General features: G+C 47.6%; 1 protein-coding gene and 1 long non-coding RNA gene across 3 annotated transcripts; one reads left to right on the top strand and one right to left on the bottom strand.

Moving 5' to 3' along the window:
- Nucleotides 1–39,453: 39,453 nt before the first annotated feature.
- Nucleotides 39,454–52,832, bottom strand: LOC143363703 (uncharacterized). Its single transcript, XR_013083887.1, has 3 exons — nucleotides 52,776–52,832; nucleotides 39,636–39,734; nucleotides 39,454–39,540 (listed from the first exon to the last, which is right to left on the bottom strand). It is a non-coding gene; the product is annotated as an uncharacterized LOC143363703 (long non-coding RNA).
- LOC143363702 (uncharacterized) lies at nucleotides 39,516–40,331 on the top strand. Of its 2 annotated transcripts, none has more exons than XM_076804250.1 (3): nucleotides 39,516–39,777; nucleotides 39,900–40,044; nucleotides 40,257–40,331. In XM_076804250.1, exons 1-3 carry the CDS (start codon nucleotides 39,516–39,518, stop codon nucleotides 40,258–40,260), a joined length of 411 nt encoding a protein of 136 aa, XP_076660365.1. In that variant the 3' UTR covers nucleotides 40,261–40,331. The 2 variants fall into 2 exon arrangements, with proteins under 2 accessions (XP_076660365.1, XP_076660364.1); XM_076804249.1 differs by having other exon boundaries at nucleotides 40,118–40,322.
- Nucleotides 52,833–72,089: the final 19,257 nt, after the last annotated feature.

Here is a 72,089-nt window from a genome sequence, read left to right as displayed (position 1 = left end):
CGGGCTCCGGTGCGACGGCTGGCTGTAATCAGCGCGAGGAAACGGCACGTTATTTTATTCCTAAGACTCTTAAACCTACTGTACTAGAGAGTAACGGCGGAGACGCGAAGCGATCAGGACTCGCTTTCTGACGACGGTAACGCGGAGCGAGCGGGATTCGCTTTCTTACGGCGGTAACGCGGAGCGAGCAGGATTCGCTATTCGTACGGCGGTAACGCGGAGCGAGCAGGATTCGCTATTACGGCGGTAACGCGGAGCGAGCAGGATTCGCTATACGTACGGCGGAGACGCGGAGCGAGCAGGATTCGCTATTCGTACGGCGATAACGCGGAGCGAGCAGGAGTCGCTATTTGTACGGCGGAGTTCTCCGGTGCGAAGGATTCCTAGGATCCTGGATCTACGGTTGGTCGGTAGGAACCACCGCGGCTCGGTGAGATTCTAGTGAACTGGTGCTTCCTGGCTGGCGGCCGAGCGCACGGTGGCCGCGAATCCACTCCGACTCCGGACCGACGGGACGCCCCACCCGTCGCCCCCAAATCAGATCGCGGTGGGGGTCGCTCGCACCCGGACGTTCCCAGAGAACGAGCTCCCGTCACCAGCGTCGTTACTCGTACAGGACGAGCTCTGAACGCGGCTGCGATCCGACGAGGACTGCCACGAATGCGACGAGACGCCTGGTCGCGGGCCGGTGCGCGAATTTCGCAGGATCGGCGGAAAGGAATCGGGAAGGGGGAGAGAGCTGGAGCGCGCGACGAGCAGTAGCGCCCAGAGACACTGCTCCCGTCCGTCTGCTCACTCGAGACTTCCTCGCGGCACTGGTTTCACACGCACACGGAAGAAGCCGTAGTACGTGTTCCGCCTAGCACCAGCGTGTTCGCACACACACACACGGAAGAAGCCGTAGTATGCGTGTTCACACGCGGCTGCGAGTGGTCAGGAGCTCGGGATGGTTCCCGGTGAGCAGCTCCCAGCCAACTCCGAACTAAACGCGGTTCGCTCCGATATTTATGGAGAAAGCGCGGACTACGAAGAGCGCGCCGTCTCGCGAAATGTTCGCGAAGCGGCGGCGTGCTCTGATTGGTTCGCGCTCGGGACGGTTGCGGATTGGCTCGCACTTGGGTCCGTTGTGCGAGCTCGCGACGGAACGCGGATTTCGCCGTTTCGTCGCAATCCAATCAAAAATCTACAGTGCAGAAGCACGGAAGTTCTTATCCCCACAGCGACAATACGGAGCACTTCAAGATTTTCTTTTGCGTGACCTGACTTTTGTAATGTAGCGGCACACAGTTGGCGACCGTAATAACCATTAGGACGGTCCGCTTACAGACGCCAAGGATTAGGCCATAAAACCGTCCTGCCAGCCTGGGACTCTCAGTACTGTCGTTGTTTCTATTTAACAGCCATTTCTTCTTTATTAGTTTTACTATTTGTGTATTTTGGCCTATTTGGATTTCCTTGCCTGACGTGAAGGGCATCATGCGTGTCTTCTTCCTTGAGCCTGCTTCTTGCTTCAGCTTCTTCTAAAATTTTTATTTTCAACGCGTATGGATCAGGCAATGTATCTCTGGATTCTATTGCACACCTGAAACCTTCATAACTTCTTGGGATACTGTACAGAATTACGATGGTTAACAGGTCATTTGCAATTGGTATGTCCATTTGCTGCAATTTATCTACCATATCAAATAATTTGTTTAAGTGATCTGCCATACTACCGTCCTCCGTGAGCCTTGTGAAAAGCAGCTTCTTCAATAGTGTCGCTCTCTTTGCTGGTCCTTTCGAGGCGTATACCCTTTCCAGCGCAGTCCAAGCGTCACTTGACGTTTGAAGATTCTTCACGTGGCATATTTCGGATGCAGTTAACGAGAGAACTATATCAGCTTTCGCCTTTTTGTCGTTCCTTACCCAATTTGCAATTTGGTCGGCATTGTTCTCTCTTTCAGCAGGTTTCGGTCTCGATCCATCGACGTAGCACCAGAGATCATTTTTCGTAAGAATTGCCTCCATTTGTTCTTTCCACGTATCATAATTATCTTTAGTTAATTTGTCTATTTGAGTGTTGTGACTCATGATTAACTATTTATATAATAGGCTCTTGATCGCGAACACGTGGCACTTTGTAGGTTAAATTGGCACTTGAGGTTAGGTTTTCCGTTCGTAACGAATTGACGCTACTGGGCCCATAACCTGTTTGATTTTGTTAATCCTTATGTTCCCGAAGGATCTTCGGGTTGTCCTATTAAACCTCTTCACCTTATTTTGTATAATAGATGCCTTTATTTCTGCACATATACACGTGGTAGCAGAGCGTGGTTAGATAAAGAAGAAAAATACATCGAGAATAGAATAGACTAGAGGGCGCGCAGGAAGCACTTGATTGAGCGCGTTGAATTTATTTCTAACAACCTGGATTTTATTTGTAACATTTAATTTAGAAACACTAACAAACTTCGTTGTAATCCAAAATCTTGTAACCGTGTCGGTTACATATCGTTATACCGCACGTATCGATCGGCGATACTGACCCCACCACCATATCCTACTACGTTATTCGCGAGTCCGGAGATATCGAGGGATCGCGAGATATCGCGATCCTTGTCAAGTTGCGCACGCATCGATCCCCACTCGATAACGATCGAAGGAGATCGATGCGAGTCAGCGATCCATCACTCTACGTCTGGAAGCGGTCCGGGAAACACGCGTTTAAGAATAGTGTCTGTTCGACGAAACACGGTACCCGTTCGAGGAGTCAAACCGACTCGGCAGAGCAAGGCAAACCGTCTGAATCTCGGACGTGACCGCGTAGTAGTAAAACGAAATTATACAATTTTCACTCGCGTAAAGATTGATCGGGAAATGTTTAATTATCAATTACGAAGTAAAGCGTTACTATTGTCAGTGTAGATCACTTGCAGCGAGCAAGTCGCGAGTACTAGGAGCGACGGCGAGTGGAAAGCGCCGTGTGGCCGCACGACACAAAAATTTGTAAATTTAGAAAACTGCGTCGCGCAGAGATAGAAACGCGTCGCGAAGCGTGCGATAATCGCGTCGAACAGACACAGCAGGTTCGCCTCGTCTTTCAAAGTATCAATATTATTATAGGGTACGTAGAAGTATCGTTTCAAAGATACGGTACGTACTATACGGGTCGAAGCGAGACAGTCAATCATCGCATGATCGCGGTGGTTCTTCCGAAACCTCGACAGCGCGTACTCTGAGGCTACGAAACGTACCAAAGGGTAAACTCCTGGGTTCCGAGGGACTGCCGAGGTTTTCTGTGAGTCTCGTCTGGATCGGGACTATTTCATTTCGCACAATCAGGGTTTTTCTGCCGTGACCTTAATCGAGGGTACTCCGAGGCCACGCACCGTGCCAGAGGGTACTCTTCTGGGTCCCGTGGAATTACCGAGGTTTTGGTGTGGGTCTCGACCAGGTTCGAGGCGATTGTACTTCGTACGATCGCGGCTACTCTGTCGTGACCTTATTAGAGCTTGCTCCGACGTATCGTGCCGAAGGGTAGACTCCTGGGTCCCGTCGAGCGACCGAGGTTTAGTGCGAGTCTCCCCCGAATCGGTACGAAAGAGCATCGCACGATCCCGAGTATTCTGTCGTGACCTTTGTCCGAGATCACTCCCAGCCCACGTATCGTGCCAAAGGGTGAACTTATAGGTCCCGTGGAATAATCGAGGTTTAGTGCACGTCTCTACTGAATCGACACGATCGGGCCTTGCACGATCGTGGACACTCTGCCGTGACCAATACCCGAGAATACTCCGAGGCCATGTATCATGCCAAAGGGTAGACTCGTGCGTTCCGTGGAGTGACCAAGGTTTAGTGTGCGTCTCCACTCAGGCCACTTGCACGAACATCGTCCAGGTGCCTGGATGGTCTGACGGGTACGACGTGGTTCGATCGCGGATGTCGGGTCAGATAGGAGCGATCGGACTTTGCACGGTCACTGACACTCTGCCGCCGCCTTGTCCGAGATTGCTTAGAGGCCACGATTAAGTGCCGAAGAGCAGAATCATTGGAAGCGTGGAGTGACGGCGATTTCGTGTTTGTCTCCATCCTGATCACTCGTACGATTATCCGGCCGAGTGTAGGGACGGTCAGACGGGTCACGAACTGCTTGTCGCGGGGCGCGATCCGTGCTGAGGGATTTTTCTAAACCGATTCCGAAAACCGGACGTAGAGTCGAGCGAGCGTACCGCGAGCGTTTTTCACGCGTTCGTAATACTTTGTTTATGCGTCGCGAGCCGTCGGCACGGGAGGCCGACCCATTGTTCCACACGGTACCTTGAATTAACTGTATACAGACACACACAACGGTTCTTATGAGAATATATCATCTTTTGTTACTTTATCTGGGCTTTGAATAGCTCATTTAACTCGTCCATACCTCGCCACTTTCCAGTGCCTGGAGGCACGAATCCATTCCAGCTCGCGAACTTGCGAGCTTCGAGAAATTAGGGTAGTAACCGGCCCTGCGAGACGGTAAGGGATAGTCTCGAGACGCGAAGTAGAAATACGGGTAACAACGTATGCGGATAGAGAGAATAGGTAGGAAAGAACGGTTACATATTTGGCGCCCAACGTGGGGCGGTCTGGTCTGGACGAGCGAGATTTTATAGAAACAGGGTATGAGTAAGCTTCGATCTCGTGGAAAAGCGGCACTGCTAGGGAATAACGATACACCTGACGCGAGCAACACTCAGGTAGAAAACATGCCAAACAACCCGCGCGTTGTAAGAACACCGCCCCCGGGTCCGTCCGGCGGTGAACTCGGGGATGTTCCCGCGCCGATCCCCACCACCACAAACGATGTACGTTCCACCGGGTTATCTAACGTCCTTGCTGCGGGACTTACTTCTGCTGCAATTCGCGAGCTGCAGGCCGAAGTTGCTCGACTGAAAGAGCAAATGGGAAGGCTCCAAGAACGACTGAACGCCCAAGTCGAAGTTGAGGAAGTATACGAACGAGTAACGGAATACCGCGCGGAATTGCGCGATTTTCGACGTGAGATAGAGGCACGGTTGGACCGCGATGCAAAGACGCACGCACAACGCGTCGCAGATGTACGCGACGAGGTACGGGACTGTCTCGCAAATTTCCGGAGGCAAATTGCGTCACATCGGATCACCGATGCCGAAGAAACCAGAAATACGAGTCACCGACTGGACAATCAGCGAAGCGATCTGCATGGGGCGCGGGATTTCGATGCGACGCGCCGCTTGCGACGTGATTCCATGGATTCAAGATGGGCCCCCAACGATTCTGTACGCTTTGATGCGACACTGGCACCGAGTAGCCGCCCCTTCATGGTGAAGCCACAAATGCCAACCTTTGAGGGCAAGGCCACCGAAAGGCCGGCCAAGTACCTAAGAGAGATGAAAAGATTCATCGAAGCAGCACGCCTCCCCGACGATGAACTGAAGTTCATCCTCGGACAATCATTGCGAGGCATCGCAGGCGAATGGTGGGATATTGTGTCCGAGCAAGTTACCTCTTGGGCACAGTTCTCACAGGCGCTCCGGGACCGGTTTTGGAGTTCGGCAATCCAACGGAAAGTGCGGGACAATCTCAATGTCGGGGTACATCGCACTGAATCAGGCGTATCTCGAGTCGCCTACGCGATGAAACTCATCGGTACAGCACGCGATCTGATTCCACGGCCAGCGGACGAAGAGATCGTCCAGATGCTGGCCAGGCACTACACTCAGGCAGTGGATGATTGCGTTCTCGGCCAAAATATCAGCACGGTCGACGCATTCTTAGCCTTGCTCGAGCGGTTCGATAACGGGGGAACCGTAAATCGCCCAAAGCAGGAAGAACGTTCAAACCACGTTCGAGACTGGAATGCCCGCGCGGCCAACGAGAGGGTAATCCAACCCACAACGAACCCGACTCGGTCAACTCCATTCAACACGAGCCATGCCCGACCCAACCGGGAAGGCCAACGTCCGATCACAGAATATCCGCGACCCGCAGCAGAATACCAGAGACAGAGGTACGAAACTACTCGTCCCTGGCAAGACTACAGGCGGCCACCAGATCGACCGAGGGATTCGACACCAAATCGCATCCGAACGGCGCAAATTGACGAAGACGTTCCTGAAGAGGAGGCGGACGCCCCTGAATTGGAAGCGACCGCGGAAAACGACTAAGGGGAGCCTCAGCGATTCGTCTGAGTAGTTCCCCCCCCCCCTCAGACGAGAGGTATCTCCTCGAACGCAAACGGGGAAAATGTTCATCTGACCATCGGGTCGCTGTTTCCGGACACGCGCCAGGAGCTCCAAGAGGACGAAGAATCTCCACCACCATGTAAAGAAGCAAATCGCTGTCCGGAAGTGCCGTTGAAAGTTGAAGGCATCCCAGTCAGAGCCCTCGTGGACACGGGAAGTACGGTCACAGCGGTTTCAGAGACATGGTACACGTCGCACCAAGATCAACTGCGCACGTGCCCAACATTGCCGGTAACGGGGGCCGTTGTAATTGGAGCGACAGGAAGCAGGTCGGCCAGATTGAAAAAACAAATCTGGGTGACTCTCAGCCATAACGACAAGACGATCGTGACGTCGGCAGTGATTGTACCTGGTCTAATTTGCGAGATGATTCTCGGCGTCGATGCGCTGAGACATGCACAGGCTACGGTAAATTTTCAGCAAGATTCGCTCTCGCTAAACACCAGAGACGGCCAAATTACAATAAAAATGACCGAAGAAACAGAACCAGCTGACCCCATGATAAGAACGGTGGGAGAAGCCACGAAACAAACCGACGAGCTGAAAAGGACATCGAGCGAGACGTTAACTCACCTCCTAAAAACGGTACCTGCGACGTCAGCAGAAAAATCCGCGCTGCGTCGTGTCATCAAGGCCTTTCCAGAAGTATGGAGGGAGGAAATAAGAAGAGTAGCGTCTTACGAGCATCACTTACACGTGAAAACACCTAAGCCGTACTGCAGCCGGACGTATCCGATAACGCTAAAGCACATGGAAGCGGCAGATGCGGAAATTCAAAGAATGTTAAAGAACGATATCATCCGACCGAGCACCAGCCCGTACTTGAACCCGGTGGTGCCGGTGCTGAAGAAAAATGGGACGCTACGGCTCTGTCTCGATGCGAGGAAGTTAAACGAATATCTCGTCGACGATCACGAAATGTCGGAGACTCCAGATGTGATTTTCCAACGCTTCCAGAGAGTGGATTATCTGACGAGCATCGACTTGACCAATAGTTTCTGGCAAGTGCCCCTGAATAAGGCTTTGCGGAAATACACGGCTTTCTTGTACCGCGGGCGGTGTTACGAGTACGTAGTGACACCTTTCGGTCTCAAGACAAGTAGCGCAAGCCTTGTGAGAGCGCTGAGGCAAATTCTGGAGGGCATGGATGGATACGTCGTCAATTTCATCGATGATATCCTTTGTTTCTCTACAACATTCGAGGAACACATCAAACATCTTTCCGCCCTATTAAAACGGTTAAGGGACCATAATGTCACGCTAAACCTCGAGAAATGTAAATTCATGAGGCGCGAAATAAAATTCCTCGGGCACATCTTGTCGACAGAAGGCCTAAAACAAGATCCCGAAAAATTCACCTCAATCCGTGCGTTTCCATCTCCTAGAAACGTCAAACAACTACGAGGTTTCCTCGGGCTTGCAAACTATTATAGCAAGTTCACCGATAAGCATGCCGAGACCACGGCACCGCTGCTCGCCCTGCTTAAAAAGGGACAACGCTGGACATGGAACGACACGTTGCAAGCGACGTTCGACAAAATAAAAAACACTTTTTGTACCGAGGTGGTACTGCAATACGCGGATACGCGTAAACCGTTCTTCCTATCCACGGATGCAAGTTCGTCGGCAATCGGAGCAGTAATTGAGCAAAATAACGCGAATGGCGAACTAAGGCCAATCACCTTCGCGAGCCGAACACTAAAAGGGCCGGAACTGGCATATTTTACCACCGAGAAAGAGCTCCTGGCAATAGTATGGGCGCTAGGGAAGCTTAGGACGTACTTGTACGGAGCTACGATCGTACTTTTTACCGATCACAAAGCCATTACGTTCCTCATGAATAGCAAGCTATTAAATCAACGCCTTACTCGGTGGATATTGTCGATACAAGACTACCATCTAGAAATACAGTTCCGCCCAGGGAAAGAAAACATCCCGGCAGATATCATGAGTCGATTGCATAACATGCCCAGTGGAGAGAGGGCAGATCGACAGACTTGCATACCAATTATGACAGCACTTGCCCGAGCAATATCACCAGCCCTAGCGACGGCCCTGAAGCGGCTACCTGAATAGCAGCAGAAGGGCGATAAATTGCGTCACATTCGCGAAGAGTGCGTAAAACAAGGCGCTAACAGAAAATCTCGGTATCGTCTCTATAATGGCACGTTGTATCACGTGAACAAAAGTGGTGGGGAACGAGCGGTCATCCCCGCAGCTTTACGCGACAATCTCATACGTGAGGTATACGAAGTTTACGCACATGTTGGTGGAGATAAAACCGTAAGACTCGTATCCAAATCCTTTTACGTACAGAAACTACACCGACATGTGAGAAAACTGGTATCCACGTGTGATACATGCCAACGAGTCAAAATTCCTACACACGCGACCCATACCGATATGCAGAGTATCATACCGAAGTGTCCGCTCGACGTGTTGTCTATCGATTTCTACGGCCCGTTGCCGATGTCAAGGGGGGGAGTCAGATATATTCTCGTAGTGGAGGAACTGTTCACAAAATTTGTTAAACTGTATCCCATGCGAAACGCGACTACCTGCTTAACGCTCGCGCGAATTTTCACGCGGTACATCCCGACGTATGGGAAACCCAAGAAGATCATCCCCGACCACGGGACGCAATTTACCTCAAGGAAGTGGACGGAAGCTCTCCAGAGGGAAGGCATCCACCACGTGCTCTCCTCCATCCGACACCCCCAGAGCAACCCGGTAGAAAGGGTAAACCGCGAGATCGGACGGATCATTCGCACGGTGGCAGCCCATGCACACGCCTCCTGGGCCAAGTGGGTCGACGTCATCGAAACCTGCTGCAACGAAGTGGTGCACGACGGCACAGGGTTCACGCCAACCGAACTCCTGCTAAATAAAAAACCGATGCGACCATGGGCACGGTGGGTCCAGCACTCCACCGAGTCTGGAACGACAGGTGACGAGCCGCATCACGCCAAGCTACAGCTCGCGTTCCGGCACATGACAAACAAAGCACGGAAGCGGTGCGAGCGAGCTAACACCGGAAAAACACACGTAGAATATGAACTGGGTGACCATGTATTGGTAAAGACCAACTCGGTGTCAAATGCCGCCGACCGGGAGATAGCCAAGTTCTTCCATTTGTACGAAGGTCCGTACAAGATAGTACGAAAAAAGGGACCTTCGACGTACATGTTTGAAACCCCTAACACGAAGGAAATCCGTGGCACGTTCCACGCTTCGTGTTTACGACACTACCATAAACAAGGACAGCCACCGGACAAGGACCGAGATGTCAACAAAAGATCCGCAGTACATTTCATCAGGGTCGAGCCGAGTGGGGAATTCGAGGAAACCCCCGAAACCAGCCCAGCATAAACCTGACGGGTTACGCCGGCGAGTAGTCCATTTGCAAATCAGTAAGCGCCATGGAAACATCCCAAGCGAAACGCACGAGCACAGACGCCGGCAACCAAGCCTATGCAGCCTGGGCCATGGTCAGTCGGCCAACACAGACCGGGGTGGACATCAAGTTCCACAACCCTCCACCCCACGAACTGACCATACTCACCGCAAGCCCGTGGAAGACAGGACGGTGGAGGAAGCGGCGCTATGCCCGCGGAGTGGCGTCCCAAGCAAGGGTCAGCCGAATACCAGCCCAGACCCAGACGCCAAAAGCAGGGCCGGAAAGGGCCCACCGAATCTGGGCAAGCCTTGGACGGGGCACCGCACAAAGAGAGGCCTTCAGTTGCGCACAATACGATTGCGCACGTACACATTGCGCACATTTCTTTTGGACACATGATGATTGGACACAAGAAGAATTGGTCACGTTTCAATTGCGCACACGAAGAATCGGACACATCTCAATTGCGCATAAATAGAAATGGAAACATATTTATTGCGCACAGATAAAACTGGACACAAGCGAATTGCGAACAAATAGAAATGCGCACACTAATTTTAGACAGTGATGGAAATGCGGCCAAGTCGTAATTAATTTCGGGTTATGTGCGCTTGATGTTAAGTGTCAAATCCATGTTTAGGATTTCCTGTGATGAATCTGTAAAATTAACCGAAACTAATTAATATTTGAAGTTTTAAAATGAATGGTTTTTAGAGTCTGTAGTAAATGTTAGGATATAATGATTTTACTCGAAATATGATATCGATGAAGTCTATATTAAAATATAAAGTTTATGAAAGAAGAGTACAATAATTAAATGTGAATATAATATATCCCACGGAATGCATGAATTATTCAATTTTTGAAATTAATCTGATTGTGAATTAAAATAGTGACAACGAAGAGCGAAGTACTGCAAAATTATACAAATGTGTAGAATTGCTTTCACGGCTCCTGAATAATTCTGTGTAAAAATGATTATTTGGCGTCGACCGAAGGTCGGAGTCGCCGGGGGGCCGGGACCACTCAGAAATGAGCGCGCGAGGAGGCAAGGAGAGACGGGAGAATTAAACCTTTGTCCTTCGGGAAAATTGCACTTTATTCACTCGCTTGTACGACGCACGAGGTGCGAGGCACTCGAGAGCGCGAGAAAGAACGCGCGAACAAGAATCGCGGGCCGGCGAACGTACGGAGATCTTGCACGTGCAACTTCTGCCGTCGGATCGCGAAGAGGAAATCTTGAGTGGCACGAAACGCGTGCCGCCGCGAGACGGAGATCTTCTACGCGGACGCCGGAAATCTTGTCGTGAAGCAGAGTGCACGTAACGCGGCGCGGGAGATCGCGAGAATACTGCTACCGAATGATGCGAAATCGCGAGAGTCTCAGAGCGCGAGAGATGAGAATCTCTACTTATCGAGACGAGAGCGGACAGACGAGCAAACGTGCTAGAGCGATACCTTGCGATTGATGAGCGTTCAGAACGTTAAGAGAGCGAGAAGGCATACGCAGGTGCCTTAAATAACAAAGACCGTCGAATGTGGAGCACCGTGATTGGAGCTCGCACATCGGACGATCCTTGTTTGTCTCAATTTGAAGGATTCAAGCTGTGAAATTCGGCCAATGAGAATTGAAACGGTTGCTACGCGGTGTCGAGCAACGGCGACACGCGCTCTGGCCGCGTGTTGACATACGCGACAAAAACCGTATGAAATAGCGGTCGCCAGTTCGACAATAGGCACCGAATTCCACAGCTTGAATCCTGAACAATGATTGTTTGGGATTGGCTGCGCGTGACGACAGATCTCGCACGCGAGATCCACCGCGCCGCCCCACTATTGGCGGGTGCTCGTGTCGCCGCGAGATCGACGGTCGATCGACGGCGAGTCGTGCCATAGGCTGTCGCCGCCGGATCGATTATCGACGCGATAATAGACATTCTATTGGCCCGGGTCAAATTCGGCAAGTCATCGTTCCGGCGGTGATAGGAAACCGCTCGCGGCTCGCCAAAGATCAGATCTTTAGTTCATCTCTCAACGTCAACATCGCGAAATAGTTCTCAAATCGTAAAATAGTAGCTCAGACTTCGCGCGTCGTGGGACCGGTCTAGCTATATCATTTCGGTTTCGGGATTCTCCTCAGCTCAGCGGAGAATAATCATAAACTCTCTCTGTTTCATACATTTATTGTAACCTGAAGTCCAACCGGTGGGCTTCACATTGTACATATTTATTGTAAATTTACTCAGTGTAAGGAACGGCCGTTCGACGGTAGAGTAAAGTGCTCGTCCCGTACAGCATAGTTTATTTTCCGTCCCAATCCGTAACATTGGTCCTTCGAGCCGGATTCAGTGCTGCAGTCCACTGCAAATTCACAAAGTTAATACATCGTTACCGTTGCTCGGTTTGAACGCTTAAAGAAAACAATGGCTGACCTTTGGAGCAATCAACGTATCATCGGCCAACGGATCTCCCGAATAGTAGTGAGCCTCAAGAAACGAGGAAAGGCCAACAGCTCGATGGGAGTGCTGCAAGCTGGCCTTGAGACGCTGCAAGAGCTGTGGGCTGACTACCGGGAAGGAGATGCTGCCTTGAGAATCGCTGCGGAGACGGACCCTAAAATGAGGGAAGATCCATACCTCAAGGCAGACGAATACGACGATGTTCAGCAGGTTTTTATCGTACAGTCCGGATTGCTGCTAGACATGATCTCGGAACTCCAGGCCTCCGCTACCGTTAATGAAGCTTCAAATCCGAACGCAACGGCCGCCGAGGCGAGCTCCCCAAGGTCACTCGCAGTGTTGCCTAAGATGGCTCTTTCGACATTCGACGGTCCGTACAAGGACTCGCCCTCGTTTCGCGATGTGGGTACGTCGCTCAGCACCGAGGACACGTCTCTCTCGCCGGTAGAACGTATCCATTACACCAAGGTTGGCGTTAAGGGCAGCGCCGCCTCCCTTCTGAAGAACATCGCGACGACTGCCGAGAACTTCCCTGTCGTTTGCGACGAAATGGAAGGTCTCTTCGAGAATTGCCATCCACTTGCTCAGCAGGAAGAGCAGCGGTACCCACGTGGTTCCCCGGCCGTTCTGAAGGACATCTGTATGGACGATGTCCTCACCGGAGCTGACTCCCTTCCAGAGGCTCGGCTGAACCAGCAGGAACTTCGAGAGCTCCTCATGGCGGGCGGAATTCCTCTTCGGAAGTGGGCAGACAACGCTCGGGAACTCCTGGAAGAACCCTCCAACGACGAGCCGAAGGAAATCGTCGAATGGGACTCGCCTACGTCGCACCGCGCGCTAGGTATCCGCTGTCTCCCTTCCTCTGACTGCTTTCAGGTCTCCGCGTTCACGTCGACCCGGAACACTGGCTGCGCCAAGCGAGCGGAGCTCAACGGAACGGCGCAACTTTTCGAACCGCTTGGCTTGTTGGTTCCCTTCACGATTATCGCCAAGGTTCTCAAGCCATCGCAGTGGGTCCTCCCGATCGACTGGGATGCACCTCTACGCAACCATGAGGAACTTATCGAACAGATGGTCCAGCAGCAATTGCCTGCACGGCAACCAGTTCGCCTTCCTCGATGGCTCGAACTCAGCGGGCCCAACCAGGCTCCCGATATCCACGGAGGCGCAGACGCACCGGAGAGTGCCTACTACGCCGGGGAGTACTCTCGCACCCTCAACGACGAGGGATCGGCTATCCTCTCACCAATCGTCACCGAATCCAGGGTGGCGACTCTTAAACGAGCCTCGCGGCCCAGACTGGAGCTCTGCACCGCCTTCCTGTCGGCTCGACTCGTCGAGCACGCCCACACAGTGCTCGACCTGCTGGATTTCGGCGCTCGACCTACTGGATTTAACTCGAAGCTTCCAAGCGTCGAACTGTGGGGGCGAGGACCCGAGCGGCCTTATCCATCAGGCCACCCTCCTGCCGCAATGGACCAGGAAGCTAGCGACGAGGTCACGGAACCGACAGTTCATTTCGTGAGTTGCAGGTTAGAAGGCTCGTCATATTCCTTGACCGAGCGGTTCTCTAACCTGACTCGCAGACTTCGAGTCCTGGCCTGGTGTCGACGTTGGATACCTGGGAATCAACACGCAGAGTCAACACTCACAGCCGCCGACGTACACGTGAGTCAACTCACCCTCGTGCTGCTGGAGCAGGCGGCACACGTCGCTGCGGAGATTCGGGCTCCTCTGAAGAGCCAACCCGTCCAGGGCAAAGGCAGGGGGTTCCACTTCAGCCCGTTCCAGTATCCAGCCGGAGTGCTGCTCGTTGAAGGCCGCCTTCAGGTTTCCAACCTCGCCTACGACAGGAAGCATCCCGCCATGCTGCCAGTCGACTCACAATGCGCAAGGGTGCGGGTCGACGCTGCTCACAAGCGATGTCTCCATGGGGGGACTCTACGGACGCCCGCCACCCTGCGCCCGGAGTGCTGGAAGCTGAAGGATCGTCCTGTGGTCAATGCTTGTATCCGACATTGCACCGCTAGTATACGCTGGAAGGGACAAACGGCCCTACCTAAAATGGGAAATCTCCCGTTACATAGAGTAACTCCATGTCGTCCCTTTTTCAGGTCTGGAATTGACTACGCGGGACCAATCCAGCTCCGAGCCGGTCGTGGACGTGGTCAGCATACCTCGAAGGGGTACATCGCTTCCTTCATCTGCCTCCCCACGAAGGCTGCTCATCTGGAGGCTGCGCCCGACGGGTCCACCGACACATTCCGGAGCGCTCTACTGCAATTCACAGCCCGGCGAGGCCGTTGCGCTGAGTTGTACCTCGACGGCGGGCGGAACTTCATAGGCGCTCATCACGAACTCCGGACACTTCTGCGAGAACCCGTGACGCAGATGGGAGGCCCATTCGCAGCAACCTCCAGAGAGGACATCACCTGGAGAATCCATCCTTCGCCGCCTCCACACTTCGGCGGAATTAGGGGGACTGGCGTCCAGCCCGTCGAGCATCCCCTCCGCAGGATCATAGGCGAGCCGCTACCGAACTTCGAGGAGCTGACCACGCTCCTGACCGGTATCGAAGCTTGCCTCAATTCCAGGCCCTCGTTGCCTTTGGCTGACGACCCCGAAGACTTCTTGATCGGGGAACCCCTCACGGCAATCCCTGAGCCCAGCCTCGCGGACCTTTCCGCATCTCGATTATCCCGGTGGCAAGTAGCTAAGCAAATACTGCAACATTTCCGGAAGCGCTGGTCTCGGGAGTACTTGAACTCGTTTCAATCTCGAGTCAAATGCCACAAGGACAAAACGCGGATCCAGGCGGAGTCCTATGGCTTATCAGAAGCTGAACGCCCACGCAATGGCCACTCGCTCGCGTCGTATACGTGCACCCGGGACCAGACGCTTCCGTTCAAGTCGCGACAGTTCGCACTGCCACGTCGCAATTTCTCCGGCCGGTGCATAAACGCATCCCTCTGCTGCCACCGGACGATGGGGAGAATGATGCGGGCAAGGCCCCGAGACTGGGTTGATAGGCGTGTCTCCTGATCCGCGTCTATAAAATTCACCACTCATTACGAAACTGCATTCGTAAATTTTAGGTTAAGCGTTCACACTCGGTTAAATAGTTCACCTCATACACTGACGCTGTAATTAGGCTTCACTCACCTCATTAAGGCACTTCATCCTAATGTATCTTCACCTCATCTTCACTTAGTTCACTGTACATTTCCATTTATTCACTCACGACACATTGTTCACGTTACTACGCCACGCGTTGTCGATCCATTCATTGCGTCTCAATTTCGTCAATGAATGACGAGGCGGGCGGAATGTTTGGGATTGGCTGCGCGTGACGACAGATCTCGCACGCGAGATCCACCGCGCCGCCCCACTATTGGCGGGTGCTCGTGTCGCCGCGAGATCGACGGTCGATCGACGGCGAGTCGTGCCATAGGCTGTCGCCGCCGGATCGATTATCGACGCGATAATAGACATTCTATTGGCCCGGGTCAAATTCGGCAAGTCATCGTTCCGGCGGTGATAGGAAACCGCTCGCGGCTTGCCAAAGATCAGATCTTTAGTTCATCTCTCAACGTCAACATCGCGAAATAGTTCTCAAATCGTAAAATAGTAGCTCAGACGTCGCGCGTCGTGGGACCGGTCTAGCTATATCATTTCGGTTTCGGGATTCTCCTCAGCTCAGCGGAGAATAATCATAAACTCTCTCTGTTTCATACATTTATTGTAACCTGAAGTCCAACCGGTGGGCTTCACATTGTACATATTTATTGTAAATTTACTCAGTGTAAGTGACGGCCGTTCGACGGTAGAGTAAAGTGCTCGTCCCGTACAGCATAGTTTATTTTCCGTCCCAATCCGTAACAATGATAATTTAGATAAGTATATTCTGCCTATAAAATATAATCATTTTTGTAAGGAATGAATACGATACTTTGTGATTTTTCAAATTTATCTTTTACATGTGGTGTACGAAGCAGAACTATTAGCGGAATTATTTTCATTTCAACTTGGACAGATCATGATTATTGCGGGAAAATGTTTTAACGGTGAGTAACATGTAACTTGTGATCTTGAAAAGTATTATATTCTCAAATAAAAAGCATTAAGAACTTAATTATATGTTACGTACATGGTCGTGCTTTTTACAATTTGTTTTAAAACTGTTAATCACCGTGTAATGTCACGGCAGCTTTTAGAATGATAAATGTAAACGGAGATTGAATTTCCCCAATCAGATGTACGTGCTTTTTTATAGACACATAATCACGTTTCTTATTCATTTTAACTATATAATATACAGTGAAAAGTGAACCTTGCGTTTGAGCTTTAATTCATGTATTTTAAATTGCCATGACTGCTACGGAATTTGTCCGCTTCAATGTATGAAGTAAGTAAAGAAAAGATTAAGTTAGCAGTGCTGCGTAGAATTCAAATATACTTGAAATATTATAATATGTAAATAGTTTAAGACTCTATAACAATAAAAAGTGGGAACTTAGTAAACTCGACTCTAAACAGTTCTGTATTTATTTCATTTTATGTTTTGTAAAGGCTTTTGTTAGACACACTGTGTTGTGACGTTGCACAAACCCCGTCGTCCTTAGGCGCCCCTAACAACCGAACGAAGGGACCGGACTGCCCGAAAACAACGTTGTCGCGAATAGAACCACGGCTCGATAGGTTAGGAAGCGCTCCCCGAGGAACTCCCGGATCGACAGGAAACTCGCACTTTCACCCTTTCGCGCGCGCCGAGCCCGGCAAGTTTCAGGTAGGCGAACGGCACCCCGGTATCCAGCCGACCTGAGGAAAGGGCACAGCGCTTCGCGGGACCACCTACGCCAAACCATGGCCAATACGCAAATCCGGTGCACCGGTAATAACGAGGAATGGGCGACGCCACACACGGGCCAGACAACCCGGAGGTGACGAAGCGGGACGAAGGCCCCTGTCGACCATCCGACAACCTATTTCGCGGTCCTGCCATCGCCTCACCTAGCCAATTGCAAGGGGCCTCGGCGAGGGTGGTGTAGGCGCCACCACCCCCCTCTCCATACCGGGGTAGGTCACAGATCTGCCCCACGTTTCAATTTCGGAATGATTGTCGCGTAAGGTCCCGACGTATGCACGATCCTGCGAGTTCCGAATTTCGCGCCAGACGCGCGCCCTATTAGAGGAAAAGCCGGACTACGGCAAGGAGTGGGGATGCGAGGACCCTGCCGTAACGCGAACGGACTAGGCCGAATTACTGTCGCGGTGACTTCCGTACTGTGTCGCACAGAGAAAAACTACCGAATTAGCCCGGACCGCCGTGTTGCGTAGATTACCGAAATTCGTCCTCTTATCGTACACGCGACGTGCGTGCAGTTCTAATACCGAGCTACAGCGGGACCACGATCTTGTTACCGTTGCGAGGCAGGAGCCGAACTACCGAAGGACCATCCCGAGCGAGACGGGCAGAACCGCGACAGACGGCGGAAAAATTACCGGCAGGAACGGTGAGTCCCCTAAGTGACCGTTTTCGTGTATTTTTCGCGAGTTGGTTCGCCAGGCTCTGTCGGGGAACCGACGAGGTCGGCCGACGACGATTCCGTGCCCTCGCGGCAACGCGAGCTCGCGGATCGCCCGTCGGACGCGTAATATCGCGTCTCGTTCCCCGAGTTTTCGCGCGCCGAGGCGCTTCTCGCCTCGGACATTCCGCTCGTACCGAATTCACCGGTACCTTGAGCCTCGGCAGCGAGTTCCCGGAAAAATATCGTACGGAAGTCTTCCTCGGAGGAGCTGCCGCCGTTACCGTTTGCAACCACCCGTTTGTTACGTTACATTTCGCGTTATTCCTATCGAGCCGTCGCGTAGCCTATCGCGAAGTTTTCGCCGAGCGTTCGCCGTCCGTCGGAACCGAAACCGCGCCGCGACAGTCATACCGTAATCGCGCCGACCACCTGCGTGCCGCGAACTCCTCGCTTCGGCGAGGGGCTATTCTCGTGCCGATCTACCGCACCCCAGCGGCGTATTTTACCGATCGACAACAGCGCGTTGCGAACCCTCCACCTTACCGCAAACTTTGTACGAAGAGCGCGGGCTCTCGGGTGCGGCCACGTGGCCGCGGCTTTGTAAAATCCGACGCCAATAAAATTGTAGAGCCCAGCCCGACTACCGATCTTTTCACCTGCGCGATCCGCCCTGCCGTGAGGGCTGTCCTCGCTCCCTTCCGTGTCCGAACCCCCGACCCTTTTCGCGCCTCTCGACATTCTCGCGGTTCCCGAAGGTCCACCTCCCGCCCTCAGCTTCGGCTAAGGGCGGACTTCGTCCACGTTTCGCGTGGCACCCTTCCGGTGCCTGGCGCCCGAGCAGCAGGCTCTTTTCGATTTCCGAGAACCTTCGAGAATCGGTTAGTACCGGGAGGACCGCGTATTCACGGCCGTACGCGGCCCGGCCTCTGAGCCCATAAATTCCCGGAGTGGACCCCGCCCCCGCCTTCCTACGCGGCGAGTGGAGGTCCACGTTACAGTGTATGTAGTGTAGGGCACGGACGTAACGGGTTTGACACGGAATCCTTGGGGAACTGAAAACTGTTTGTTTTGGTGTGCTCCGTGTACGTTCTGCCGTTGGAGACGTTTTGAATTCGACGAAACGGACAAATTCGGTAGCCGTACCGGTGACGTGTGACGTCATTTCGCCGGCGACGCGTGTGCTCGCGTGTTACCGCGAAGAGAGTCGTGTATTAGACGTAGATCGAACCGCACGCGTTAGGCCAAGCGAGGCGCATAACTTACAGTGGGTGTAGAAAGTATTCGTACACCAATAAATTTGACATATAAGTTCGTAAAACTGTTGTTTACTAATTATTTTTTTATAAACAATGAGTATTAACATATTCTAGGATATCTATAGAATAGATGCAGTGCTGAAAAAAAATGATTTACTTGTATAACTTACAAAATTAACAAGAAAAAACACAAAATCGACGGAAATACACAAGCAATAACTATTCGTACAGTTCTCAATTTGAACTGCTTACAGGAGAATTTATAATGTAAACATACCATATCGAGGATCGTGGACCGTCGATCGTGGTCCTTCGTGGATCGTCAGTATGTTTGTCAACATTGGTGATATCAGTAGCATTGAAAATTTCGTAGTATTGTCAGTTACAGTTTAGAAATGGGACGAAAGCGAGCGGAAACTACAATAGCAGAAAGAAAAATTATTGTTAATTTGCATAATCAATGAAAAAGTTTGGCAGAGATTTCACGCATTGCAAGTAGACCTCGATCTACGATACAAAGCATAGTTGATAGGTACGGACTTCGGAAAACACTGAAAAATAACGCAAGAAGTGGACGTCCAAGGAAATTTAATGATCATACTGGCCGAGTTATTATTCGAATGGTAAAGCAAAATCCAAAAATAAGTGCAATAAAAATAGTTGAACACCTTAAAAATAATTTAAATACGGATATATCTGTTAGTACTGTGCGTAGTTTTTTACGAAATCAAGGATATCATGGTCGGGTAGCCCGTAGAAAATATTTCGTAAGTGAAACGAATAGAAAGAAAAGATTACTATTCGCAAATAATAATGTCACTACGCCAATGGAGTACTGGAATAGAGTGATTTTCACAGATGAAAGCAAATTCAACATTTTTGGATCAGATGGACACTGTACTGTTTGGAGGAAAAAAAATACAGAATTGAATCCAAAGAACTTACGGCCTACAGTGAAACACGGTGGAGGTTCCGTAACTGTTTGGGGCTGCATAAGTGCAGCTGGTGTTGGCACATTGCAATTTATCGACGGAATAATGAACCACAGGGTTTATATTGATATTTTAAAGTGCAATCTTCTTTTCAGTGCAGAAAAAATGGACATTAAAGATAATTTCGTTTTCATGCAAGATAATGATCCCAAGCACACTGCGTACAATACTAGAATGTGGATACTACATAATACCCCGGCGTATCTGAAAACTCCTCCGCAATCTCCCGACATCAACCCCATAAAACACTTGTGGGATTACTTGAACCGTCAGATTAAAAAACATGAAATTTCCTCAAAAGAAGACCTAAAAAATGCTCTCATAGAGGAGTGGAACAAAATCCCGTCACACGTAACATCGAATTTGGTTAATTCGATGCCTAAAAGGATTGCAGCAATTATAAACTCAAAAGGATATCCTACAAAGTATTAATTAATTCTTTTCTTTAATTTTCTAATGTTAAATTAATTTAAATTGCGTTTTTTTCGTCAATTTCTGGGAACTTAAGAACTGTACGAATAGTTATTGCTTGTGTATATCCGTCGATTTTGTGTTTTTTCTTGTTAATTTTGTAAGTTATACAAGTAAATCATTTTTTTTTCAGCACTGCATCTATTCTATAGATATCCTAGAATATGTTAATACTCATTGTTTATAAAAAAATAATTAGTAAACAACAGTTTTACGAACATTTGTGTCAAATTTATTGGTGTACGAATACTTTCTACACCCACTGTAGCTTTCGGTCATTTTCGATTCCGTGCATTCCGTCTCGTTTCTCCGTCACTCTCGATTCCGATAGAGATTTTCGTAACACTTGCGGTGCGTTATTTGAGACTGCGTAACCACCGCGTGCGTGTACCGCTTTGTTATCGCGAAGGCGAAAACCTCCCGTGCGTTCTTTGTATCGTTTTTTATTGAGAATATATTTAGACTGCTCAATCGAGCTATTTAATACAAATCTCAACTTTCTTCAACAAATACCGTCTATTCTACCGATTCTCCCACTAAGGAAGGAATTCCTAGAGCATCTCTCGACCACCTTGCGAATTAATGAAATTCAGTTGATATCCCTAAATTTCGCGTGAGGCTCCAGGTTGAACAGCTTTTTTATTGATAAGTACTTGTTTAGAAAGTTGTTAGAGATTTATTTCATCATACATCCATTGTTCATAACTCCTCATTTCATTACAATAAGTTTTACAACGTACAATTTTATATCAATGCACAATGTACACAAAACACGAAAATAAATAACGACAACGATCTTTCGATCGGCCTCGGCACGCTGCTGTCCCCGCACCGCGCCTCTCGCTCCCCGCGAACGCCACGGGTGGATCGAGCAGCTCGAGCCTCGCGGGTGCGGCGGGGGGGGCGGACGCGGCGGATCGACACGACCTGCTGATCGATCAGTTCGTCTATTGACACCACAACCGACAGTTCTAACGTGATTCAAACCCATCCCGCCTGATCACCTAGAGTTTCGTCGATCGTTAGCTTTTGCATTTACCTTAGACTGACCGGTAAGATTTCAATCCTGAAATCCCCCAGAAGTCTAAAACATTGGTCCTTCGAGCCGGATTTCTATACAATATCGACTCATTACGTACGTCGATAACGCGCGCGGAGTGCAGTGTTCGCCATCCTCGTGCGTGGTTCATCGATCTCGCCTCGATTTTCGCGTGATCGAAGGTGCTGCATCGAGAAGATAACGGATTCGCATCCCGTAGCCGATCGCGCTTCGAGAATAACGAGCTTTCGCCAAACTGGAGCTTCAGTTGGAGCCCCAACGGTTCTTATCGTTTGAACGCGCTAACGACCGTTTCTGCCGCGTGTTGGTTCGTTGTCGCGGTTCGCGCGCGACCCAAACAGGTGCTAGTGACCTCAGCTCCGTAACAGTCAAGAGCAACGTTTTCGTCCTGTGTGACTGTTTACGTTTTAATCGTAACGTTCCGTTTTGAAAGGGACTGACAATCTGCTTCGATAAATCATGTCGAACGATTCGAAAGGTCTCCTTGCCGACCAGAGGGAATTGGGAGGTCTTATCTCTCGGTTTCTTAACAACTTGAACAAAGTTGGAAAGGACAATATCACGCTCGCGTTGCTGCAGCGTAGGCGGGCTCGACTCGACGAATACTGGAAGACCTTCACCGTCCAGCATCGCCGAATTTGTTCAATGGTCGACGAAAAGGATGAGTACCGTGCTTCTGACCTCTTCTCCACCATTGAGAACGAGTACGATCAACAGGCGCTGAGCATCGACTCCTGGATCGCGTCTTTGATGCCTGCACCCGCCGTTGATCCATCGCCGTCGACGTCGGACTCGGACACCGAACCGAAGCTGCCGAAGATGATCCTGCCGTCGTTCTCTGGCGATCTATTATTATGGGAAAGTTTTCGAGATCAGTTTAAGGCGCTGGTCCACGATTCAACCCGCCTTCCGAAGGTACGAAAATTACAGTACCTCAAGTCGTGCCTCACTGGAGATGCCGCCAAGATGCTCGCCATGACGCCCGTGACGGAGAGCAATTATGACGGGGCTTGGACTTCTCTTGAGAAACGATTCGGCAACGCGCGGATTCTCTCGGCGACACATATGCGGCGCTTGATTTCTTGTCCGCCGATCTCCAAACCGTCGCCTGCTGAGTTCAAGCGTCTCATCGACGATTTTCGGCAAACTCAGAAATCCTTCCAGGCCCTTGGAAAACCCGTCGAGGCGTGGGACGAATGGCTCGTCTTCCTGATGACGGAGAAGTTGGACGACGCAACCAGGCTCGCGTGGGAGGTTTCCCTCGACGATCCCACTGCCGTCCCACGTTTTGAGTCTCTGGAGATCTTCTTGGAGAACCGCGCTCATTCCTTCACGTCCATGAGGAGCGTAGAGGTCCCCAAGACTCTGAGGACGGATGATTCGTCAGGACGTCGCGGCTCCTCCACCCGCCATCTGATGGCCGTCAAGGTCGAGGAATCGAAGCCGAAGGGAAAGAGCGGCCGTCAGTGCCCGCTCTGCACCGGAAACCATGCACTCGGATCGTGCAGGCGATTTCAAGAGTCGTCTGCTACGAAGCGCCGGGAATTCGTCGAGAGCCAGGGTCTCTGTCTCTCGTGCCTCGCGACTGGACACCGACTCCCTCAGTGCACCTCCACATTTCGGTGCTGGGTTTGCGGTCAGCGGCATCACACGACGCTTCATGACGCCTGTGCCGCCAAGGACAGGAACCGCTTGGACACTTCCGCCACAGCAGCCATCCACGCGGTGAAGACGCATCAGGGAATCCTCCTGGCAACGGCACGGGTCAAGTTGGAGGCTCCAGATGGAAGGACTCTCCTGGTGCGAGCGCTGCTGGACTCAGGCTCGGAGTCGTCGTTCCTGAGCGAATGGGCTGCTCAATCGCTGCGATTGCGGAGACAGGCGGTGCGCGTCTTATTAACAGGGTATCAGGGCACCAACGTCGGGACTGCTCGCTCGGAGGTACGGGTAAGATTGTGTTCCCCGTGCGACTCAGAGTTTCAGGTGGATCTGGAGGCTTTGGTGACCAAATCCCTTACCGCTCCCACGCCGTCGAAGCGCGTAGTGCAACAGGAATGGCCACACATCCGAGGTTTGCCACTTGCTGATCCGGACTTCGCCAATCCGGCACGCGTGGATGTGCTTCTCGGAGCCGACGTGTGCGGACTCCTATTCCGAGAGAGAAGGGTCGGACCGGCCGGAACGCCGGTCGCCGTGCGAACGCCGTTCGGATGGACACTGATCGGCCCCGCTGGAGAAAATCCTGCCCCAACCAGGACCGCCCTGATCCACCATGTGAGCTGCGAGGACCCGCTCCCAGATCTCCGACGGTTCTGGGAGATCGAAGACGTGCCATCGTCGCAGTTGCTGTCTCCAGAAGACCTGAAATGCGAGAACCTGTTCAACGACACGACGTTTCGGGATAATTCGGGACGGTATGTTGTCAGGTTACCTTTCAGGGGGGAGGGACGACCACCCATGGGTAAGTCGAGAGTGGCCGCACTCCGGAGACTCCTCAGCGCTGAGACAAGACGAGAACGGGACCAGCAGTTGAGGGAACACTACGTGACTTTCATGCAGGAGTACCGTCGACTTGGACACATGATCGTCGCACGAGCCCCCCTCCAGGAACGAGACCAGGGGTATTATATACCGCATCATGCGGTCTGGAAGATGACCGCCGGGAAGAAGAAGATCCGCGTCGTCTTCAACGCTTCAGCTGCGTCAATCACAGGCCGCTCCCTCAACGACGAGCTGCTGGCGGGGCCAAAGCTGCAGAGCGACCTCTGGGCGATAATCACTCGCTGGCGCCTCTTCAGGGTGGCCTTCTCGACAGACATCGTCAAGATGTTCAGGCAAATCTCGGTGCACCCTGAAGATCAAGATTGGCTCCGCATCCTATGGAGAGATGACGCCTCTCACTCCGTGTCTGATTTCAGGCTGACCACGGTGACGTACGGAACCGCCCCCGCCCCGTACTTAGCGCACAGGGTGTTGCAACAGCTGGCGACGGACGAGGAAAGTCGATTCCCTTTGGGCGCCCAGGCCCTCCGTCGTAACTGCTACGTGGACGACATCCTCTGCGGCGCGGACGACATCCAGCAGGCGCGGGAAGTACGTCGTCAGCTGACCGGCATCCTCGAGTCAGCCGGATTTCCGTTGGATAAATGGGCCACCTCGATCCCCGAGCTCGGCTCAACGGACTCGGACCTGAAGACGATTCAGGACGAGGATATCCACGGCGCACTGGGACTCCAGTGGGACACGCGAAACGACTCCCTGGCCGTGCGAGGGCTCCGGCTGCCAATCTTGTCCGCGGCGTCCCCCTGGACGAAACGGACGATTCTGTCCGAAGTAGCTCGCCTATTCGATCCGTTGGGATGGCTGGCACCCGTGATAATTCGTGCCAAAATTTTGATGCAGGACCTCTGGCTGGCAGGAGTGACCTGGGACGAGCCCGTTAGTCCATCACTCGATCACCGCTGGGCAGCCTTCAGGGGTGAGCTCGATCAACTGGGAGACGTCGCAATCCCAAGGTGGACCCACTTCTCTCCACACGGTTGCGAGTCGGAGCTCCACGGCTACTGTGATGCCTCGGAACGCGCGTATGCTGCCGCGGTCTACCTCACAGTTCGCAGGCCCTCTGGAACGACGACGTCGCTGCTGCTGGCAAAGTCTCGCGTAAGTCCGATCAAAACGCAGAGCATTCCACGACTCGAGCTCTGCGGGGCCGTCCTCCTCGCTCGGCTCTTGGCCTGCTTGCTGGCCTCCTTGGACCTCAGAGGAACGCCAGTGTACTGCTGGACTGACTCCACAGTGGCATTGGCCTGGATCCGCTCACATCCATCGAGATGGAAGCCATTCGTCGCTCACCGCGTATCCGAGGTACAGACTGTCCTACCTGGAGCATCGTGGAGGCACGTAAGCACCCTGGACAACCCCGCAGACTTGGCTACGCGAGGGATCTCAGCAGGCGAACTCCGAGTAGCTGACCACTGGTGGAACGGGCCTCCCTGGCTTCAGCTTCCCAGCTCCGAGTGGCCAACCTCGACGGCGACTCCGGCGGCATCAGAGGATACTCCAGACGAGCGTCACGTCTCCGTGGTCGTTGTGCAAGCTCCGGAACCTGAAGACGCCTATGCGGAAAGATTCTCGACCCTGTCTCGGCTGATTCGAACCACCGCCTACGTGCGCCGCTTCGCCAACAACTGTAGAGCCGCTAATACTCGAGCCGGGGGTTCACTCACAGCATCGGAGCTTCGAGAAGCACTCCAGGCAGCGGTACGATCTGATCAGCAGAGAACGTTCCAAATCGAGCTCGACGCCCTTCGGCACGGAAAGGCTGTTCCGTCGTCTTCTTCCATCACAGCATTGGCACCCTTCATCGCCGACGATGGAATCCTCAGGGTAGGCGGTCGCCTCCTAAACTCCGGATTGCCGGAACCACGCCGTCATCCAGCCATTCTGGACCGTACGGCGCATCTGTCCACGCTGGTGATCCGAGACGCCCATCTAAGGACCCTCCATGGCGGAGTGAATGCCACCATTTCCTGGATCCAGCGAGCGTTTTGGATCCCACGACGCCGACCGCGAGTGAAGCGCCTCATTCGAGAGTGCGTCACCTGCACAAGGCTGCGAGCGACTACCGGCCTTCAACAAATGGGAAATCTTCCGACCGCCAGGGTGCAGCCGTCGAAGCCGTTCCTGCACACGGGAGTCGACTACGCCGGACCAATCCCCCTCAGGACCGCTAAGGGCAGAGGGCACAAGAGTCAGAAGGGTTATATCGTCGTATTTGTGTGCCTGGCCACCAAGGCCGTGCACTTAGATGCCGTCACCGATCTAACCTCATCCGCGTTTTTGTCTGCCTTCCACAGATTCACTGCCCGACGCGGTCGCTGTCAGCACCTCTACAGCGACAATGCAACGACCTTCAAGGGCGCGGACACCACTCTGCGGCAAATGTTCCACGCCGCATCGCAGTTCTATTCTTCGGTGGCCGAGGAACTAGCAAATAACGGAACCGAGTGGACGTTCATACCACCGTACTCGCCGCACATGGGAGGCCTGTGGGAAGCCGCGGTTAAAAGCATGAAATCGCACATGAAACGAGTCATTGGAGAAGCTACCCTCACTTACGAGGAGATGGCTACGCTGTTGAGTCGTATCGAGGCGTGCCTGAACTCCAGACCGTTGACGCCGCTGTCAGAGGATCCGCAGGACTGCGCTCCCCTCACCCCGGGTCACTTTCTTGTGGGGGAACCCATTCACGCCCCGCCCGAAGCACCGATCACTGACGTCCCACGCAGCCTCGATTCACGGTGGCGTCAAATCAAATGAAATGGCAACATCGACGGGAGAATATACGCGTCGGCACGCTCGTGCTGGTGAAGGACGACCTCACGCCGCCGACCCGCTGGCCGTTAGCCCGTGTTGTGGAGGCTATTCCGGGAAGCGACGGCCTCGTACGCCTGGTGACCCTACGATCAGGCTCCCGCACCTTCAGTAGGGCCGTCACCAAGGTGGTCCCACTGCCCGTACACGAAGAATCCGATGGACACGGAACGTCGTAACCACGCTTCCACGGCGTACAACCGATCTAGTCACTGTTGTCATGGCGGGCGGCGTACTACAACTAACCACGCTTCATTCACGCCGCGACGGACTAGATCAGACGGCCCCCCCACCACGACGCCTCCGTGAACGACATGCAACACCGATGCCTCGCCGTTTACCACCGGGATGATTTCGGCGTGAACCCATCACGCCGAGGCGGGCGGCATGTTAGAGATTTATTTCATCATACATCCATTGTTCATAACTCCTCATTTCATTACAATAAGTTTTACAACGTACAATTTTATATCAATGCACAATGTACACAAAACACGAAAATAAATAACGACAACGATCTTTCGATCGGCCTCGGCACGCTGCTGTCCCCGCACCGCGCCTCTCGCTCCCCGCGAACGCCACGGGTGGATCGAGCAGCTCGAGCCTCGCGGGTGCGGCGGGGGGGGGCGGACGCGGCGGATCGACACGACCTGCTGATCGATCAGTTCGTCTATTGACACCACAACCGACAGTTCTAACGTGATTCAAACCCATCCCGCCTGATCACCTAGAGTTTCGTCGATCGTTAGCTTTTGCATTTACCTTAGACTGACCGGTAAGATTTCAATCCTGAAATCCCCCAGAAGTCTAAAACAAAAGTATACAATAATTTTCTAGTCACAGAGGCTACATTTTTTACCATTTATTAGATAAACTCAAAGTGTCTTATGATATACACTAATTTTACTGTGCACTAGTTTCTATCATGTGACATACGTAGTATGTCACAATAAAGAAATGGTTCAGGTAAACGTTATTCAGTTTGATGAGAGTTATCACAATAATGTAAATTGATACCGCTTTCCATTTAAAAAACTTTAAGAGTCAAAATAATTTGTTGTGTATTAAGAGATTAGCCTCTGTGGACTAATTAATTTAATAGAAAGATGCAACGAATACCACCATTAGATTCTCAGTAAACAACTTGTAACTCTTTATTTGGCAAACTCTGCATATTTAATTAATATTGGGTTATTCGGAAAGTAATTTCGTTTTTCGGGTAAATATTTGAGAAAACCCTATTTCGCAAACAAATAGTTATTGAGATACAAGCTGAAAAAGTTTTGCAGAATTTGACTTTGTGGTGTTATACGTATAGACAAAAATAATCAAGATAAAATGTTCCACATTCTTTTTCAGCGTATATCTCAATAACTACTTGTTTGCGACATATAATTCCTTTCAAACTTTTTCTCTTCTCGATGAGTAGTATATGTTGATGTAAACAAATTTTTAACAACAACGTTCTTTGTTATAACTAATTTTACGGCAAGTTTCTATATCATCGATAATATCATAAAGAAAAGAATAAACGAAACCAAACCAAAACCGAGTATATCTTCATTTTTATGTTCTTCACAAGCATTTGTTTAGTCAGCGACCATCATTTGTTATTTTACATGGACGCAATTTTACGCACGCAACGCGTAGCTAACAAATATCACAATATACTGTTTGAATCAATTATTCAAGGTAATTATCGTATTTCTATATTCATTTCTATAAAATGTGTAATCTTAACTTTACCATGTCGTTAATGTTTTACCACTTTTTTTTACATTTGTTTAATTGTGGCTGTTCAAAATTCATTGTATAGACGATAATATTTTGTTTTCTGAAACTACGTATATTGTTAATAGATGGAAAAAATCGCAGGGAAAGCGAAAGGGACTTTTATTTATGTACACAACGATTATTCTTACAATAAAGATAATCGCAGTGAAAACATTTATCGGTGCAACACTTGACGAACTACACGATGTTGTGGGGCTGCAATGACTCTTAGCGATGGTTCTGTTTCGTTAATAAAACCCCATAATCACCCTGGTCAAGAATATCTTGCTACACGGTATTTGATGATACAAGAAATGACGAAGCTGAGTCGGGAGACATTGATCCCATTTAAACAAATATTTGATGATGTTTGTAGAAAGTATGTTTATGCTTACTGTTCTTATGTGTTTCTTTTATTAACTTTTTTTTGAGAAATATTGATCTACCTATCGATATGTGACACTCTCACCGATTTCAAAGATTTTTGAATATGTTGCAGAAATGATTAGGGATAGCAGGTGTACACAGGAAAGAACAACCATACGGGGTTAGTTTGTGTTAGATTTTTAGAACGTGGGTGGGGGCGGTATTTAAAACACATTAAAAAATCACAAAAATTAATTGTTGACAGTGTCACATATCGATAAATTCATTGAAATATTATACAAATGTTTATTTAAAGACATCCAGATGCTGCAGCTTATTGTTCATTTACAAAATTAAGGCCAACGTTGCACAGACAGAGAGCTAATTTCAAACCCGCAATTCCACAATCCTTAGAAATTTTGTATGACCAGATGAAAATTTATCAACCATTGGAAAATCGAAATGTATGTCTTGTGAAGTCATTAAAAGACGAAACCGCTGTAATAATTACAACTGATGGGTTGCTGGAAGGATTGAAGAAATCAAAAGAAATATTCGTTGATGGAACATTTGCAGTAAGTAGCATAAAACTCTTAGAAATTTTATAATGTTTTTCTTTAATGATTTAATTATCTTAAAATCTACATAACTACAATACTTATACTATGTTATATAAATTACAGAAGCTATTTAACTTAGATGTTTATATCAAGTATATCAAACTTTTCAAAGTAAACTTTTAATGTGTATATACTTAATAGATAATAATAATAATAGTGAATAATAGTAGTCGTCTGTAATTTTAGGTTTTACCCAAGGAACCTCACATGGGGCAGCTCTACACCATCCATATACGCTGCATGGATAATGTAAAACATAATTTATATTAGATTTACTTCTTAAATTGTATGCAATGCTCCTTCACGAACATAAAGAATTGCTTTTTTTCAGGGTATTGCAACTATACTTGTTCTATGTGAAAGACGGACGGCTACACTATATGCTGCTATATGGAAAAGATATTTAATTTAATACCTGAATTGGCAAATAATATAAGATTCATAATGAGTGATTATGAAGCAGCCGCTGTTACAACTCTACATGAGTTATTCCCTAAGGCACATATACATGGTTGCTGGTTTCATTATTGTCAAGTTTGTGATACTGTTTGAAGTTATATGTTATCATACATGTAAAGAAAACGTATTTCTTTAATTTAATCTTTCGCGCCGTATTGATAGGTCAATGACTATCTTCACGGCAGTAGAGAAGATATATGTAATGAGAAGTGAGACTGGGTAGATTTATAGGAATAAGTAGAGTTATAAAAAGAAACTGATAACGCAATAAAAAAACTTTAATTGTCGTTTCTTTATTTTTAGGTAAGCATTAAGTATGTACATATTGTAAATATCTCCCCTTTTCGCATAATAAAAATCAATCTTTATTTTTAGAGCAACACAACTGAGTTTTTGTCATTGTTGTCGGGTCCTTATAAGAATCAACCATTATAAAACGACAATTTTAGTCAAAGGAAAAGAAGAAAGAAAATGGAAAAACTCCGATTCGAATTTTCTCTACTACCAAGCAGCGATGGAAAATCAAACGTGTACTGCATAACCTCAATCTCCACACCAGATGAAAGATCATATGCAATACCAGAGGAATTTAGATCACTTACTTACCACAAAGAAATAACTAACACAGATACTTTTAAAAAAATTAAAAATAGCCTTAAGGGCCAGTTTTCCTACGTGGCCTTGAGTCGCCACGCTCCAAACAGGAACTAGGAGAAGCTTCCTAGCGATCTTCACGCTACAAACGGCCGCTAGGAGAAGCTCAAATGACAGTGTATGTGCCGTGTACGTGCCGTGTGCGTGTGCCATGGTATGCCCCACACAACGCTAGATCCGCAAGAACGAAAAAGATTGCAAGGGTTCGGGAGGCGGCAAATCATTGTTCGATAATGCAAAGATGGGGCTTTCCAGGGGTGAAAAGCGTTAGATAAAAGATAAATCTAGAGCGCTCGCGAACGAACAGGTCCTACTTTTGCGTTTTCTAGGCGTAATTTGCAATATTCGGCAGAATGTAGATATAAGGACACATTTTCTTAAATAACCGGGTTCTTATTGAGAATGTTGACGGCGAGCGCTCTAGCGGTGACATATACAGTGTCAATGCAACGCCTATTATATTGTATAATTACGTATTAAACAAAGGATTTGCCGCCCCCGAAAAACCATCCCACAGCTATTATTTTGCTCAAATATAGTTCCGGCATTTTTCGCTACGAGCGCTGTATTCTCTTTCCGATCATTGTCGTCGTCAGCAGTCACTATGCTCGAATGAGAGTCGTGCGCAACACTCACACACCGCCAGGTCGGCGTGTACGTGTACCTACGAGAATAGCAAGGGTCCGGGATGCCGCGAATCATTCCTCGATAATGCAAAGATGGGGCTCATCAGGAGTCAAAAGCGCTAGATAAAAGATAAATCTAGAGCGCTCGCCATCAAACAGGTCCGACTCTTGCATTTTCGAGCAACATTTTGCATTATTCGGTCGCATGGTGCCTGCCGTAGCTTCGTTCGAACAGCCGTGCCTCGGCACACTCACACACCGCCAGGTCGGCGTGTACGTGTACCTACGAGAATAGCAAGAGTCCGGGATGCCGCGAATCATTCCTCGATAATGCAAAGATGGGGCTTATCAGTAGTCAAAAGCGCTAGATAAAAGATAAATCTAGAGCGCTCGCCATCAAACAGGTCCGACTCTTGCATTTTCGAGCAACATTTTGCATTATTCGGTCGCATGATGCCTGTCAGAGAGGCGATCTGAGCACGCGTGGCCGACATCGTAAACGACGGCGCTGCCGTAGCTTCGTTCGAACAGCCGTGCCTCGGCACACTCACACACCACCAGGTCGGCGTGTACGTGTACCTGCGAGAATAGCAAGGGTCCGGGATGCCGCGAATCATTCCTCGATAATGCAAAGATGGGGCTCATCAGGAGTCAAAAGCGCTAGATAAAAGATAAATCTAGAGCGCTCGCCATCAAACAGGTCCGACTATTGCATTTTCGAGCAACATTTTGCATTATTCGGTCGCATGGTGCCTGCCGTAGCTTCTTTCGAACAGCCGTGCCTCGGCACACTCACACACCGCCAGGTCGGCGTGTACGTGTACCTACGAGAATAGCAAGGGTCCGGGATGCCGCGAATCATTCCTCGATAATGCAAAGATGGGGCTTATCAGTAGTCAAAAGCGCTAGATAAAAGATATATCTAGAGCGCTCGCCATCAAACAGGTCCGACTCTTGCATTTTCGAGCAACATTTTGCATTATTCGGTCGCATGGTGCCTGCCGTAGCTTCGTTCGAACAGCCGTGCCTCGGCACACTCACACACCGCCAGGTCGGCGTGTACGTGTACCTACGAGAATAGCTAGGGTCCGGGATGCCGCGATTCATTGCTCGATAATGCAAAATGGCAGAGTTGGGCAAAATATTTATCTAAATAAAAATTTCGAATAACTAGTAAAAGATAAAAAAAATTTTTATTCCTTATTCGAAGGTTCGAGTAAAGAAAGTATCTTTATTTGATGTGTATCGAATAATTTTATTCGACGAGAAGTTATCCGACGAAGAAATATAATTTTTTTTATTCGAAGCGGATTTATTCAAACTTTGAATAATTTTTTCATCTTTTATCTGTATTTTCTATTCGAAGGCTTCTAATAAATCTTCAAATTACTTTTACCGAGCGCCGAGCTTCAAAGACCCAGCGACGACAGACGACATACAATGTAAGCGGATGGAGAATCGCGCACATATGAAAGTTTAAACTTTTAGATTTTTCAATATATCCTCATGAAATTGTGACGAGCGAATGGAGGGGATTTTCCTGATGAAAATAAGGTCAAATTCGAGTGTAATCGAACAAGTTTCACTGACACGTAATGTTACAATAAAAATTACAATCTAATTAAAGACAGTCCAAATGATGTCGTGTTTGCACTCATTTTGATCGGAACAAGCTCTACAATTCATTCGTATAAACAATATTGTACTGATTAAAAATGTAAAAGCATAAATTGCCAATAATGCTCGATTCTCCATCTGCTTACATTGTAGGCTGTTTGGCAGTCGCTGGGTCTTCGACGTTCGGCGCTCGTCGGTCCTCCGGCCGACCGGTTTATTCGTCGAGCTGGCAAAAGTTAGCCGAAGATTTATTCGAAGCTTTCGAATATATCTACAATTAAAAATATTAAACACAGTCCAATTTGTACCGCGTTTAGTGTCATTTTAATCAGAAGAATGCCACGAATTAGTTGGCGCAAGTCCCATAAAAAAATAATGAAAAATAAACAAGTTTTGCAATTGTATTGGTAGTTGTTTCACACCGATATCTCGCGACTCTACGAGCTCGGGACTTCAAAGACCAGCGACCGACCAACGGCCTACAATGTAAGCAGATGGAGAATCGAGCATTATTGGCAATTTATGCTTTTACATTTTTAATCAGAACAATATTGTTTACACGAATGAATTGTAGAGCTTATCCCGATAAAAATGAGTCCAAACACGACATCATTTGGACTGTCTTTAATTAGATTGTAATTTTTATTGTAACATTACGTATCAGTGAAACTTGTTCGATTACACTCGAATTTGACCTTATTTTCATCAGGAACATCCCCTCCATTCGCTCGTCACAATTTCATGAGGATATATTGAAAAATCTAAAAGTTTAAACTTTCATATGTGCGCGATTCTCCATCCGCTTACATTGTATGTCGTCTGTCCTCGCTGGGTCTTTGAAGCTCGGCGCTCGGTAAAAGTAATTCGAAGATTTACTAGAAGCCTTCGAATAGAAAATAAAGATAAAAGATGAAAAAATTATTCGAAGTTTGAATAAATCCGCTTCGAATAAAAAAAATTATCTTTTTTCGTCGGATAAATTCTCGTCGAATAAAATTATTCGATACACATCAAATAAAGATACTTTCTTTACTTGAACCTTCGAATAAGGAATAACAATTTTTTTTTATCTTTTACTAGTTATTCGAAATTTTTATTTAGATAAATATTTTGCCCAACTCTGCCATTTTGCATTATCGAGGAATGATTCGCGGCATCCCGGACCCTTGCTATTCTCGTAGGTACACGTACACGCCGACCTAGCGGTGTGTGAGTGTGCCGAGGCACGGCTGTTCGAAAGAAGCTACGGCAGGCACCATGCGACCGAATAATGCAAAATGTTGCTCGAAAATGCAAGAGTCGGACCTGTTTGATGGCGAGCGCTCTAGATTTATCTTTTATCTAGCGCTTTTGACTATTGATAAGCCCCATCTTTGCATTATCGAGGAATGATTCGCGGCATCCCGGACCCTTGCTATTCTCGTAGGTACACGTACACGCCGACCTGGCGGTGTGTGAGTGTGCCGAGGCACGGCTGTTCGAACGAAGCTACGGCAGGCACCATGCGACCGAATAATGCAAAATGTTGCTCGAAAATGCAAGAGTCGGACCTGTTTGATGGCGAGCGCTCTAGATTTATCATTTATCTAGCGCTTTTGACTACTGATGAACCCCATCTTTGCATTATCGAGGAATGATTCGCGGCATCCCGGACCCTTGCTATTCTCGTAGGTACACGTACACGCCGACCTAGCGGTGTGTGAGTGTGCCGCGACACGGTTGTTCGAACGAAGCTACGGCAGCGCCGTCGTTTATGATGTCGACCACGCATGCTCAGATCGCCTCTATTGTCAGAGATCATGCGACCGAATCAGAGAGGATACTCGGAAAATGCCACTCGACACTGAATGTGGAAAGTGCACCCAGCTCCCCATACTGGACGAAAATGTTACTATTTAGCTTCTTCTAGTGGCCGTTATAGCGGTACTATCGATTGTTCAAGGCCACCTGGGAAAACTGTCCCTTAAAAAAAGGTATCAAGTCAGAAAGGTCTGGATAAAAATAACCAGTGACTTGAAAAAAATATATATTGATGATGAAGACAATCTACAATTTGAAAATCAATACTTAGAAGAATTGAATGATAAGAATCAAGCTGCAACTGCCAAACAAAGTGAAACAAGTACCTGGGAGAAGATTTTGGAAAAACTAGTGGAGAACACAGAATCGAAAGAACAATACAATTTAAGAAATATAGCAGACAAATTTGTAATTGAAAAATTCAGCAACAGAAATACAAATGCAAGCCAATGGATGGAATTTTTTGAAAGAGAATGTGTAAGGTTCAAAGTAATAGCTGATGAGAAAAAAATTGAAATTCTGAGACTATTTATGGATAAGTCTTGCATGGATTGGTATAGCTCCATGATTATAAAGTTAACCTTAGACTCAGAATGGGCAGTATGGAAACAAAAGTTTTGTGACTCATTTGCAAATAAAGGATGGAGTGCAGCTACTTATGCACTCTCTTACAAATACAAAGAAGGATCAATTTTGGAATATGCAATGAAGAAAGAAAAGCTTTTATTGGATATGAGAAGATCAATCGATACAGGCACATTAGTTGACCTTGTGGCCACAGGCTTACCACAGTTCATTCTTAATAAAATTGATAGAGAAGCAATAACAGATACAACAGAGTTATATAATGAGATTGGTAAATATGAACACATGGTAAATAAAAGTAATTCTTTCATTAAAAGAAAACCCGTTAACCAAAAATCAAATGATAATACTAAAAGCCAAAAAGCATGTGGAATCTGTGAAAAATTAAATAAGGGCACGCGTTACCACCCTGAAGATAGATGTTGGTTTAAATCAAAAGATGGATCACAAGGAAATTTGATAAAACATGTTAATAACTCAGAGATTGAAGCTGAGTTAGTTGGTATAAACCCAAAAAACGAATAATAACACCATTAATTAAGGTCAAACTAATTGTAAACAATAAAAAGGAGCTATACGGAATTTACGATTCAGGTTCAAATGTCTCATTGATAAATTCTAAACTATTAACTATTCAAGGTGAAAATAATGCAAGCGATACAAATTTAATCACAATTAATGGTGTTAAGAAAACAGAAGGTTTGACGAACTTGAAAATAAAGATTTTTAACATAGAGAAAAATGTAGATATATATATAATTAATAGTAAAGATTTTAAGTACGAATTTTTAATCGGTTTAGATATGATAAAACAATTTAGACTAACCCAAGATGAAAATTTAACGATAAAACAAAAATATGATTTGAAAAATAGAGATTTGGGAAAGTCTAACAGCGTTTATAATAAAATAGAAGAAATTTCTACAAAAAAAAAGGATAATGTAAAAGTAGAAGAAACTTCTACAACTAGAAATAAGATTAATAAAATAGAAGAAATTTCTACAAATACAAACATTGAAAAAGATACAAGTTCAGAGATTTACCAAATAAACTTTAATGAACACATTAAGGAAGAAGATTTTGAAATGAAAACAGGGCATTTAAATCAACACCAAAAGTCTGAAATAGATAGACTAATTAACAAATATAAAACAGTGTTCGCAAAGGATAAATATGACGTTGGCACTGTAAATGGATATGAAGCTAGAATAGATTTATTAATAGATAAATACTGCTGTAAAAGACCTTACAAGTGTACGGTAGAAGATAAAAAAGAAATAGAGAGTCAAATATCAAAACTACTTGATAAAAAGCTGATAGAAGAATCTTACAGTCCTTTTGCTGCTCCAGTCACTTTAGCATTTAAGAAAGAAGAAAACAAAAAATCAAGGTTATGTATAGACTTTAGGGATCTAAACAAAATTGTGGTACCTCAGGCACAACCCTTTCCGCTAATTGAAGACTTGGTAGTAAAAACAAGGAATTGTAAATACTTTACAACGTTGGATATAAACTCAGCTTTTTGGGCAATCCCACTGAAAATTGAAGATAGAAGAAAAACTGGGTTTGTAACGCAAGAGGGCCACTTCCAATGGACTTGCTTACCATTTGGTCTGAAAACATCACCAGCAATCTTTCAAAGGATATTAAGTAACATACTGAGAAAATACAGACTTACTAATTTTACAGTTAATTACATAGATGACATACTTATATTTTCTAAAACCTTTGAAGAACACATTAGCCATTTAGAACAATTATTGGAGGCAATAATGAAAGAAGGTTTTAGGCTCAAATTTACAAAGTGCACATTTGCAGCAGAATTAGTAAAATATTTAGGGCACATAATCCACAATAATACGATTAGACCAATAAAAGATAATTTGATATCGATACAAAATTTTCCAGTTCCAAAAACGCAAAAAAATATCAGACAGTTTTTAGGGAAGATAAACTTTTACCATGAGTATATTGAGAAAAACGCAATTATCTTAGATCCACTTCACAAATTGCTAAGAAAAAATACAAAATTTGATTGGTCTGAAGAATGTCAAAAAGCATTTGAAAAAATAAAAAAGATGTTATGCTGCCAACCAGTTCTAGAAATATTTGACCAGGATCTACCGATACATATTTATACAGACGCTTCATTGGAAGGTGTAGGTGCAATTTTGAAACAAACGCAAGCAGATGGGAAGGAGAAACCAGTGGCTTACTTTTCAAAAAAACTCAATGAAGTCCAAAAAAAGAAAAAAGCCATATATTTAGAATGCTTAGCCATAAAAGAAGCCATCAGATACTGGCAATACTGGTTGATAGGAAAGACTTTCACTGTTTTCACGGATCACAAACCCCTGGAAAACTTGAATATTAAGTCTAGGACTGATGAAGAACTGGGTGATTTAACTTATTATCTGTCCCAGTATGATTTTAAAATAAAATACGCTCCTGGAAAACAAAACCTAGAAGCAGACTGTCTCAGCAGAAATCCAGTACTGGAATCAAATGAGAATGCGGAAGAAAAACTCAAGGTGGTGAATTGTATCACTTTGCAGGACATTAAAATAGACCAAATGAATAATACAGAAATCCAAAACAGAAAGGATAAGTTAGCTCAAAAACACAGTGTTTTTTTTAAAAAAGTCAGAAAAAAAGAAAAAATAATGTTAACAGAAGAATTCAGCATCCAATTTATGAAGAAGGTACATGAGAACTTTTGCCACATTGGTATAAACCAAGTGCAAAAGAAAGTTAGTCCATATTACACGGCTAAAAATCTGATGGAAAATATTAAGAAAATTTGCAGAAGCTGTGAAATTTGCAAAAAAAATAAAACCAGAGGTCAAGATAAGTTAGGCTTAATGTCTCACTTGGGTCCAGCGACGAAAGCTTTTGAAATAATCTCTGTAGATACAATTGGAGGTTTCGGTGGTTCAAGATCGACAAAGAAATACTTGCATCTGCTAGTAGATCACTTTACTAGATATGCATTTATTCAAACATCAAAAACGCAGAATGCAAATGATTTCATAAAACTAGTCACAAAAATATCAGACACAGAAAATATCGGGATGCTCCTCACGGACCAGTACCCGAGTATAAACTCAATAGAGTTTAAAAATTTCCTACAGGAAAAATCAATCCCAATAATTTTTACGGCCGCGAATGCACCATTCTCAAATGGTCTCAATGAAAGATTAAATCAGACCCTAGTTAACAAAATCAGGTGTAAGATAAACGAAAGAAATAATAAAAAAGCTTGGACGACAATAGCACAGCAATGTGTCGAAAAATATAATGACACTGAACACACAGTCACCGGCTTTGCACCAAGGTACCTACTATATGGTATAGATGTAACAATCCTACCGGATGAATTAAAACGGGGAAAAGCAGACAAAGATTGGGAAGCAGCAAAAGAAGAGGCTCTTGAAAATACTCTAAAATCTCACAAGTACAATAAATCACTTTTTGATAAAACCAGAAAAGAAATTCATTTCAAGGTAGGAGACATGGTGTACGTGGAAAATGGGAACAAAATGAACAGAAAGAAGCTGGATGAACTCAGGATAGGTCCGTACGAAATAGTTGAGAAAATCTCCGAGTCAATATACAGGGTAAACACAAGTCACAAGAAATCAGAATCCAACCTTTTCCACGTAACAAAACTCATCCCAATCCCTACATTCAAGGAAGACAACTCAGAGGAAGAAACAGAGTAGAAATATGTGATAGAGAATATTATCTGCATAACGAAAAGTTTGTTAGAAAATTTTCTCCCCTAAAGGGGGGTGATGTAAAGAAAACGTATTTCTTTAATTTAATCTTTCGCGCCGTATTGATAGGTCAATGACTATCTTCACGGCAGTAGAGAAGATATATGTAATGAGAAGTGAGACTGGGTAGATTTATAGGAATAAGTAGAGTTATAAAAAGAAACTGATAACGCAATAAAAAAACTTTAATTGTCGTTTCTTTATTTTTAGGTAAGCATTAAGTATGTACATATTGTAAATATCTCCCCTTTTCGCATAATAAAAATCAATCTTTATTTTTAGAGCAACACAACTGAGTTTTTGTCATTGTTGTCGGGTCCTTATAAGAATCAACCATTATATACATATTACAATTTTGTCTATTATAGAAAACTACATTTTTTGTCATACATATATTGCAGGCTATTCTTCGAAAGTGGCGCAAGCTTGGTTTGACTAATGTACCTAATACGGTTGTGCGTATGGCAATGTCTCTGGCTTTAGTACCTGAAACAAAGTTTCAAGAAGCCATATTAATTATACAAGAAGAGGCAGACAATATAGCAAGTAATTTTCCCAATGTTCTTTTATTTATGACTTACATGCGAACTAATTGGTTAAAAAAGGCACCGCAAGTAAGCGTGTACAATTGCCCAGTACGCACTAACAATATTGCAGAGTCTTTCCATAATGTTGCTGGTCTAAAATTAGGAAAACAGAACATAAACGTTTGGGCATTTCTGGGTATAGTATTATTTAATTTTTTTCAATAAATCTATTTACAATTTAATAACTATATATTTACATCGTTTGGCATGATACTCTAAATATGCGGCAGTATGTAGTTAAATGTTATTAAATTTTAGAAAAAATAAGAGATTTGCTTATGGATCAAGAATTAGATTTGAATAGTCTACAAAATGGTGTAGCATCTCGAAAACCACGTACTCGTGAAAATATTAGTCGAAGGAAAAATATTGCTAAAGCTCAAGCTGAATTTGATACTGGAAGGTTAGTGTATCACTCTTTCTATTTATAATTATTTTTATTGTATATATGTTTTTAAATTTATATGATTTTGTAGATTATCTCTAAAAGAGTTTTTAAGTATATTCCATCATAAAGACACAATTTTTAAAATCAATACAATCAGTGCATTGGCAGGTAAATATGTATTTAGAATTCTAAAGCTACCGCATAGAATTAAAATATTTTTTCTACAGATGAAGATATTAATGAGGAAATTGCTGATGCTAACTGTTTTGCCGAAACAACTGATAATCCTATAGAAAGCGGTAAATAAATAAATTTTATATTATGTAGTACGTATTATCGATTGTGTACATATATATGTCGGAGGCTGGGCGGACTCTTCCGTCCTCGGACCCGTCGGAGATTGTCCGTCGTCGTTCTCCATCGTTTCGCTCCTTTCGCGCTTACGCGAACGTCGTATGGACTCTACACGTACACGCGATGCCGGATCTCGTAGCGCAACGAGAGACACGTCAACGAGCACACGGGCCGCACAGAATGTTCGCGTACGTCTTTTTTTTCAAAGCTAGTCTTCCCTCTACCGTCCCGGAAACTATTCTGTCGCCCGTGGTCACGTTCAACAGGGTCCCAGCCCATCATTCCAGGTACCCTGTCTCGCATCTCCCTTTGCCCCGCGCGCGAAGAGGGGTAGCGCAGGTACGCAGGGACTGTTTTATTGCCCCTTCGCAGGGCAATTATCAGGGTACGGTAAATCGTTATTTTACAATTAAACTAAATCCTATAGGCGTTACGCGTTGTTGCCGACGGGGTGCATCGCTGCCATCACGCCCCGACACGGCCCTCCTGACTGTCACACGTCCTCGTCTGGAATTGCAACGACTTTATACATCGTCTGGAAAAGAAATACCATCTATGTTTCCCGTTCGTCCATTCTGACAAAATATCGATTGAGCTCTGAATGCCATGTTTGCCATGTACTCTATGTCGAAGCACTATACACGCGTTCGATGTCATGCGGGCAATCTTAACCAATTCTGGATAAAAACATATTCAGATAATTCGGTGCCACGGAATAAACAGTTCGGCCAAGCGGTTCTGACACACCGTGAGCTCAAGACAACAACATGAACTTTTAGTCCACTACTGGACACAGCAGAACAAAGCCACCCATGTGGCACCCGACCAACCACGTGGTCACACCTTTTTCAGTCGACTCATACGACTCCTGACCAATCACGTGGTCACACATTTCGCAGTCATCAACACGACCCAATACATCCATCGTCTGCCGTTACATCGCCCCGCCTCCTTTACCAGCTAAACTGGGTTTGGGAATAATGGCTTACGACTAATAAGCACGACGCATGGATTTTCACGTGTTTCTTTCCTCACTGTTGTCATCCCCGACACTGGCACATTCTGTTAATTCGGTGTCGCTCCAATTACTACGGATATCAAACTCTATGGGAACAGAACTATCAGGTATCAATCTCAGTCGCTCGTGAGCATATTTAAGTACTCTATTGCCACTTACAGGCTTCAAACGGTATCTGTTGTTCGAAAACTGGCGCGCGCGAACAACACGCGGCGCGCAGGACTCGCGCGACCACACCAATCACGCGACGCACATCGCCGGGCACCAGCCACTCAGCGACAAACGGAAATTGCGCGACACGCGAACACTCGCATGATTGGTCGTGGCCCGCTCGCGAACGTTCGGGAAAGATCGCGAACGCTCACCCGGAAGCGACAACACGCGAAGAAACGTCGAGAAAGATCGCGGGTATAAAAGAGGGAGAGAGCGACCGCGACTCTCTCTCCTTTTCTTTCTATCGCGCACGTGCAAACATCAGCTGATTCGTATAATCAATCATAAGTAATATCGTTAATTCATTCTTTATTCATTCTTCTTACATTTTTATTGCGACAAATTCTTGTAACTCTCGGAGGATAAATACAGTTATTTATTGTAAATCTGGCAATCACATTCTTTCCATTTCCTGCATTCACTCCCGTTATCATTTACTCCATCTCATTTCATACTTCCATTCAAACTCCCACACTCTCGGCAAAATCAAGTCGAGAGTATCGCACATTTCTGGTCCTTCGAGCCGGATTTACAAATAAATCTCCGCGAAGTGCAGTGGTGAAACATCTTCCGACAAGTGAGAACTCCATACATCGACTCAGTCTCGAAGCAAAATGGAACTCTCCGTCGAGGAACTGCTCGCCAAGCAGAGTGAGCTGGGAAGGAAGATCAGTCGCATAACGGAGAATTTCAAGAAGTCCATCGCGCAGTCAAAGATGACCGCGGGCGACGTCCAGTCCAGGCTCCAACGTCTCGAGGACTACTGGTCGGCGTTCCAACGGAATCACGATGTCCTGACTCTTCGACATCGGGACACGATCAAGGGCTCCGATTACATGAAGCAGGAATTTGCAGACGCGGTGGAGGAAGCGTACATGGAGCAAAGGGGTCGGCTGCTCGATCTCGCACGTCAGTTCAGCGAGGTAGGTGCACAATCCCGGGCGAAGGCTCCTTCCAGCGCGAGTGAAACCAAGGAAGGAGAGAACGCTGGTTCAGCACCATTGCCGCGAATGCAGCTGCCAGAATTTCACGGCGAATACGTTGAGTGGCCAGCTTTCAAAGATTTGTTCACGTCAATCGTGGACAGGAATCCCCAGCTCAGTAAGGTGGATCGTCTGCACTATCTGAAAGTGAGTCTTCGAGGCGCGGCCGCCGATCTCGTGAAGGACCTGGCAACGACAAACGAGAATTACAACCGAGCGTGGACAATTCTCAAGGAACAATACGAGAACAAGAGAATCCTCGTGCGATCGTGCCTCGACCGACTTGCCTCGCTCCCCAAGATGAGAGAGAGCTCCGCACGTGAGATCGCCAACATTCACCAGGGCATCTCATCAGTGGTGAACACTCTGGACGGGTTGGGAAGGCCAATCAACAAATCTGAGGATTGGTTTGTCTACTCAGTGGTGCGTCTATTCGATCCAGTGACTCGGGAAAAATGGGAGGAAAGAGTTACCAGCAGCAACGATCCGCCATCCTTCGACACACTGAGAGACTTCCTCACGAAGCGGAGGCAGCAGTTAGAGGCGTCGCCGGAAACAGCATCGGTGAAGCCAGCCCTGGGGATTAGCCGCAATCAGGGTAGAAGCTCAGAACATCGCCAGAACTTTGGAGAATCTGCTGGCAAGGGGACGACGAAGAGCGTCAGAGCCCACCATGCACAGAAAGGGCAGAAGACCACGTGCGCGAAGTGTAGCAAGGAACATTACCTGATGCAGTGTCCCGAGTACAAGGCACTCCCCCCAGCAGAGCGACGCGGGCAGGTGGAGAAGCTTCACCTTTGCTACAACTGCCTCGGAAAACATGCCCTGGCAGCCTGCCCGTCCACCAAAAGCTGCATGACCTGCGGAGAGAAACACCATTCGTCACTCCACGATGCATATCGCGACAGCCTATCAATGTCCAAGACAGCTCATCTTACCCTGGACTGCCGGAACTCAGCGGGCAAGGTGCTGCTCGCCACAGCAATGGTCCAAGTGGCAGACAAGTTCGGTCGAAGACATGTGGTTCGTGCCCTCATCGACCAAGGTTCGGAGGTATCGATGATGACTGAGGCACTGGCGCAGCGATTGCAGCTCCCAAGAACCACCTCGTTGGTGGATATCTTCGGGGTCGGAGGGCAGCAGCTTGCTCGAGCACGGGGTCGAATCAACCTGGACATCTCGTCCAGCAGGGTTGACACCATCAAGGTCTCGGCGATCCTGCTCCCAAAGCTGACCGGATATGTTCACAGCAGCCTAGCAGATCCAAGATCCTGGAAACACCTGCAGGGGCTGGAGCTGGCGGACCCATTACCGGCAAAGGCGTCGCCCATCGAAGTCCTTCTGGGCGCCGACGCCTACCCTGCAATAGTGCTGGAAGGAGTGAGAAAGGGTGCTCCAGACGAACCTATAGGACAACTCACCGTCTTTGGATGGATCATCACCGGGATGGCCGGTACCACCACCGCCTCCTTGCACGCCCAAGTGCACCAGGCGATAGTCGGTGAGCCTCTGAGTACGCTGGTGCGAAGGTTTTGGGAGCAGGAGGAGCTGCAGGACGCGCACACCACCCTGACAGCCGAGGAGCGGGAATGCGAGGACCACTACGCAGCAACCCACTCACGCACGCCCGAAGGTCGCTATCAGGTGAGGCTCCCCTTTCGAAAAGCAGGTGTCATCTCTTCAGGGTCCAGGACAGCAGCATGGCGGGCGCTCCGACGAATGGAGCAACGTTTCGAAAGGGAGGAGGACTTCAGGAGGCTCTACGGCGACTTCCTGAGGGAATACGAGACGTTGGGCCACATGTCGCCTGCCAGCGAACCACCAGCTGGACAAGCAGCCCACTACTTACCTCACCATGGGGTCCTGAAACCGACCAGCACCACGACGAAGTTGAGGGTGGTGTTCAACGGCTCCTGGTCTTCGCCGGCGCAGTTGTCGCTCAACGACTGCCTCCACGTGGGCCCAAACCTTCTGCCACTCCTCGCCGACACGCTTCTGAGGTGGAGGAAGCACCAATTCGTCGTCACAGCCGATATCACAAAGATGTATAGGCAGATCCTAGTACACCCAGACGATCGGGATAGTGAATATCAAGGAGGCAGATTGAACAAGGCACCCATACACCCTGACGAGGCGCATCCACTCATTCTTTCCCCAGACTCTCTGTTCACTCAACTCTTAATTCAATCTGCTCACAGGAAAACACTGCATGGCGGCGTACAGGCAACCTTGGGCACCATCCGGCAGCGATACTGGGTACCGAGGGGACGCTCCATCGTCAAGTCCGCCATACATAGATGTGTCACGTGCACTCGGTGGCGGGCCGCTCCAGCACGTCAGTTGATGGGAGAGCTTCCACAACATCGAGTCACACCGGCTCGACCCTTCCATGCCACAGGGGTTGACTACGCCGGGCCGATCTGGATGCGAACTGCGCCGGGCCGGGGTCACAAGGCGTATAAGGGCTTCCTGGCGGTCTTTGTCTGCATGGTCACCAAGGCCGTGCACTTAGAGGCCGTATCCAATTACTCCTCGGAGGCTTTTCTGGCCGCTTTCCGAAGGTTCATCTCACGACGTGGCATCTGTGCACACCTGCACAGCGACTGCGGGACCAATTTCCAGGGAGCCGACGGGGAATTACGCCGTCTTTTCACTGCCAGCAGCCGAGAGAACCGGAGGATCAGAGACCAGATGAGTGACCTGAGGACACAATGGCATTTCAATCCACCAGCTGCACCGCACTTTGGAGGCCTGTGGGAAGCCGCGGTGAAATCAACCAAGCATCACCTCCGGCGGACCATAGGAGATGCTCGGCTCACCTTCGAAGAGATGAGCACGCTACTCACCCAGGTGGAGGCCTGCCTCAACTCAAGGCCACTGACTGCACTTTCCGATGATCCCGCGGATCTGACCGCACTGACGCCGGGGCATTTCCTCATAGGCACGGCGTTGAATGCACTCCCGGAGCCATCGCTGCTGGATACGAGGGACCACCGACTCTCCCGGTGGCAGCTGCTGTCAAAAATCCGAGATGAATTCTGGGCGAGATGGCAGCGAGAATATCTCCAAGAACTCACCGCACGACCAAAATGGCGAGAAACGAAGGAGAACGTCGTGCCGGGCTGCCTCTGCTTGATCTCAGGGGAAAACACAGCACCCACGCAATGGCCACTCGCGCGCGTGTCGGAAACGTACCCCGGAGCCGACGGGAAGGTTCGGGTCGCGAAATTAATCACCGCGAATACCGAATTAGTGAGACCAGTCGCGAAACTAGTTGTTCTCCCGATCGACGCGCACTAATCAATGGACACGTCGATGCAAGCACACCGCGCACATGCCACGCGCATCATCCATTGACAAAACACGGCGTAGTACGGCGTAGTACGCGACGCCACGTGTGAATGAGCATCGGCGGTACAGCTTGTTTACACAACGCGACAAAGTTCACAACACCACCGAGATACACCAAAAAACCACGCGAGAAGTACGCGTACGAACACGTTCGGCACTGATGCACCCCGTTCGGTTAATGCACGCGGGAGAAAATCGACAAGTCGAGGCGGGCGGGATGTTCGAAAACTGGCGCGCGCGAACAACACGCGGCGCGCAGGACTCGCGCGACCACACCAATCACGCGACGCACATCGCCGGGCACCAGCCACTCAGCGACAAACGGAAATTGCGCGACACGCGAACACTCGCATGATTGGTCGTGGCCCGCTCGCGAACGTTCGGGAAAGATCGCGAACGCTCACCCGGAAGCGACAACACGCGAAGAAACGTCGAGAAAGATCGCGGGTATAAAAGAGGGAGAGAGCGACCGCGACTCTCTCTCCTTTTCTTTCTATCGCGCACGTGCAAACATCAGCTGATTCGTATAATCAATCATAAGTAATATCGTTAATTCATTCTTTATTCATTCTTCTTACATTTTTATTGCGACAAATTCTTGTAACTCTCGGAGGATAAATACAGTTATTTATTGTAAATCTGGCAATCACATTCTTTCCATTTCCTGCATTCACTCCCGTTATCATTTACTCCATCTCATTTCATACTTCCATTCACACTCCCACACTCTCGGCAAAATCAAGTCGAGAGTATCGCACACTGTCGTTGGGCAAAACTTCTATTATCTTATACGGACCGCGAAATTTAGCATCTAATTTCGTTTGATTTCGTTCGTGATTTTCTATAAGAACGTAATTTCCGACCGAAAATCTAACAATTTTTGCTTTGTTACTATCGAATCGTGTTTTGTCGTACGCGGCGTTTTGGTCGATCGCTTGGGTCGCTTGTTCTCTGATGTCCGAAAGGTCGAGTTCTTCGCCGTCATCATTAGCAACTGACAATGATATTGGTCTGGCAACTTTGCCTATCAGCAATTCCAAAGGGCTATGCTTAGTGGTACGATTCGCTGTACAATTTAACGCTAGTTGGACATTTTCAAGGGACTCTTGCCAGGACTTGCTATTATTTAGTTCTACCGCGGTAAGCATATTTCTAAGCGTACTCATTGTTCTTTCTACCTGACCATTGGCACGACACGTACCTGTAGCGATTAGGTGCAGGTCAATATTATGGGTCTTGCAGAATTCACGAAAATTGCTGTTTGCGAAACATCTACCCTGATCGGCAATAATTCTGGAGGGGGCCCCAAATAAATTCACGCAGTAATTCAGTGCTGTGATGGCACTGGCCGCGTCTATGTTTATGGAATGTCGTAAAATTACAAATTTGGTGAACGCGTCGACGAACACAAACACTTATTCTTTTATGTTATTTTCGCCGCTAAGTTTTCCCGTAGCGTCAACATGAATCGTATGCCACGGTACGCTTACCTTTGGGATAGGATGCAGCTCGGCTTGCGCTTTACCTGAGTGAGACTTTGATAATTTGCACGTGATACAATTTTCGACAAATTTACGAATGTACTTCGACATGTTAGGAAACCAGTAATGTTGATAGGCCTTCTCTAAGGTTTTGTTCCAACCAAGATGCATAATAGACTCGTGAACATTATTAATTACGGACCATCGAAAATGTACGGGGACTATGGGTAATTGTTGACTGCGATTTTTACGTTGTATTTTTCTATGCAAAACTCCTGATTTCAACGAATATGTTTTGGCGGTATCAGGATCCATTTCATTGTTTTCCAATTGGGAAATGATCTTGTTCAGTTCATCATCTCGTAGTTGCTCAGTTTGTAACCAGTTCTCCGATATCTCGGCCAAATTAACCCGTTTCTGTTCAATCCGTTTATGACTGTCTTTGATCGGTAAAGGGTTTCGCGAGAAGAAATCCGCGTGGCTCATGCGCTTTCCTTCTCGGTATACAATGTGTTTTGGATCTTCGTTGGGTTCCGTAACGCAGAACCTTTAACTTACGATCCCGAAATAATTGAGAGAAATAAAATGTGATTTGTGGGAGAGCTAACTGATTTATTGGTGTTATCACTGCGATTCTCGGAAAAGAGAGGGAGGGCTCGACGGGTTGCCGTGTATATTGACGGGGCTCTCTCCCCTCGCCGCGCACCCCGAACTACTCGGTCCGCCCGAAGTGTGCGGGGAGAGAGAGAGACGAACCGCGACGACGGCCGAGTCCTCAATACAAACAAAGTTCGGCAGTCGCTAATTTGCCGTGTGTGCGTGCGGACGCACAGCGGCACCGAACAGCTGATTGCTCGAACACAATGTCAAAATCGTATGCCTGTAGGAATGCCCACCATCTGTGTACTCGCGGGGTAAGGTCCATTTTTGTACGCGAGGCTTTAAGCGAGTTGCAATCAGTGACGACTAGGAATTGTCTTCCTTGCAAGAAGTGGCGGAAATGTTTTATGGCATTGACTACCGCTAACGTCTCCAACTCGTATGAGTGATATCGCGATTCGGCGTCAGTGGTTCTCTTACTATAATACGCGACCGCGTGAGATTTACTATCTACTTGTTGTATTAGGACAGCACCGTAACCATCCGAGCTGGCGTCAGTATGTAATTCGATTGGGTATGACGGATTGAATAGCATTAGTGTGGGTTCGTTTATTAAATTTGCAATAATGTCTTGTCGGATCTTTTCGTGTTGCTGTTTCCATTCTATCTTTCCTTTTCCCGTAGTCAATTTGTATAGTGGGGAAGTGACCTGAGAAAACTTAGGTATAAACTGTCTGAAATAGGAAGCAAGGCCTATGAATTGCCTAAGCTGAGTCACCGTTGATGGAGGAGAAGATTCGGTTAATGCTTTTACTTTCCGCGGGTTTGGCCTGATTTCCCCCGCGGTCACTTCAAAGCCCAAATAATCTACACGTGATTTTAGAAACGCACATTTATTCAAATTGAGTGAGAATCCCGCTGACTTTAATTTTTCTAGTACTATTTGTAGCCTCTCTAAGGACTGTTGTATAGAGTTGGCCTGAATCATAACGTCGTCCAGGTAAAACAAACTACAAATGTGTTTACGAGTCCAGAAAGGGCTTGGTTTATGGCCCTCTGAAATACCGAAGGTGCATTACGAAGCCCGAACGGCATGGACAAATACTCGTATTGACCATCTGGAGTAACAAATGCAGTCTTTTCTATCGAGTCTTTATGGACAGGGATTTGATGGAAACCCGACGCCATGTCTAGTGTCGTAAAGTATTGTGCGCCGCTTAGTCGCTGGATTTGGTCGTTTATGAGCGGTAAGGGGTACCTATCGGGGACTGTGTTACTATTTAGTTCCCGGTAATCAACGCATAAACGGTCAGAACCGTCCTTTTTGTTAACGAGGATTACGGGACTGGCAAACGGGGAACAACTAGGTCTAATTATCCCGGCAGACAAGAGTTCGTTGATTTTGTCCTTTACAGTTTGCTTCTCATCAGGGCTAAGTCTATATGGTCGTCGTTGAACGGTACGATTAGGGTCTATTAATTTTATTTGTAACTCTCCCGAACTTATCCTACCCGTAGGTGTACCGAGGACAAACGATTCAGAAAATCCTTTTAACAGATCGATTAGTTCTTCTCTATGGGGACCAACTACATCTGTGTCAACACTATTAAAGTTATCGATCTTTTTGCCAACTTCACAAATTTTTATTATCTTATCCCGTCTTAGACTGAAGCTATTCGCCGAAATTTCAACAGAAAACCCTTGCGTTATCAAATCGCGTCCAATCAAAATACTATAACTCAAATGTTCGTCCGGCACGACATGAAAGAGAATTTCAACGCGGTGATCGTGTATTACCACTCGGGACAGGATCTGTAAGTTACTCATCACGTTAGCGTTGCCAAGACCAATTAACCTTGTCAGATTTCTAGATCGCTTACCGGAAAATTTATTTCCCACCGACTCTTTTATCAGAGAGCATTCCGCACCCGTATCAAAACAAAATTCGTAGACCTCACCCGATTCCGCTAGTTCCGCTGTTACCGGGGCGATACTGCACAAGTTGATCTGCCGTTCCATGGGTATCCTCGGATGTGGTCTTCCATCCACCTTCTTGCACTGTGGAGCAATATGGCCGTCCTCTCCGCACTTGAAGCAGGTAACCGGCTTTTTCGGTGGTCCCCGGTTGCTTCCGCTCGTGCCAGGCTTGGGTCCCGGCAACCTGGTAGCTCCTTGGCGTCGATGACAGTCCGTGGCTTTATGTCCTTCCTTGCCGCATGTAAAACACGTAACAACACTTTTCGGTTTCTTGCTGTCCGTTGACTTCGGTTCTCTTCCATCGGTGGTAACTGGCCGTTTACGGAACCCGAAGGCCATCAGCTCCTTTTGTAATGAAGCCTGCGTATCGATATTTGTTGTGAACGCAACGCGCTGCAGTCGAGGATCTATCTGCACGCAATGTGCCAATGTTGATGCTATAGCGATTTGTTCCGTCGACATCGATGCGTATAAATTAGTAAATGAGGCCAGCACACGGTTTGAGTATGAAGGCATAGACTCGCCTTCTCTTGGTTTTCCCCCGTTGATCCTCATCATTGCACCCACAGGGGTTTCGAACGTATCATATTGGGCTAGAAACATTTTTCTGAACTCACTCCAGTTCATGCCAGCGTAATTCACTTGTGACATCCACGCGGACGCGCCACCTTTCAATGCCCTGCTTAGAGCCATGACCAATTCGCTGCCCTGTATCGGTCGCTCTGCGAGACACACATCCACCGTTCTACACCACGCTTTCGCACTGTAGTCCTCCTTATCCGGGTCGAACTCTGGCAGGAATATCCGGGTGGTGGCGTGTGTTGGTTGATTCACTATTGGACCTTGCATCCGTCCTAATAGCATCTCGAACATTAGCTTCCAATTTGTTCCATCGTTCTCGGGCGAGGAGACTCGCGGAGCTGAGTTTTCCCGCGAGAATCCCACTTCTGATGTCGGAGGCTGGGCGGACTCTTCCGTCCTCGGACCCGTCGGAGATTGTCCGTCGTCGTTCTCCATCGTTTCGCTCCTTTCGCGCTTACGCGAACGTCGTATGGACTCTACACGTACACGCGATGCCGGATCTCGTAGCGCAACGAGAGACACGTCAACGAGCACACGGGCCGCACAGAATGTTCGCGTACGTCTTTTTTTTGTTCTTTTACTCTCGAGAAGTCGCTTTCCTCAAAGCTAGTCTTCCCTCTACCGTCCCGGAAACTATTCTGTCGCCCGTGGTCACGTTCAACAGGGTCCCAGCCCATCATTCCAGGTACCCTGTCTCGCATCTCCCTTTGCCCCGCGCGCGAAGAGGGGTAGCGCAGGTACGCAGGGACTGTTTTATTGCCCCTTCGCAGGGCAATTATCAGGGTACGGTAAATCGTTATTTTACAATTAAACTAAATCCTATAGGCGTTACGCGTTGTTGCCGACGGGGTGCATCGCTGCCATCACGCCCCGACATATATATATATATATGTTGTTAAAGGTACACTAGGATGGATGGATGCAAAAACGTTACCAGGTGCGACTCCGGCATCATTGAATTCCTCGACAATGCAGTGTCAGGTTATCTTCATTCCACATATTTAATCTCGATTTTTCTGATTCGTAATTGTTCAGGATTCAAGCGTTGGAATTTGGCGGCTATTGTCTCAACTGGCGACCGCTGTATCATACAGTTTTTGTCTCGTATGTCAACACGCGGCAAGAACGCGTGTCGCCGTTGCTCGACACCGCGTAGCAACAGTTTCGTTTCTCATTGGCCGAATTTCAACGCTTGAATCCTTCAAATCAAGACAAACAAGGATCATCCGATTCGGGAGCACCAATCACGGTGCTCCACATTCGATGGTCCTTGTTATTTAAGGCACCTGCGCGTGCCTTCTCGCTCTCTTCATGTTCGTCACTCGCATCACGCTGCTTAACGCTCTTAACATTCGTCTTCAGTCATATTTCTCGCGCTAGTTTGCTGCTCGCGCTCGTCTCGCTCAGGTCAGATTTCAAAATCTCTCGCTCGGAGACTCTCGCGATCTCGAACTGCTCGTTCGCAGTATTTTCTACAATCTTTCGCGCTGCGTTACGTGCATTCTGCCGCGCGTTGAAGATCTCCGTCGCCCGTGTTGAAGATTTCCGTATCGCGGCGGCACGCGTTTCGTGCCGCTCAAGATTTCCGTTTCGCGTTCCGACGGCAGAAATCTGCACGCGCAAGATATCCGTCCATCCGCCGGCTCGCGATTCTCGATCGCGCTCTCTCTCTCGATCGTGCGCACCTCGCGACGTCCTCGTTCTCTAGCGCTCGCGACGTTCTCGTTCCCTCCATCGCTCGCGAGTGACCGGCCGGTCGTGCCGCCTGTGATCGGTCTGCGATCAATAAAGTGCAGTTTAATATCAGCTCTCTCTCTCTCTCTCTCTCTCTCTCTCTCTGTCTCAACCTCTCACTGACCCATCCTGTGGATTCCTTTGCTCGCTCAACTCTGAGTGGTCCCGGCATCAGGCTGCTCCGACCGTCGGTCGACGCCGAAACAGTAATTATTAACCCATTAACGCCCAAGAATTTTTTTTTAATTTTAGTAAACGATGGACAAAACATCTAGTCAATCTCAGATTGCGCTAGAAGCAAACAAATATAATCTTGTTATGCTGTACTCAAGTGAGTACAATGGGCGCTAATGGGTTAATACAATAAAATCAAATTTTTCATATAATCAAGCAGTACGGATAATTAATTGGACATATTTCTTTTTAGATGATTATATTGTTGAAATACTTAACAAGGCTGCGTGGGAGCGAAAGTGGCTCTAAACCAGGGAGGGCAATCTCCCATGTATAATGTGTGCACTTTAGCAGTATCATCTAGATTGGTTCCCTCGTTCCCTCAACTAAAACCTATATATATATAGCTATACGATTCTACTAACATACGTATTCACATATACCTACTGTTCAGTACGATTACTTTAAATTTAGAATTACACTTACACTAAAAGGATATAATATGTTTTGCAACAGTACATTATTTTAACAATATTTTATTTAAAAACATAATAATACATAATTATACATGTAACAGATAATTATAACTAATACATAATGATAATATCTTTATCCAATTATTTTGTACGTTTTGTTACACTTGCTGCTGCACTGCTCTGCACCTCACTATCCTAAACAAACTTAAAAGAATATAATCGTAAAATTCGAAAAATAAGTAAACTGAGTGTCGCGGGACAAATGTACTAAAGGAAATAGCGCGAAGCTTGAAAAATATGGTTCACAAAAGCGCCGCGCTGCACAGTGGTGCCAAATGGCCAAAAAGCGGCAAAAAATCTAAAATCGAAACTATCCAACGAATTTGTTTGAAAATTTGTGGAGTGATTGCCACAGATACAACGGTTATTTGGCAAAAAAATTTTTGTAAAAAGTTGTTAACATTAAGTAATATGGGGTAATCGAAAATCTCTATTTTCTGGCCATTTTTTATTTATGAAAGCATGCAACAAATTCTTTAATAGATTTCGGTCTGAAATTAATTGTTTTGGCAAAGTGCAATATTGATCTAATTTTGTGCAAAAAATCACGAGATACTTTCGCCGCAATTTAAGTTTAAATATCTACTTTCGGAATTTCCAAGAATGAATCGCACGAACGACTATTTGATGTTTCAGGTGAAATTTTTAAGGGATACATATCAGATAATAATAAAAATGTGGCATTCATACATGTAAAAAAATATTTAATAACAATTTTTTATGTTAAATAAACAAAGTTTTTTGGTAGTGCTACAATGAACGCTATAAAAATAATTTATGTAAGATAAAAAAAATTGTTATTAAATATTTTTTTATACATAAAAAATTAACAAATCATATGCACTTCACATTTTTCTTTATTAATTAGAAATATTCCTAAAAAATTTCACCTGGAACATCAAACAATCGTAACTTCCGCACGATTCACTCTTGGAAATTCTGAAAGTTGATATTTAAACTTAAATTGTGGCGAAAGGGTCTCGAAGGATCTCATGATTTTTTGCACAAAATTAGATCAATATTGCACTTTGCCAATACAATTAATTTCAGACCAAAATCTATTAAAGGATTTGTTGTATGTTTCCATAAATAAACAATGGGCAGAAAACAGAGATTTTCGATAAGCCCATATTACTTAATGTTAACAACTTTTTACAAAAATTTTTTGCCAAATAAGCGTTGTACCTGTGGCAATCTCTCTACAAATTTTCAAACAAATTCGTTGGATAGTTTCGTTTTTACAGATTTTTTACCGCTTTTTGGCCATTTGGCACCACTGTGCGCCGTGCCGTCGAGATACCTCGTCTGTGATAAGAGACTAAAAGAATAGTGTAATATGATTGGATACCTTCCGAGCTGGAGGCATTGGACGCCTCGTGGAACGGACATCGCCTGTTGCTGCCGTTGTACATCCGCCGACGTGCTTTTCGTACCGAAAAGCCTGGCTGCACGTGCTCGGAAACCGTGCACGTTGTTCGGAGATCCGACGAGGAAGAGGTTTCCTGGCGGCGAGCAATCCGCTCGCTGCAATCCGCCGTTCCTGCTTCCAGGCGGCGAGCAGGCCGCTCGCTGCACGTTGTAGCCGCTGAACGTGAAACCACCGACGCCACGTGGGTACCACCGTCGCCGCCATTGCTGCCGCCACGAGGGTACCATTATCGCTGCCATTGCTGCCGCCACGTGGGTACCGTTGCTGACGCCGCTGCCGAAGCCGTGAAAAGCTGCCGTCGTGGTGAAGTGAGCGTATTTTTTAAGTCGTTTTTAGTTCCGTTTTAGTTCTAGTCTCGCGTGTGAAAAATGTCGCAACCCACGCCGAAAGATAGAATCGCACGGTTAGAGGCGGAGCTCGAGGCCGCGCGCGAACTTTTAAACGCCCGTTCTGCATCGGATGCCGACGCGTTCGCGAACCGCGTAGATAGTTATCGTGCGCCGAAACTCCCCGCATTTTTCAAGAATGACCCTGCGCTATGGTTCGGACAGGTCGAGGCGTCGTTTCGAAACGCACGAATTACGAGCCAGACTACAATGGCCGACACCGGAATTGCCGGCCAGGATGCGGATACCGCGTCGGTTATATCCGATCTCATATTGTCACCGGATCCCGTCGCGCCGTATAATCGAATCAAAGAGCGCATTATTTCCACGCTCTCCACTTCGGCCGAAGCGAAACTCCGGCAGCTCCTCAAGGGGCAGGTAGCGTCGCATGGCAAACCATCGCATATCTTGTCACTTATGCGTAATTTAAACAATGGTGCTTGTGCAGATAACGTGCTAAAATCGATTTTTTTCGACCTGCTGCCCGAGCAGTGCCGCGCAATCCTAGTCGCGTCCAAGCATGACGACCTGCAGGAGATGGCCCTTCTGGCCGACAAGATCGTCGAGACGATACAGCCAGCGAGCGCTTCTGTCCTCGCAGCAGCTGCCGACGTATCACGGCCGGGCTCCATGCAGGAACAGTTGGACAAACTCTTCCGCGAAGTAGCTAAATTGAATACTGCGATCGAACGTGTCTCGCGGACACGCCAGCGCAGCCCCGGGAGAAATGTCGCTTCGAGAACGCGGAATAGGTCCCCGAGTCGTGACCCTTCCGGTCTCTGCCATCTGCATGCGAAAGGGCCTAGCCGAATAAGATGGTCAAAACTGCCCTTAGACGTTTTTCAATAATTAATGAACCATTCGAAAGCTGACCAAGAAAAACCCCTCTGAGCCAAATTTCAACCCCCTATCTTGCTCGTGAGGGTAGTTACAGGGTAAATTAGATTTTGAGCTTTTCCGTGCATTTTCCGCACTCTGATGCTTCCCAAAATTCTGAAAAAAATGTGACATATTTTGGACCCTAAGGCGGATTTTTGAGAATTTTTTCAGATTTTTTGGATGCAAACTGTGGTCGTAAAAAATGAAAAACCTAAAAAAAAATCGGAAAAATGCAGGTTTCTCAAAAATATGAAAACATGCTATTGAGCTGTTTAGTGCCCCAATAAAGTACCATAACAGGCAGTGTCCTCAATTTTTTTTAGATTTTTTGTTGTGGGAAGTCTTTGTCAAAAACAAGAAAAACCGAATTTTTTCGACGTTTCTGCTATTAGGAGGAAAGTTACACTTGTTGATTTTATCGCAAGTATATATTAAGTCATTTTTAACGTTATTACATTGAAACAAGTAAGTGTTTGAACTCAGAAATATGTTTTAAGAGAAAAATAAATTCAATTTGTGCGATATATACCAGAATGTTCGCAACGTTTACAACATCGCCGGTTGGCCGAGCAGTCAAGGTGTAGACAGGGGTCGTGTCCGAGACGCCGACAGAGACACATCGAACAACCCTCAGTGAATAGAGTGATTAGTGAACGGTGCAGCGACTAACGGGATAAACAAAGTGATCGTGAGGCTCTAGCAGCCCCTAAGTGCGTGTTGAAACGAAAGTGAATCATTCAACCACATCAGGGATTCCAAAAACAAGAAAGAGGCCAGGCCCCGATACCCGACGAGGAACGCTCGTCCCGTATCGGGCCCAATGGCGTCCACCCCACTCCCGCGTCCCAAAATACGCCGCAACAACGAAGGAGAATATAAAGAAAACAACACAGAGGACGCAAATAGCAAGCCAGGCACTACTAAAATACCAAAGCTTACTTCAATGCAAGTAGATAAACTATTCAGGAGTGTTCTAAAAGAAAATAACAGGCCAACAGCCCCTAAATTCACAGCCCAACCTAACCTAAAAGCAGCCAGAGCAAAAAACACAGCAGCGCCATCCCACGGACCCGCACAGAGCCCGACCGCCACGGACATTGGAAACGCACCAGCAGACCAATGGGAAACCCCCAAAAGAACCCAGAAAGTTGCTCACGACACCACCGACACCCCAACCCCAATAACACTCAACAACCAATACCAAACGCTCTCGGACGATAGCGACAAGGAACTAGACGAGAACACCCCAAATACGCAGCCAACCAGCGCCCAACCCAAAACCAAGGTCTACGCGCCACCACCAATTTACACCCTCAACTCCAGCATAGGAGAGATAATCCGCACCGCACATGCCCTTAACATTAAAAAACAAGACTTCATCGTGAAGGAAAACGATAAAGACAACCATACAATTTACACTAAAAACCTACAGACCCACAAGGCTCTGACAGATAAACTAACGGAAACAAAAACGCAGCACTACACATACACCCCCAAAGAACAAAAACCCAAATCAATAATTCTAAAAGGAATCAGAGGAGATTTCTCAACAGATGAAATTAAAACAGAAATCGAAGAACTTAACCTACCAGATACAAAAATAATCAACCTCACAAAATTCATCTTTAACAAGCAGAAGCCAGACCAACACCACTTCCTATTACAAATTAGCAGGGAAAGCCGGACCGCCGCCCTGTTCAAAATTAAAACACTAGCATATCAGAAAGTCAGATGGGAGCACCTCCGAAAACCCCAACTGTTTCAATGTAAGAAATGCCAGCGTATCTGACACGCAAGCAAAAATTGCCAACTAGGCTACCGCTGCGTAAAATGCGCAGACAACCATGGGCCTGGCAACTGCCCGCTCTCAAACACCGACAATCGAACCAACCTTAAGTGTGCTAATTGTGGACAAACCGGGCACCCAGCCTCATACAAAGGATGCCCCTACATTAAATTGGCACTAAAACTAAAAAGAGACACAAACAACCATAGCCAACAAACAATGAACAAGAGGATTCAAAGGATCGCCACAACTGTAACACCCAACATATCATACGCCCAAATGATAAGAGGTCCAAAAACACACGCACAACCACCCCAAGAACCACCGACACCGCCGCAACCAACCCACTCCACCAACATTCGCAAGAACACCGGAGCGCCCAGCCAGCACAACATCGAGAACCCATCCACCCCACAACCCCCGCCCGATTGGATAGAAAACATAAAAACCGAACTAGCCACGCTCATCACCACGCAACTAAATCAAATTGCCACACAGGTATCTATAAACTCCGAGAAAATAGAATTCGTTCTCAACACCCTATTCGAAAAACACAATGGATAATAACGCCGCCAGCCCCCCCCCCCCCCCACCACCATAAAAATCGCGGCCATCAACGTAAACTCTATAATCACACACCCCCGCAGACTTGATCTAAAACAATTTCTTCTAGAATATAACCACGATATAATTCTATTATCCGAGACAAAGCTCAATCCCAATCACTCCCTTAAATTCAAAAACTACAAACTATACAGGAAAGACAGGCCCAATGCAATCCAAGGCGGCGGAACCCCAATCCTAATAAAAAATAACATTCCATGCGAACAGATACACACCCCCTCCTCAACCAACAACAAAATCTTAGAATACACAATCATAAAGACAAAAACCGAACACAATAAAACACTATACATAATAAGTGCATACGCGACAAATGACAATAGAACACTATACATCACCGAACTCGACCACCTATTCCACACACTAAAACTACACGACCCCAACAATTATTACATAATTGCTGGAGATCTAAACACAAAAAGAAAGGACTGGGGAGACTCAACAAACAATCAAAGAGGACGCTACTTTAAAAAGTGGGAAAATAAACACGACTTCACATACAGACTTCATACTATAACAACCACCACCCCCACATTCAAACCGGGCCTGTCTTTCCTGGACATCTGCCTCGCAGATTCCAGGCTACAACTATTAAACAGCACCACCGGGAAGGCCAGTACGCTGCCCTACGACAGCGACCACTTAGCTGTATCAATGAACTTCGAGCTCCCCTCCAAAATCCATTCAGCAACACACCCAGAAGCCATAAACCTAAACTACAAGGCCACTAAATGGAAGGCCTTCACAAAAGACATAGACCGAAACTACACAAACACGATTCATACCGACCGTAACCTTACAACCACGGACATCGACAATAACCTACAGACCATTACAAACGTAATCAGGAATGCAATAGACACACACACCCCTCAATTCAAAACACGCAACAGCACCACAATATACATCAACCGAAAAATCGCCAAACTCCAAAAACACAAAAAAACACTGACAACACTGCTACACAAACTACACCTTACAGACCCTAACTCGCATCTAACCATAACAAAAACAGCCAAAAACATCCACAAACATCTAAAAAAAAAACTGCAAACCGAATTCACTAAATCCATAAACAAATACTGGACAAACGTGATCAAACAAATCGACCACAGAAATACCGACACCTTCTTCCCTAAAGTCAATGCGATCTTCAGACGAAAACCACCATCCACAATAGACGACATCCACATAAAACAAAGCGACCACCGAATCCTAGACAGAAGCAAATGCAACACAGCAACCCTCCATAAAACGAATGACAGTTTGATCCTGACCACCCCGACCGATAAACTTAACGCCATAGGAGCCTATTACGAATCAATTAACTCCCCCCGACACCTAAACGAAGGGACAAGACTGAAAGAAATAATAGACAACACGGCTCGCACCATAACACACGAATTCACAACAAACCGTCACACCAAGGCCACCATCACACAATTCACAGAAACAAACAACGCCAAAGACCCTCAGGACACCGACGACGAAATTTCACCATTCTGCAACCCCTACATAATAAACATCATACTCAAAAGACTTCCAAACAAGACATCCGTTGGGACAGACCTAATCCCCCCGATAGTTTTAAAACACTTACCGAACAAAATAATAACACATCTCGCAATACTATTCAACAACGCCATAAACAATAGCTACTTCCCAAAAATCTGGAAAACGGCCAAAGTACTCCCCATAATAAAAAAAAAACAAAAACCCGAACGACCCCTCCAGCTACAGACCAATCAGCCTAACACCAAGCTTAAGCAAAGTTTACGAAGCCGTCATTAACAACAAAATATCACAACACTGCTCACTACACAATATCATACCAGACTGCCAATTCGGATTCAGACACAAACACGCAACGACCCACGCCATCCACAAATTCATTTCCGACGTAAACAGCAAAATCAGCAACAACCAACTAGTAGGCGCAGCCCTACTAGACTTAGAAAAAGCCTTCGATTCGGTCTGGCTCAACGGACTCCTGTACAAACTACACCGGAAAGAATTCCCTAAATGGCTAATCCACACAATACTAGACATGACAACCGACAAACAGTTTATAACATGGGACGGAAAGACAACATCAACGCAGACATTCCACATTACAGAAGGGTTACAACAAGGCACAGTAAACTCCCCTATATTATTCAACATTTATACCAGCGATCTCCTTAAGGCGTTCGAATTTAACAAACCAAACAGGGCTGCTGTACTGGCATTCGCGGATGACCTTATAACATACACCTCAAGCAATAGAGTAAACATAGTACAAACAGATCTAGAGACAACAGTCAACAAAATAAACAAATACTATAGTGCCTGGAACCTCCGACTAAACCCCCAAAAATGTGAAACGATTCTATTCCGCAAACCTCTCCACTACCTATCCACCAAAATCAAAGCTGGCGGCAATAAATTCCAAATCAACACAATAGTACCCGGAACAGCATCCACTTGTAAAATCCCCCACAAAAAATCGGTTAAGTACCTCGGAGTTCATATAGACTACCTGCTCAGAGGCAATGAACACATCACGAAACAACTCGAAAAGGCAACCACAGCCTTCAAAGCCAACAGCCGACTGTTCTACAATAAGCACCTCCCCGGAAAAACTAAAACGATATTATACATGCTATTAATCAGACCAATACTAACTTACGCAGCCTCCATCTGGTGGAATACTAACCACACCATGATGGAAAGGATAAGGATCTTCGAGCGGAAGTGTCTTAGAGCATGCAACCAAATTCACAGATCCGCGAACACCAATTGGCAACATTACATAAATAACGCAACACTATACAACACAGCCGACATACCCCGAATAGATACATTCCTAATAAAACTGACAAGAGACTATTTCAGCAAACTACCACACATAGAAAATAACATAACAAAAGAACTAGCAAACCCCGACCTATCAACCATACACAGACAGCTTAGCACAGGTTACCTACCCCCACAAGCATTCACCTTCTGTGACGCAAACGGACTAATACAAGACCACAACAATACTCCCACAATATACCATTGGCGCCGTATAAAAGCGGACAAACGTATAGCGTACACCGATCAAGAATATTCCGAACACCCAGAACGATTCAAATTCTCACCAACACTTCCGCTCCGAGACAGACTCAATTTTGACCGCCTACAATTTAAGAAGCATTGGTGGCTCACAAACAATAGCCCCCACATTCAGGCCCTCCGTACACGCAGAACAACCGTACCCCGTAGACAATCACCGCAATAAACGCACCCCATACCTAGGACTAAGAAAGAGACACCTACACCTCAACGAGAACGCCGGCCCATGCCACGTAAACAACCCCAACCCTAGCTTAAGATGTAAATAACCGCGCATTGTACATACACCCTAGTCGTAAGTTTAGTTAAGTTAGCTAATAAGTAATAGATTAAGAACAAATAACTATATCGGGGTTTTACCCTCAGCTGTAGAGCAGAGGTTTTTTTTCCCCCGGACCAAACCTACAATAACGTCCTAACACCAAAAAAATAACAAAGTGCAATACAACTAGCATAAGATAGTATTATAAGTCCTAACCATAAGCAAATAGATTATATAAGAGCATCGCAAAATCGCAATCAATTATGTAATAAGACCAAAGAAATACTGGTTAAGTTTTATATGTTTACTAAGGAACCACAACACAAAACAATGTACATGACATATCTAATAAACATATTTTCAAAAAAAAAAAAGCAGTCAAGGTGTCGGACTACAGAGCGGAAACGCTGGGTTCGAATCCCGTCGAGGGGAAAGTTTTTTTTTTCCATACATCATCTTTATTTTTTCAATTTCTTATATAGTTTATTCATGTGATTTTAACAATATTTTTTAAATGTTTTTAAAAAATATTGAGGTAACATTTTTAACTAACTTTTATTTATATTACTCCGATTTGACTTCGAATTTAATGATATTATGTTCTTGGATTAGGCAATAAATTAATATTTATATTATTGTGTTCGTCCACGATTTCCGCCAGATATAGAAATTACTTGCGAAAATTGGTAAGATTCCGTGAAAAGAATTTTTAAATATACTTCTGTCATTTCCGGAAAATCCAGAGTATCTACCGAGGATACTGTTTGAAGTGGAGTCGTTTTGCAGTTCCAATTATGTCCAATTTTTGGAAAGGTTTCGTTGTCTACTTGTTTGTGTAGAAGCTGGTACTTTTGACCTTGTATACTATACATTGCCTCTACAAACCAATGAATTTTCGTGACTTTTCGGGAATAATTCGACTCTTTCGTCGAAAGTTGAGAACGATTACCTTTTAAAGCAGGCATGAGAACTCTGAAACCAAGACCTGTTAAATGAGATGTAACATCTCGAAAACCTCTGTCAACAATACAAAAGTCTCCCCTCTTCATGATGGTTTTCAATCAAGTAACTATAAATGGAAATACATCCTCATGTACGTTACAATAAAGAGGAATGGCTAAGGCTTATTTGTACTTGATACCTCACTTTAAAAATAGTGGTAGTATGTAGCCCTTTTCTTTCAATTTGACAAAAACAAATACTTTGCTGCGTGTTATTTATTCAGAAATCTTCTCATTTTCTCCCTAATTTATGAAGACGCAAGGCTTAGAAACCAGATTAATGAATTCTAATATTAAGAATGTTAGAGAGGACCGTAATGAAGATCATATACAATTAGAGAATCGAGGAAGTGATAGATACTCTAAAACTATATTTACATATATTTTACTCAAAAATGTTTCTTAAATATTTGTAAAACATTAAAAAAATATTTTAAAAATCACATGAATAAACCATGTAATAAAAAATTGAAAAAATAAAGATGATGTATGGAAAAAAAAAACTTTACCCTCGACGGGATTCGAACTCAGCGTTTCCGCTCCGTAGTCCGACACTTTGACTGCTCGGCCAACCGGCGATGTTGTAAATGTTGCGAACATTCTTGTATATATCGCAAGAAATAGAATTTATTTTTCTCTTAAAACATATTTCTGAGGTCAAACGCTTACTTGTTTCAATGTAATAACGTTAAAAATGACTTAATATATACTTGCGATAAAATCAACAAGTATAACTTTCCTCCTAATAGCAGAAACGTCGAAAAAATTCGGTTTTTCTTGTTTTTGACAAAGACTTCCCACAACAAAAAATCTAAAAAAAATTGAGGACACTGCCTGTTATGGTACTTTATTGGGGCACTAAACAGCTCAATAGCATGTTTTCATATTTTTGAGAAACCTGCATTTTTCCGATTTTTTTTTAGGTTTTTCATTTTTTACGACCACAGTTTGCATCCAAAAAATCTGAAAAAATTCTCAAAAATCCGCCTTAGGGTCCAAAATATGTCACATTTTTTTCAGAATTTTGGGAAGCATCAGAGTGCGGAAAATGCACGGAAAAGCTCAAAATCTAATTTACCCTGTAACTACCCTCACGAGCAAGATAGGGGGTTGAAATTTGGCTCAGAGGGGTTTTTCTTGGTCAGCTTTCGAATGGTTCATTAATTATTGAAAAACGTCCAAGGGCAGTTTTGACCATCTTATTCGGCTAGGCCCTTTGGCGAACGCGCGTTTCGTTGCATTACGCCGTGCACGTGGCCCAGTCCTCCTAGAGCGTCGGAAAACTGAGGCCACCCTCCTCCTCGGAGACTGTTGGAGAGTGTTATGCGTCCTCGAAACGTCTCCACATACGCGACCGTAAGTCAGGCTGTACCTTTCTCGTAGACACAGGTTCGGACCTGTCTTTGCTGCCGGTTTCAGCTGCGTCGCGTGCGCGTCCCAGCGCGTTTAAGTTGTTTGCCGCGAACGACACCCGTATCGATACGTATGGCGATATTTGCGTTGCCCTCGATTTCGGATTGCGTCGCCCGATCGAGTGGAATTTTTGCGTAGCAGCAGTCCCGTATCCATTATAGGAGCCGACCTGCTGACGCATCATGGTCTCACGGTAGATTTGAAGAGGCGTCGCCTGATAGATTCTGCTACCGGTTTGTTTGTTTTGGCCGGTATCGCGAGCTCTCCCTTTTCATGCGTGAACGTCCTTGGACCGTCGTTCAAGTACTCTAGTATATTAGCTCGTTTTCCGCAAGTCATCGGACTCGAGCAACCGACTCCTCTCGAGTCGCGCGGTGTGTATCATCACATTTCCACCACCGGTCCCCCCGTCTCGGAGCGTGCTCGGCGTCTATCGCCTGAAAAACTCAAGGCCGCGAAGGCCGAGTTTAAACACCTGATCGAGGCAGGAATTTGCAGGCCTTCTAGCAGCCCTTGGGCTAGTCCCATCTACTTAGTCAAAAAGAAGTGCGGTGAATGGCGGGTATGCGGAGATTACCGCCGTTTGAATGGCGTGACGATACCCGATCGTTACCCCGTGCTTCACCTGCACGACTTCCCGGCTAACCTTCACGGCAAGACCATTTTCACGGCGCTAGACCTGTACAAAGCGTATCATCAGATACCCGTAGCTGCCGAAGATATTCAAAAAACTGCCGTCATCACTCCTTTCGGCCTTTTTGAATACTGTGCAATGACCTTTGGCCTCCGCAACGCGGGGCAAACTTTTCAAAGATACATAAACCGTGCTCTCGGCGATCTCGATTTCGTTTTCACGTTTCTCGATGACATCCTCATCGCCTCTTCCTCTCCGGAAGAGCATGAGACCCATCTGGCGATCGTCCTAGAGCGTTTACGTGACTTTCATCTGCGCGTGAACCTGGATAAATGCCGTTTCGGCGTATCCGAGTTAGTTTTTTTGGGACACCTAGTTAACTCTGAGGGGTTTAAACCCACTCCAGAGAAGGTCGAGGCTATTAGTCGTTTCCCCAAACCGCGCACGATCGACGACCTGCGTCGTTTTCTAGGAATGGTAAATTTTTATCGGCGCTGTATTCCTCACGCTGCCGCCACTCAAGCTCCGTTGAACGCGTACATGCAGGACGCGCGTAAACGCGATAAGCGACCCATCGTATGGACGCCCGAAGCCGAAGCGGCTTTCGTTAAATGCAAGGATGATCTTGCGAACGCTGCCCTTATAACGCACCCCTGCGAATCGGCCACCGTGCGCCTTGTCTCAGACGCCTCCGACGTGGCCATGGGTGCAGTTCTCGAGCAGCTGTGTGGCGACAGTTGGAGACCGCTCGCCTTTTTCTCGCGTAAGTTATCCCCGGCTCAGTGCAAATACAACACATACGACCGTGAGCTTACCGCAGCATACGAAGCTGTGCGCCACTTTCGCCACTTCCTAGAAGGTCGCGAATTCAATATCTACACCGACCACAAACCGCTCATCTACGCCTTTGCGCAGAACTCTGAGCGTGCGTCTCCTCGACAGACTCGACAGTTGTGCTATATAGCGCAATTTACATCGAAGATTCTCTTCTTGCCCGGAAATGAAAACGTCGTTGCCGATTCGCTCTCGCGTACCGAGGCAATCCGTCTGCCGACGCAATTCGATTTGAATGAGCTCTCTCGCGAGCAGGAAAACGACCCCGAGCTCAGGGAAATTCTTGCATCGCCAGACCACTCTCTCACCCTTAAGAGGCTCACGTGGGGCACAGATCACTCTCCTGTGTATTGCAGCGTATGTGAGGAGTGCATCCGTCCGTATATCCCCGCCTCCATGCGCGAGCGGTTGTTCAAGCTCTTTCATTCTCCCGCACATCCGAGCGCGAAAGTCACTGACCGACTCATACGACAGCGATATGTCTGGCCCGACATGCACCGCGACATAGCTCGCCAGTGTAAGTCGTGTGTTGATTGCCAGCAATCCAAAATTTCTCGACACGTCAAGCTGAGTCCGTCCCAGTTCGTCGCGCCCGACGGACGTTTTACTCACGTACACATCGACCTTGTCGGTCCGCTGCCGGTCAGCGAAGGTTTTCAATACTGCCTTACCATGATCGACAGATTCTCTCGCTGGGCTGAGGCCGTTCCCCTGAAGGAGACGTCCACTCAGACGGTCGGCCGCGCCTTTTTCGAGCATTGGGTGTCACGTTTCGGCGCTCCTGCATTTTTGACGAGTGATCAAGGTCCGCAATTCGAGTCACAGCTTTTCTCAGCCCTCCTGGCGCTCGTTGGCTGCCGGAGGAAAAGAACCACCGCGTATCACCCCGCGTCTAACGGCATGGTTGAGCGCTGGCACCGCGTCTTGAAGGCAGCAATTATGTGTCACGCCAATCAGCAATGGTCGCGCGTCTTACCTATTGTACTGTTAGGGTTGCGTACCCATATCCGTCTCGATACTAACGCTTCTCCTGCCGATTACGTTTACGGAACCTCGTTGCGTCTGCCGGGCGAATTTTTCCTATTAGATAATTTTAGCCCTGATCCGCAGCCATTCCTCGAGGAATTCCGACAGTATATGCGTGCCGTCAAGCCTGTGCCCGTAGCGCACAAGCGTAGCGTTAAAGCCTTTGTATACAAAGATCTCGGATCATGTTCACATGTATTTATGCTTGTTAAATCCGTGCGTAGACCGTTGGAACGGCCTTACACGGGACCCCATCGGGTGCTCCAGCGTATTTCCGAACAAGTATATTCAATTGAGGTCAACGGTTTACCGCGCAACGTCTCCGTAGAGCTGTTGAAACCCGCGCATAGCGTTTGTGAGGGACTTGCAGTCCCAGTATCGAGCGGCGCCCCGTCGTTGCCGAGCGTGCCTGTGCGCACCTACTCGCGTAAAAGAGTCACTTTTGCGGACTCCGAACATTAGCTTAAGGTTTTGTAAATATACGCGTAGCATGTAAGTCGTAGTTTATAAGAGTCGTTTGTAATTCTATGTAGCCTTAGAGCGAAATTTCTCGTTGTTGTTCGCTGCCGCTTTTCCTTCGGGGGTGGGGGGGGGGGGGAGTGTGTAGGGGTTACGTATGTTGCCGCACCTTGCCGCAGCGCTAGCATCGCCGGCATCAGCCGCGTGCAAGCGGCAAGAGCGAGTCGCCGCTCTCGACTCCGCGTGTCCGACGACCCAAGGCGGATTTGCCGCCGTCGAGATTCGTAAGCTCTCTCGTGTAACAACCTTCGTCGAGAAAGGACATAATAAAAGTTCTCCGTACTACAACACGCAACAGTGCCTTCCATCCAGTTTCCGTTTCCCGGCGGTAGTAGGCCGCAGTCTGGAAATTCCCCAGACCGTAAACCTACAGTCCGCGCTTTCTCCATAAATATCGGAGCAAACCGCGATTAACTCGGAGTTGGCTGGGAGCTGCTCACCGGGAACCATCCCGAGCTCCTGACCACTCGCAGCCGCGTGTACCGCGAGGAAGTCTCGAGCGAGCAGACGGACGGGAGCAGTGTCTCTGGGCACTACTGCTCGTCGCGCGCTCCGGCTCTCTCCCCCTACCCGATTCCTTTCCGTCGATCCTGCGAAATTCGCTTACCGGCCCGCGACCAGGCGTCTCGTCACATTCGTGACAGTCCTCGTCGGATCGCAGCCGCGTTCGGAGCTCGTCCTGTACGAGTAACGACGCTGGTGACGGGAGCTCGTTTTCTGGGAACGTCCGGGTGCGAGCGACCCCCACCGCGATCCGACTGGGGGCGACGGGTGGGGCGTCCCGTCGGTCCGGAGTCGGAGTGGATTCGCGGCCACCGTGAGCTCGGCCGCCAGCGAGGAAACACCAGTTCACTAGAATCTCGCCGAGCCGCGGTGGTTCCTACCGACCAACCGTAGATCCGGGATCCCAGGAATCCACCGAATCTGAGAAACGCCGTATTCCGATACCGCTCCGTATTCCTCCGTCAGAGCGAGTCCTGATCGCTCCGCGTTCCCGTCGTCAGAGCGAGTCCTGATCGCCCCGCGTTCCCGCCGTAAAATAGCGAGTCCTGATCGCTCCGCGTTTCCGCCGTAAAATAGCGAGTCCCGTTCGCTCCGCGTTTCCGCCGTAACAGCGAATCCCGATCGCTCCGTATTTCCGCCGTAACAGCGAATCCCGATCGCTCCGCGTTCCGCCGCTACTCTCGCGTACATTAGATTTAAGATACTAGTTGTAATAACGTGTCGCCTCCTCGCGCTGATTGCAGCCAGCCGTCGCACCGGAACCCGCCAGCCGGGAATCACCATCTCGACCCGGGGCGAACCGCCGCCGGCAATAAAGCTATTTTTTTCATAAACAGCCTCCGTTATTTCACCTGCTGTCCTCTCCGCCGACCCTGGCCGCTGAGCAAATCCAGGAGAGGACAGAACGAACCTTCCTTTCGCGATTAACGCAACCGTTACAAAATATTGAAGACCTCTTAGTAAATAATTATCGCATCCGCTGTCTAGTGATAGCCGTACCGTACACCCAAAAAGGCCAATCGCCAAAAATTGTGTTAAAAACTCAAATATTGAGTTTTTCCAATATTACAAGTAGCGTATTTAAGTTTGTAAATTTAGCCTTTTTGCCCAGCAATTGTGTATGTCCACGTACGTTCAGATTATCTGTAAAAACAATTTAGTAGGTGTTTGGCGTCGACCGAAGGTCGGAGTCGCCGGGGGGCCGGGACCACTCAGAAATGAGCGCGCGAGGAGGCAAGGAGAGACGAGAGAATTAAACCCTTGTCCTTCGGGAAAATGCACTTTATTTTACTTTGTCACGACGCACGAGGTGCGAGGCACTCGAGAGCGCGAGAGAGAACGCGCGCACGAGAATCGCGAGCCGGCGAACGTACGGAGATCTTGCGCGTGCAAACTTCTGCCGTCGGATCGCGAAGAGGAAATCTTGAGCGGCACGAAAAGCGTGCCGCCGCGAGACGGAGATCTTCTACGCGGACGCCGGAAATCTTGTCGCGAAACAGAGTGCACGTAACGCGGCGCGGGAGATCGCGAGAATACTGCTCCCGAATGATGCGAAATCGCGAGAGTCTCAGAGCGCGAGAAATGAGAATCTCTACTTATCGAGACGAGAGCGGACAGACGATCAAACGTGCTAGAGCGATACCTTGCGATTGATGAGCGTTCAGAACGTTAAGAGAGCGAGAAGGCATACGCAGGTGCCTTAAATAACAAAGACCGTCGAATGTGGAGCACCGTGATTGGAGCTCGTACATCGGACGATCCTTGTTTGTCTCAATTTGAAGGATTCAAGCTGTGAAATTCGGCCAATGAGAATTGAAACGGTTGCTACGCGGTGTCGAGCAACGGCGACACGCGCTCTTGCCGCGTGTTGACATACGCGACAAAAACCGTATGAAATAGCGGTCGCCAGTTCGACAATAGGCACCGAATTCCACAGCTTGAATCCTGAACATACCGCCCGCCTCGAAACACTAGTTTCGAAACGTAACGGGATCGCACGCTGATACATAGAATAGCGGGGGCGGTAGCGTTCCGACGGAACTTAAACGATAAGGGGACTGCGTGTTACAATACCCGCGACGCCAATCCCCGAGCTGCGCAAACGGCAGACCGCCCGCCGTGAGAGTCGGTAAACAGAATTCGAGATACGTAAACATTTTAAATTACAAAACGCAAGAGTAACGTGAAAACCGCCCGCCTTGCCGGAATGAAGGCGCGACGTTTGAATTTACCGCGCGAGAGCAACGGTTCACGGGACGCAGACGCAGGACGACTATCGGAACACGTTTCGTCTATGCCTCGGATTTGCACGCGACGGGCAGAGGAACCAACTTGACGATTGGGCGTTTAAAACACGCAGTGGCGGTTTTTATTGTCACTACGCGGGTGTGGTCGTCGTCGCCAGGGTGCAATTGCACGATTCGGCCGAGCTCCCACTTACACGGAGGGAGAGTCGGATTGCGTAGGAGGACTAGCTGTCCTATCGATAATGAGGGGCGCGCGCGACGCCACTTACCGCGCTGTTGGAGCGTGTTGAGGTAGTCATTTTGCCACAACTTCCAGAATCGTTCGGTAGTGTGGCGGACGAGTTGCCATCGCGAGAGACGGTTTTCCGCGAGGTCGAGCAGAGAAGGTTGTGGAGGGGTCGTGAGCGCAGACCCTATTAAAAAATGACCCGGCGTAAGCGGCTCGTAGTCGTCGAGAGTATCCGAAAGAGGGGCGATGGGTCGCGAATTAAGACGCGCCTCGATCGCGCAGAGGAGCGTTGTGAACTCCTCGAAAGTCAGCGTTCGATCGCCGAGAACGCGACGAAGATGGTGTTTGACGCTTTTTACCCCGGCCTCCCATAATCCGCCGAAATGCGGCGCCGAGGGGGGGATGAAATGCCAAGCGACTCCATCGCTGGCGGTACGATTTTGAAAATCGGGGTCGCGAAGCGCAGCGCGGTAGGCCGAAACCAACTCCCGATTTGCTCCGACGAAGGTTGTTCCGTTGTCGGAATACATACGCTCTGGGAGACCTCGACGGGAACAGAAGCGAGTGTAAGCGTTTAAAAACGCAGAGGTGGAGTAGTCCGCGACTAGCTCCAGATGCACTGCCTTGGTGGACATGCACACGAAGAGCGTGATGTATGCTTTCCGGGATGTGATACCGCGGCCAGCGGAGGCGCGGATTTGAATAGGACCAGCGTAGTCCAAACCGCAATGCGAAAAGGGTTTTTTCGCAGGGGACACCCTCGCTGCCGGGGATCTCCCATGAGCTGAATCGGTATCGCAGCTCGTTCTCGGACGCATCGGACACATGCGTGAATCACGGCTTTTACCTGACTCCTTCCCCGGAGAAGCCAGTATTCTTGCCGAAGAATGTGTAAGGTGAGTTGCACGCCGGCATGCAGGGCGCGAGCGTGCGCTTGCTCGATAATGAGGCGCACCAACGGGTGTGGCGACAGTAAAACGGGGTGCTTTGATTGATGCGGAAGGGGGGAATTTCGCAGACGACCTCCCACGCGAAGAAGCCCGGTCTCGTCGAGGAACGGGTGTAGCGACTCGATCGGGTCCTTTGGCGGTAGCGGTTCACCATTAGAAAGCGAGGAAATGGCTTTAGCGAACTGGCTCTCTTGGATGCGTCGCAACCAGAAGAGTATGGCCGCGGTGCACTCGCTCGCTGAGAGGGCGCGTCCTGGATGTCGTTTGCGATTGTCGGAGCGACAGCTGCGAGAGTTTCGGACGAACCGTTGTATATAGGCCGTGACTCTTATTAATTTGGGCCAGCTCGAGAATCGAGAATCTAAATCCCACGCGGGAGCGGGGACCACGCTGTGATGCACGACCTTTGACTCGGACGAGTCCTCCAGAGTGAAGTGTCGCGGTTGAGTTGGCCATTCCGAGAGATCGTAAGGAAGCCAGGCGGGGCCCTTCCACCAGAGGTGATAACGGAGCAGTTCGTCGGAGAGAAGTCCGCGCGACGCACAGTCAGCGGGATTGTCCGCGGTAGGAACGTGCCGCCAAATAGCGTGTGGAAGACGAGTTTGTACGTCAGCGACGCGATTAGCGACGAACGTCTTCCATTTTGACGGATGAGACTGCAACCACGCGAGTGCCACGGTAGAATCGGTCCAACAATAGCACGGAGCGTCGCGAAGGTCAAGGGCGGACGAAACGAAATTCATTAAACGTGCTAGAAGGACTGCGGCTTGCAACTCAAGGCGGGGAATGGTCACTGGAGTCAAGGGGGCGACCTTTGACTTGCCCGCGAGTAGAGAGACGGTAATAGTTCCGCTAGAGGAGATACAACGGGCGAAAACAACAGCGGCGTATGCGACTGTCGACGCATCCGCGAAGCCGTGAAGTTCAATCCGCGAGGCCTCTGAAATGCATCCGATCCATCGGGAAATCTGAAGACCGTTCAGGACTGGAAGGCGAGAATGAATAGATTTCCACTGCTCGAGAGACTGCGGCGGGATTTGGTCGTCCCAACCGATGCGGAGGCGCCACAATCCTTGTATAAAAATCTTGGCGCTGATTATCGCGGGAGTGACCCATCCCAAAGGATCGTATAGCTTCGCGATAGTCGAAAGAATGGCTCGTTTGGTGGACGGTAGCGGCTCGGCTAAACTAACCTTGAATTGAAAGGAGTCGCGAGAGGGGTTCCAACTTATCCCGAGG

This window comes from Halictus rubicundus, unplaced genomic scaffold (assembly GCF_050948215.1).
Source record: "Halictus rubicundus isolate RS-2024b unplaced genomic scaffold, iyHalRubi1_principal scaffold0099, whole genome shotgun sequence".
Classification (NCBI taxonomy): Eukaryota; Metazoa; Arthropoda; class Insecta; order Hymenoptera; family Halictidae; genus Halictus; species Halictus rubicundus.
This window is presented reverse-complemented; position numbering and strand designations above follow the sequence as displayed.

Coding starts and splice junctions, on each gene's coding strand:
- LOC143363702 (XM_076804249.1), top strand. CDS start 39,516: ATGGCAATGTCTCTGGCTTTAGTACCTGAAACAAAGTTTCAAGAAGCC. Junction 39,778..39,899: donor AAACGTTTGGGCATTTCTGG/GTATAGTATTAT, acceptor ATTAAATTTTAG/AAAAAATAAGAGATTTGCTT. Junction 40,045..40,117: donor GCTGAATTTGATACTGGAAG/GTTAGTGTATCA, acceptor ATGATTTTGTAG/ATTATCTCTAAAAGAGTTTT.